The following is a 56,667-nucleotide window of genomic DNA, read 5'->3' on the forward strand; positions in this document are numbered from 1 at the left end:
AATGAAAATTGAAAGTGTGAATGTGGGCAAGATCCACAGCCAATGCATTGTCTGTGTTTCCAGAATAGTTCATAAGAAGATAAAATGCGTGATCCTAACTGCCATTTCTGCAGATATTTGAAGTGACTCCTTAAGGAAAACTTGAGGGATGAACACTGCAGCACTTGGAAAGAAGCATTGCTTAATAAAAGACAGTGGCTTTTTCTGGAACAGGAAATAATGTTAGCCCCAAGCTGCCCTCTATATGACACAAGTAAAACAAGAGAGAATAAACTGTCACATATCCTAAAATCTAGAAAAGTAAAAGATGTTGAGAGTAGGCAAAAATCTCAGAATTTTCAGTACAAGTGTGTGTGTGTGTATGCGTGTGTGTGTGCATGCATGTGTGTGTGTGTAGTATTTACTGCAATTATTTAACTCTTCAAAACAGATGACACCTGTTATTCCTAAGATTCATCTTTAAAATAACAAGAAATAGTGATGAAAAGAGGGGTCTCTAGATATAGTTCACAATGATTTCTCATCATCCTGACCGTTACAATCAAGGATCCAGAAGTGTGCATGCAGATTTCATTGGACATATTTGTGTATTTTTGGCTGAATTCCAGGTTCACTGAGTCCTCATCACTCTCCTCTCTCGCGCCCTAGACTTGGCTTCATTTCCAGCCTCTCTGTGAAGAGCTTGAGGATGTAAAAGGAAGAGGGCAAAGTGTGGGGTTGGAGTGGACAGAGTGCGGGGTCGGAAGATAGGTGAGCCCTGGTCCCCTCCCCAAGTGCCTGTGCCCAGCCACCCTCTTTGGCTTTAATTTCCTCTGAAGTTTCACTTCTAGAGTTGATGGAAGGTCAGAAGGAAGAGCCATCAAACTATACCTCCTGCACTTGACTAACTGTAAGAGTAAGACAGATGCCAGGAAGAGGAGCCCAGACTGCAGAGTGCACGTGTGGAGGAGGGGTCCTCTTCTTGTGGAAAGATGCCAGAGAAAGACAAATGAAAATAAAATAAATGATTCTACCCCACACCACGTCACTTTCGCCAGTGCCCATAATTCTCATTTGTGTTTGGTTACTCGAAAAGGAGCTAAGATCTGTGGCGACAGATGCTGTCTGTCAAATACAAAATTTCTTTTTCTCTAAGTGTTCATATTACAATTTTAACAGGCAAGAAAAAATGAAAATAAAATGAGAAAATATAAAGGACATCCAGACAATTAAAACTTCTCAGTGAGTAAGTGCGAGAGATCTGCATAGACGTGCATCAAATGTCTTCTATGATGCTACAAGTGGGATCTCAGAGAGAACTGAGGTCTTGGCTCCCTGCTCACTGGTCACAGGGAGCACCATTCCTAGACAGGCTCTCAGCAAAACACAATCAGATTCGAATACTAGAGGGAGCATTACTCTCATTGCGTACCGATGTCTTCCTATTTTCCTGATGATGAGAAATAGGTAGAATACAGAAAATATGAAGCAGGCAGCCAAGAGATGCTTTTCCATCCAAACCCAGCCTTGGGTTGCTAGGGGACCTGCAGCAGGCTGCTGCACCTCCAAGCCTCAGTTTCCCCATCAACGAAATTAATGTTGGACAAGTTGATCTCAGAAGGCTTCCCAAGATCTGAAATCCTCTGGCTCTCTACCTGCATGCTCCCATGGTTTGTTTCTATTTCCATAACTAATAAAATTATACAACTCAAACCAAGACAAAACCTTTATGAGGTGTTGGGTTTGTGGAGCTATGTAGGAGATATCTCTGTTCACACTGGACTTGGTTGGAAAAGCCCTTTGTTTGTGACATGACATACAGATTGAAAGGCTGTGGTCCTGACACCTTGGATGTAAGGCTGTTCCTTCAGAATCTGAAGAAAAAACACAGACACTCAAGTATAAATACACAAAATGTTCTACATAGGTTCCGGTGGTTTGTGAGCTTTTAAAACTCACTATTGAGCCCCAGTGTTAAGAACTCCTGCTGCAAAACTTCACCTTGGATTTGTCTCATAGGCTGCTTCCATTTCTCAAATATAATTGGTAAGAATTGTGTCCTACAGGCTTTAATTTTTAACTAACTAAACAACAACTAGGGCATCCTTCTGAATCCCCCAGGGAGTTCCATACAGACTGAATCCAATCCTTTGGGAATCAAACCTGTAATGATCTAACTGCACAAGATCTCTGCCCCAAACTCTTTTTGCTGACAGACTCCTCTTGGCATATGTTTTTACCTCCAACAACTACACCAGCTTAGATAAAACCAAACAAGTTTGTATTTTATTTATAGTAATTAGTGATACCAACCCTTGCTGTCCACCAGAGAGCTCATAGTTGCAATGAGTCAAGAAAATCAAATCAACACTGTTTTCCCATGCCCATTTGGCTCAAGGTAGTCAGGACATTTGATCTAATAACAGCTAATTCAGGGAACACTCCCGTGTGTCAGGGCTCCGGAATGTTAAGGTGCTCTATCCTTCTCGCCAGTACTTTCTTCTTTGTGTCCTGAGTACAAGTTGCTGCTCCCCACTTCAAGTCTGAAACATTTTTTTCTTTCATCTCCTAAGCATTTGATGGAGCTGACGTTACCACAGCATGTACACAAGAGGGCCAGGCAAACCACTTGCCCAGCCCTCATCCTGAGCAAGGAAGTCAGGATTCCACAGTGTAATTCACTAGTCAGAAGTGAACGCCCTCCCTCAAGGCAGCACAAGGGCAGTAAATTCATTACAACGAGGTTGCTGCCACTTCTCACATGCACCTCAACACTGTTGTTTTACAAAAACTTCAGATACCCTGGCCCTGGATCATTTTTGCATTAATGCATGTCTTTTTGTCCAGCCACATATAGAATCACTCTTCTAAATATTGGCACACTAGGAGCTTCTATATTAATGTCTCATCATTCCTTGTTTTCAAAAATATGAAAGAATAATCAGTCAAATGGCGTCCACAGCCTAGGATAAGCTGAGCTCCCAGAACACTGAGGATCAAATTGGAATGTGAGTAGCAGTATAGCCTATTTCCTAACAAACAGCAGTGTGAAGGCATGACCCTGAACTATCAATGAGAAAGTCTTCCTGACTAAATAACTCACCAACCTAGCTCACTACATTTCCTTAGTAGCATTTTCTATACATTTCCCATTATCTCCTCTCTTCTCTGTCATTTCTTTTCCCCCAGTACAGCCTACCTTTGCAGTAATAACCTAAGAAGCAAGATATCTAAGAACCAACTGGGAAAAAAATATTCAGATGCACAAGGCTATTCCATACCCCTTGATTTACATTAGTCATTCAGAGAGTGACATTATGACTTGGAGGAAAGAAATGTGATATGGTTGGGCTATGCTTGAGAATATGCATTACCTGTACCTTGGGTTAAACGTACAGTGCCCTGAAATAGACAGGCTATATCATTGGCAAGGGCTTATGCTAGGAATTGCATCAGTAGATTTGAACCATTTGGAAAACTAGTCAGGAAACTCAGTTGGACTTAGGCCCATGTAGTCACCTTTAGTCATTTGATGAATAACCCAGATTAGCCACAAGAAAAGAACATTTGCCATGGAAGCCCCAGGCATGATTACTTCAATAATTCCTTGAGGAATGGGAGTGGGTCATATTCAGCTCCAGCTTCCCCATGGCTGATGGTTTCTGGTACATACCCAACACGGGCTGGAGACAGTTCTCCCTCTAGCACTACTCTCGTGTCAGGACTGTAAAACTCTGTTGGAACATCAGGACTCCACAGAGAGTCAAGAGGGGAATTCAGTCGATTTATGTTGTTGCTGACATTTAGGTCTATGTAAGGACTTTTTTCAGTCCAATTATATTTTCTTCTATTTCTGAATCATTTTATCTTCTTTCTGGTCCATTTGGCCCTAGGGTCCCCAAAGACCCTCCTAAAAATTAGTGCAGCAAAAACTGCCACCAATGAGGAGAAAATTAATTATACATGGAACTGGATAAAAAAACACCCACATGTATTTATTTATTCCCCATTATTTATTGAGGACCTAATATGCCCAGGCACTGTTTTCCATGCTGTGGATAAAATGCTGACCAAAATAAAAATGTTTCCTGCTCCCAAGATGTTTTCAATCTAGCAGGGAATAAAGTTAATAATAAAATTATATCCCACACACACAATGTTCTGTGCGTGGGGTGTTATGAGCACATGCAGCACAAGGAGCCTGTCTGAGAGACCAGGAAGGTGTCCGGATGAGGTGAGATTTGCACTGAGCTACAAAGATGGGGAGGACTTAACTGTGCAGATTGGGAGAGGGAGAGAGGAAGCTCTTAGTAACCACGGGCACAAAGGCCCTAAAGAAGGAGGAAGAATAACATGACAAAAAAACCCGTCATCCTCAAATGTATTCTCATTTATGTTATTTCTATGGATTACTACTTTTTTCAGTTATGGGCACCTTTACTACATATATAGTTGAATTCAAACCAGTACAACTGCATTTTTTTACACACACACACATTCACACAAAATAATGCACCAATGAACTTGTAAGAGATGAAGGTACCATGTTTTCCAAGATTTAGACTCTTCTCAAAACTTCACGCAGCACATCTGACTCGCTGGAGGAGACCCCCTATAGAATTAGGATCTCCATGGGGAGGGCCACGGAATGAGTATTCTAAACAAACTTCCCTGGTGACCTTTCAAAAGGAGTAAATCCAAAACAGAACATGTAATTCTTCCTGGTTTCTTTATCTCCATAGATGGTACCAACTGGTACCATTTGATGGAACTGGGCTCAAACCGAAAACCTAGAACTTACCCTTGACTTCTCTTTTTCTCTCCCCACCCCCATGCAATCGATCTGGCATTTCCAATCTGTATCTCGTCTACATCCTGTTCACTCATTCAAGCCCCCATTGTTGCTCCAACTACTCTATACTAGTTCCCTATCTAGTCTAGAGCAGCCCATAGCTGGTCTTCCTGTTGCTGAACTTTCGTCACACAATAATACTGGAGTGAGACTTTTAACAAAAGCAATGACCCAGCTTAGATTTTGACTCGTTTTAATTTAATTAACAACTTTCTCTTGGGGAAGCTACTTCTCCGGCCCTAATTTACAGGTGAGGAAAGTCAGACTTAGGGAGCACTCAAGGTCACTGGAGGTCAAACCAGGATTTTAACCTAGTTGTCTGAACCTGCAAGCCTTCTCCCTAAGGTATACTACACTTAAAAAGTATTGTTTTTCTTCGGTTCTAAGATGCATGTGTTTTTACTTAAAAGTCTTTGAAGTTGGAGCTGTGTGTTGCAATCAATGGCATGTCATACTTTAATTGACATCAACTTTTCCTTGTGGTATATAAAATAATTGCATGTCTTACAACTGACAACTCTTAGAGTTGGTGAAATACAGTATTTGTTGAATGAATGAATGAATGAATGGCAGTTGGTCAGGGGAGCTACCCTGAACATCTCTGCTTTAGGCTTTGTCTCCAAGGTAGTACCACATACAGGATACATTGAACACCTCAGAAAAAGATGGTAGTGACCTCTATAATCATTCTTATTACCATCATTATTTGTGGTTCCAATTAATCATATTTTAACTTATGTAAAAAACAAACCAAAGATAAAGTTACATTAGAGTAACCCACCTTTGTTTAACATTTCCTGGTAACTATTAAATATTTAGTCACTTAGTTATTTCTTCCAAACTGCTATTGTGAGATGTTTTAAGGCATTAAACTCACCATATTTTCATTACTCTAGGTGGTTTGAACTAGATGTTCCTAATTTTAGGCACCATTCTTTGTGAATCATACACTTCTAAAAACAGCCCAATGTTTTCTTGTGTTAGAGGAGAAAAAAAATGGAATGTTTGCCCTTCTATTTGCATGTATTTTACTCATTACTTTAGTGGATGGTTTGGATTGGACATTTGGGGATTTGCAGCATTATAATCAGTAAGTGAGGACTATCTGCCTAATCAGTCATGCACTAGTAGTAGTATTAAACATAAAAATTTACACTGTGGTTTATAAAATGCTTTCACACACTCCATCTTACTTAATCTTATTTAAAACACTCCATAACTGTGTAAGGATAGACATGGCCTTTCACACTCCACATTTTCTTAATTGTATTTCTCTCTAAATACTCTCAGGGCTCTGAAATGACTACTTCAGATAGGCCCAAAGTCATGAATTAGCCAAGGAGATACAGGGTCAAGAGTCTCAGCGAATTCTGGAAGTGCTTTTCTGAGTGGTAATGAGTCTGCAACTGCAAACCAGAATTCACTAATGTCTTTTGTGGCACCTAATATGAAAAAATTGGGGCCGGGCGCGGTGGCTCAAACCTGTAATCCCAGCACTTTGGGAGGCCGAGGCGGGCGGATCACAAGGTCAGGAGATCGAGACCACAGTGAAACCCCGTCTCTACTAAAAATACAAAAAATTAGCCGGGCGCGGTGGCGGGCGCCTGTAGTCCCAGCTACTCAGGAGGCTGAGGCAGGAGAATGGCGGGAACCCGGGAGGCGGAGCTTGCAGTGAGCCGAGATCGCGCCACTGCACTCCAGCCTGGACAACAGCGTGAGACTCCGTCTCAAAAAAAAAAAAAAAAAGAAAAAGAAAAAATTGGGTTAGAGGAAATCTAGGGAGCCAAACCTGGGCAGCTGGAACCCCTAAGCCTGGGACATCTAACTGTGAACAGCTTTGCCCATTCGCCCACTGTGCTGTGCACATACACATGCTCCATGTCTGTTAAGAAGTATGAAAGGTTGAGCAATGCTGCACACTTTGGAACAGATCGAACCTTCTGTCTGGACCCTGTCAATCCTGACGTGTGTCACTGCACATACTGAGGTGGTGCCATGACCACTGATCTACTTGAGGAACGTAATACAGGACCTGTGCTGTGCACAACACACGTGGCTTTGTGCTGGGGTCCTGAATCTCACTGCAACATAGATGCTAAGACTCACTCACCATCCCAGCCTGGATGTGGCCTTTTTCCCAGAGATTCCATGCTAATACAGGGGCTTTTGAAAAGCTTTAGGGCTTTGGGAAATTTCTAGGAATAACATAATGATCTCTGGGGAAACAAAACTCAGGGTAAGAATACACTGCTGATTCCACACTCTGCCTTTTCTTTATCTCCCAGTGCCTTGAAAACACTTTCACAAATCCCCCCCCACCCCCCACCCCTGCCGCTAAGATGAACTTCCTAAGTGAGATTTCCTGGTGAGCCAAATAGCACTAGGACTAGATGCGTGCCCAGAACACATCCTGTCTGGTTAACCCAGCACTATTGAGTAAGAGCAGGTAGCTGAACCATATCAATCAAATGTGGGTAGCAGCCCTTTACGTTGAAAGAGATTAGCAGCCCAGCCGTTATACAGAGCTGTCATGCCAGAGGCTTTAAGACCCTCCAGGAATTCACAACCTCTGGGAATTTTTACCTTCCATCCCATTTAAATCTGAGAGGCTTCCCTCCTGCTGGCAGCTCCAGAGTTACTGCTGAGACTCAGGGAGAAGCTGTTATGAAAAGCTGAGGTTGTTGCTAAGCAAAGGCAGTCTCAGGGAGGCAACTGACAGAGCAAAAGCAACACCTGGTTAAACTGAAATTGACATGACAGCTTCTCTTGGCTTTAGGCTGCCTTTGCCAGGGTTAGAGTTCCATTTGGCTAATATCGGAAAGGCAATAAGCATAGACAATTGCAGTTCCTTCAACAAGCATCCAGTGGGGGAATAGGGACAAATATGGCAAACCGCAGGATGAGCAAAGGTTATTGTGTCTTGAAGGATGAGGTCCTCAGAGTATCCTCAATGCCCAGCACTCTCAATGCACCACATGTCCTCTGTCGGGGAGGGGTGAGCCGTGTGGAGGAAGCAGCTCCTACACCTGCACGTCCTCCACTGTCCTCATCTAGAGAAAGGAAACTGTGAAGAGAAGCGACTTCTTCCTTTGGGAGCCTTCAGACTCTCGCTAGTATGAGTGCAGAGCTCCTGGCATCTGGTGTTTAGGTGGTTTTGAAATAGAGGAGCTCACAACAGTCCATCAGTGGCCTCGTCTTCCTTCAGGAGCACCACTGTGGACTCAGTACTGTGCCCTGTGTGTTGGGAGATGCGGGAGCCCTGCTCAGGGTCTCCTCCGCAAGGCCCCCTCTGCACTGCAGCACTGATACATACTGATACAGTAAACGGAGGTTTATTAAGAAGACAGCAGAGCCAGAGGACATGGCAAATGGTGGTGCACAGATTCTAAGGATGGAGGGAGGTCAACACTAACCGAGCGGCGTGGGGACAGCTGGGAGGGCCAGGGAAAGCCAGGACTTGAGGAAGGGGCTGGGAGACAGTAAGATGTGGATGGAAAAAGGTCAGGCCTCTCTGCAGGGGAAGCCACATGAGGGAAGCTCTGCAGTGGGAATGAGCAGAGCAATTAGACCTTTCTTTGCTGACAGGTGCCAGAAAGAGATGGCTGAGACCACGTGCGTTGCTCAATTTTTACCTGCCTCTAACACATATTAGCAAAGAGAAGATAAAGGAAATATCGTAGGTAAATACACTCAGCTTGTTCCTGTAAAGCTTTGACTGCAAACACCTAGGTAGAACCCCTAGCCCAGGAGCTGGGCTGGATCTCCTGTGAGCCATAGTCCTTTTCCATCTCTTACTTAAAGACTTACTACCCTGGGAGGCTGAGGTAAGTAGATCGTTTGAGTCCAGAAGTTTGAAACCAGCACGGGCAATGTGGCAAAAAACCTGTGCCTTTGAAACAAATACAAAAATTAGCCAGGCAAGGTGGCACATGCCTGTAGTCCCAGTCATTTGGGAGGCTGAGGTGGGAGAATCACTTGAGCCCAGGAGTTCGAGGCTGCAGTGAGATGTGACCATGGCACTGCACTCCAGCCGGGACAACAAAGTGAGACCTGTGGCAAAAAAAAAAAAAAAAAAAGACTTACTACCTTAAGAGCAGAAGGGGTTGCTTCCTGTTCTCTTCAGGCTAAACATGACTCTCTAAAGCAAAGAGGAAAAGAGAGCATTATATTCTAGGATCAAGCTTTTTAACAGTAAATCCTCTGCAATTGGTATGCCAAGGGATCGGGGCAGACTCCAGCTCCCCAAAGCAGGCCTGCAGAACCAGCTGTGCTAAGCATTAACTGAATAGGACCGAGCACCTTCTTTTGCCCTGCCAAATCAATTCTTCATCCTCCTCCATCCTGCTTTGCACCTGGGAGGCTGACCTTAACTGCCAGCCTCAAACAGACCCCTTGACTGTCTAGCTCCAGGCTGGATCCTGCTAATGGGGGACACCTGCAGAAGAGTGGAAGGGAAAGAAAAAGAGAAATTGGGCTACTCCTCCCTTGGGCCCCTTCCTGCTCAGCAGGAGTCAGCAGAGTCCATATTTCTCTATAAAATCCTCAGTTCCCATCAGTGGCTTCTCTCCATGGCCACAAATCTAACCAGATTCTCATAAACCCTCCATCACTTTTGACCTTTGCTGCCATGGTGTCTGCATGATGTGGATTCGTCTGCCCCAAAGTCTCTCCCAGCCCTCCCCAACCTTCGTCTGATTCACCCCAACTCTGCTTAAATGCCATTCCCTCCACAAGTCCAGAGGGGTATTAACAGCTTCCCAGTATTGCTAGACCTGGGGCATCTCACCAACCCTTGCTTGTTTTCTTTACCCTCAAGCACATCATCGTATCTGAGCTCCCATTAATCTCTCTTCAACCACACTTTTGAGTAGGCCGCCTGCATCCTGCAAAACTCCGGAATGATACATACACAGCTGGATTATGGAGAGGTCCGGGGGGTCCTGCGGGGGGAGGGCATGTCCAGAGTGTCCACAGACAATGGGGACTTTCAGTGGGACAGCCAGTAGGGAAGCATTTCACTGTGTCAGTAGCTGCTGGAATCACACAGAGGGGTGCTGTCCCATCACTCTTGGCCTGATTGCTAACTGCACTTGACTCATTTTTACAAATAAAGAAACCAAGACTCAGGAAGGTCAAATGAAATGGCCCATCATGATTTTCCTGTCTGCAAAGGCTTTTGGGTAAGAGCTTATGAATCCTTTTAGGAAAGTGAATGCCACATTCTATATATAAATCATGACATATAAAAGAAATATGTAAGAAATTTTTTCAAAAGGGTCAGAACCCTGAATGCATTTATGTTCTTTACCTGTGATTTTTTTTTTTTTTTTTTGGTCACTTACTCAATGAATTTATTTTCTGTGCCCCCTAGGAAGAGCTGTTATCCTAGCAAAGACCTTATCTAATTCTTTGTTTTGGTACAATGTCCAACATGGTTTTTTTGGGCATTTAGCGAATGTCTATTAATAGCCACTTATTCATGGAGGCTCCGTGCTCAAAGTGATCACTTGCTCTTTCATATACAGACAGAATAAGGAATCCGCTTCTTTCTATATGAAATCACAGATCAGCACCAAGAGGACCATCAGACGCCTGTCACTCACCCCTCTCTCTAGCCAGTGCTGAGTTTCAAGTGTGAGGATCACAGCAGCATCTCCCATGGACACCTGTGCTCAGGTCCCCTGGACGGTCCTGGGCTCTGCAGCCCCAACAGTGTGAAGACACTTTCTCTGGTTTGATCCAAATTTCTCCTGCTGGATTCTCTGCCTGGTGCCACATTGTGCACACAGGGGGCAAAAGCAAACAAATACAGGGAAGCCAGGAGGAAACAGATGAAAAGTGAAGGCAAGCCAAGCGGAGCGTATGGCCAATAACTTCCTAATAATTACGCAGATACTATAGTACCTATGGCCTAGGGGTTTTGTTAGGAGTAAGTGAATTACTATGTAGAAAGCACTTTGAACAGCATCTGACTAGAATAAGCGATAAATAAGCGTAGAAGGAAAGGTACATTGTGAATGGAGAGGAAAAACTGGGGACGTAAACTGTTCTTGGGGGTCAGAAAAGACCTCGTGGATGGAATGACATTTACGCAGAATTGGGGTCAATCAGGCAAAGGCTGGGAAAGGCTGGGAGAGACTTGCAGGCAGAGGAATCCACATTGTGCAGACACCATGGCAGCAAACAGCTTGGAGTACAAAGGGTTGGCCGGAAGGCATGGTGATGGAGGAAACTGGATGTCCTCAGGGAGAAGGTTGTGCAGTGCCCCGCAGGCTGGACAGAGGATGGACTAGAGTCCAGTCCTGACCGCACAAATTCCAGCTACTTCCCTGGAACATTCCAGTTCTTCCTGCTAGGCCTGCGGCATCCCGTAGTGCTTAGGGCCGCTATTTGGAAGGGGAGTCCAGATTGACTTAGGACTCTCTTGATGTGCTTACCAGGTGCGTGGGCCGTGGACACTGAGTAGAACCCACATGCATCAAGTCTCATTGGGAGCACAGAAGCCAGGTATGGCCTAAGTCACAGTCATGGGGACAAAGGCAGGGCCACTCTCTGTAAAGTGGCATCTTTGCATGCTGGTCAGTCCACCCGCCATGCTGTCATCACTGGGACATGCCCCTGTCAAATTGTCCAAGGCCATTCCTATAAAAATTCACCTGGTAAGCTAAGCTTCCTGCCAAGCAGGGCATTGAAAGCACTGGAGTGAAGATGCCAGGCTTTGGCCTTAGAGATGTGAGTTACGTGGGCCGAGCTGCAGAGGACCACTGTGCCTGGCACTGGAACTGTGCCTGGAGAACAAGAAACAGCTCACAGCCTGATATGAATGGGGCCATTCTGGGGAAAGCCTTGAAGTGGCTCAAAAATAGGCAGCAGACGCAGTTCTGGGGGATGCAGCCGCTTTCCCACAACAGCAAAGCCTTCTCAAAGCCAGGACTGAATTAGGCAGTGGTGGCTGCCACTTGCCTGGCTTCCTCAGTTCCCAGATGAGAGGTAACTCACAAGGGTCTTCAAGGAAAAGGCGGTCCCTCCCCGCCATCGTCACTCGGGACCCTGCACCCTCAGGCCTGTGCCCAGTGTGTTCACGTGCTAGGGCTCCACTGTCCAGGTGACACCAGAGGGAACCGGCACCGCAGCACTGCAGCAGCACAGCCTCTAGTCCCCATAGGCTCAGGCTGGCACCCTGCCCTGCTCCTCCCAGACAGCCACATGCCCCAACAGGAGCACTATGTTTGTCCTCGCAAAACGCAAAAGGTCTTGCCCATCCTTTCTCTAGGACAGGCAGGACTATGGACCGTATCTTTACCTTTCTAAAGGAGGCCGCACTCGGACCTTCCAGAGTGACCTTCTCTCTAAAGGAGATCACCCACGCACTTCTTGGGTGTCTGAGAGAGGCCACTCGGTGATTCTAAGGATACTTTTTCTGACTAAGCCAATACCATGAAGCAACTGGCACTGCTTCAACAAAGAAGAAAACGAAATGTGCACATGCATTTCATCTTAATGGTAAATCCTGATTCAAAGGCTTTGAGGACAACATCCTAGGTAAGGAAACCAGTTTTAGAAGAGTATATGAATAAAACACCTCCACCTTCAGTCCTGGTAGAGCGACCGGGTGTGGATTGATCCAGCAGCCTCACACAACTGAAATAGGAGCTATGTATAGGAAAGTGCAGTCTTCCCACATTGGTCAGGGAAGGGTGTGGGTTCTGCAGTCACTTGGATAGTCACATTCATGGGCCATGCATTGGCACTCATCTGGGAGCGCTTGGTTATATTTTGGGTGATCTGATGCAAGATTCGGGAGATCCGGACACAGCGTCCGTGTCTGTCCTGCTGGTTTTCGAATAGAGTCAGAAGCACGTTTCCGCACGGTGGCCCTACCACCCGGGGGAGAACAGACTTGCCTGCATCTGCGGGGCCTTGGCACATCACAGAAGAAAGACTGGTTGTTGGAACTACATTGATGTAGTTAGTGTCCCCAAGGCATATCCTATTAGAAACCGGCTATATCAAACAGGGAGTAAGACCCACGTAATTTTTTTATGAACTGTCTAAAGTGGTAAAATATTTTAAAATCTCTCAAAAGCATCAGAGGAGAAAGGGCCCTGTAAGATAATATGTATGTCAGTATCTGCGTACACCCATTTTCTAAAACTATAGATGACTGCTTGAACTAGAAGAGAGGTCTGTGCCAGATGTACCTAGAGGATGTCAGGCTGTGTCTATACTGTGTGAACACACCTGTGTGGGCGAGTGGCAGGCTGTGAAGTCCAGAGAAATGCCCCAAAATATCTACACTGCAGGAGATTTTATTAAGTGCACTGACAGAAAAGATTTTAAACTGTGACTCTACCAATCCATTTAGGTATTACTAGGCTGGCAGGTCCCTGAGGCAAGAAGAAAGGATGATAACTTAAAAAGTCTACAAGACCCTGCACAAAAGGTCATCTGTGACCTCAAAACTGCTAATGCCTCAGTCCCTGTCACCAAGGGCTTAACAACACTTAAACAGTAGCTGGTCATGTGGAAGCTGTAAGAACTTGAAGGTCAATTTTTTCTACCATGAAACACGGGGCCAAGGAGGCTCCACACAGGTGTTGACTTTAGAGGAGCAGCTCGGGGAGGCTGCACAGGAGGGAGCACGGGATGGAAGCAGGCACAAGGATTCCACATGACCTGCAGACTTGAAAGACTCCTTAGCCTGGAATGACATGCTGAGAGTCCACATTTGGACCTGAGTGTTCCACTGGAAGTGAGTAAGGTTAATTCTGGAAAGGGTAGAGAGAGGACCAATAATACAGGTTCTTGAATAGCAGGAGGTCAGTGGAAGCTGGGCTCTGAAGCCCACCTGAAGTCCCAGCTCCGGCCTGAGGGGCAGGAGTTGACGTGGGTCTCACAGCACCTCGAGATCAGTCCACGGTGCTGAGGGCTTTCTTGAGGGAGGCAGCAGTCAATCTTGTCCTCCAGATTGACTTGGAATTCTTTCACGCCCACTGTTCTTCCCATTAGAATCCAAGCATAAGCAAGGCCGCGGAGAAAACCGTCCTCCAGTGCTCATTGTTTCTCCACGATGGTCTCTGTGGAGGCAGGTCTGAGGAAGAGACAGCGTGATCCCAGGGGCCAAGGGTTCAGCCTCGTAGGGGACGTCCTTATAGCTACTTCCATGGCAACCAACTCAAGAAGAGGCTGCACTCAGTTCTCAAACAGGGAAATGTCTAGAAAGCCTTAAGGCAGTGAGTGCAATCAGTGTCTGTTTTGAGTAACGTAGATGTACTCATTTTCTGTTGCAGCTGTCACAAATCACCAAAGCACATAGTGGCTTAAAACAATCCATATTTATTATCCTACAGTTCTGGAGGTCAGAAGTCCAAAGTTCAGTCTCACTGGGTTCAACAGGTGTAGGCAGGGCTGGCTCCATCTGGAGGCTCTGAGAGTGAAATCTATTTCCTTGATATTTTCAGGTTCTGGAAGCCACCTGTCTGCCTTGGCTTGTAGAGCCTTCCTCCATCTTCAAAGCACAGCGTCTTCTCCCCTCTCTCACTCTGACTCTGCTTCCTCTGTTACATCTCATTCTCTCACTTTAACCCCCCTGCCTCTGCCTCTCATAAGAACCCTTATGGTTGCACTGTATCCACCCAAATACTCCAAGGTGACCTCCCTATCTCAAGAGTTTGAACTTTAATCATGCCAGCAACGTCTCTGTTGCCAAGTAAGGTACCATATTCACAATTTCTGGGGATTAGGATGTGGAGATCTTTGGGGGTGTATGGGGGCACTTTCCAGCGTCCACAGGAGGTCGCCTGTGGCTGGACAGCATGAGGCTGCGAATGTACACTTCGCGATTTTGAAGCAAATGTCCTCCTGGAAGTATGATAGTAAAGCTGAAGTGCCCGAGGCCAAAGCCGGTTTGTTACTGTAAAGTGAGGGAATTTAGAAAACAGTTTATTGAAATGTATCTTTTCCTGAATGAAAGGAACCCTGGTGAGGTCACGAACAATCTGGGCACACTGGGCAGAAGGAAGTGCTGGTGCTGTCTGCCAGGCGTCAGCATTCAGTGCTAACTCAACATTGTGTTAGGACAGAGTTGGTGGAGAACAGCATTGCTGTTCTTATTCAGAACTCCTAAATTCTAAGTGTGGGGTGTGGGACAATGAGAGAGAGAGAGGGATGATGATGGCATAAAATGCAGAGCTCTTATAAGGAGAACTAGCGCTTGAGTCTGGGTCTAGAAACCATACTCATCCATCCAGTCAAAACTCATTTCCAGAATCATTCTCTGTGATTTCAAAACAGCTGCCAGCCTCAACCCACAGAGGTCTTGGAAAGGACTTCTCCCAGATAAGGACAAGGGGCAATGATTGTGGCATTCACACCAGAAAAGCCAGTGTGGGAGTTGAAGAACCTTGTCTATTCAGGTAGTTCCCTTTGGGAAGATCAGATCTATGCTTTATACTCAGCCCGATTTGCAGTGATTCTGCCAGTGCCAGATGAGGAGACACATTGCCCAGGAGCCCTTTGAAACCAGGGTAGCTGGCAAGCAAGTGTGCTCAGCAGGCAGCCTATGGCTGGCAGCTCCTTCCAGGCCTGCCACCCCACAAAAAGCCACCGCGCTTAAGGCCACCACCTTCCTGGAACAGCCCCCATGTGGTGACTCAATGACGCAGGGTCTAAGCACATAGCAAGTTTGAACAGAAGTGCAGGTTGGACAGAAGACTTTCTCCAGAGCTCCCCACCAGGTCAGCCAAGGCTTTCTTGGGCCTGAATCATGGTTCGACCTCTCCTTCTGCTTCCTCCCTCTTGCCTTCACAGATTTCAATCCCTAATAAATACCTTGTACCCCAAGCAACACACAGTTTGGTGCTATTTAAATGAAACTCAACAGGTCTTAGAGAAACATGAGTGGGTTCCGTGAGATCTAAAGTTAGGAGCACACATGGACCTGGCATGGTTCCATGGCAAAGAAGGGTATTAGCCTGAAGAAAAATCAAATCTAGACATGAAACACTTGCTCTAAACCAGGGATCCTTGGAAAAAGTGGTTGTGGCAGTGATGCCAAGCTTCTTGGAACCAGCTACCTGGCATGCGGTAAGCTTTGAAGGAAAGTGACTGATTGTCCATGTGGACTAGGAAGCCATAAATTTGGCAACAAAGCATGCGGTCCCATTGCAGAGCTAGCAGGGGTTTTGACAGGCAAAGCCTCTCAGCAGAACAGGCAAGCACTGTCGTTCTTAACAGTGACAACATACAGCCACCAGAAGGAATGGCAGAAGACCAGTAGGATACTCCATTCGTTCTCTGTCTGGCATTTGTGAGAAGGACAGCTCCCTCCCCTCCTTCCTTTCGTGGACTGAGTGATTTCCTTGGAGCTTGGATAATTGAGGAGGGTTTGCCGTTAAGAAAGTGAAACACTACTTTCTATTAATGTGGGCATGAGGATCTTTGGATAAGCAATTAAAAATATAAAAGAGACATGAATGCATTTGCAACCAAAACTGATAGGATGAGTCCTAAAGATGACATTTAGATATTCAAATGGACATCATCACTAATGCATGATACCAAATTAACACTAGTCTTCATTTCGTAAGTGTGGAAGAGAAGTTATTTAATTTTCTTTCAACAGAAGAGGTTCAAAGAATTTGGGTTATGAGTATGGGAGTGGGGAGGTGGGAAGAATGGACGTCTCCAGAAAAGAGAATACTGAAGGAATGCAGTTCTGGTTTCAGGGGCATGATCCCGTGATGCCCTCCTCTCGCCCGTGAGTGTGTCCAGGCAGCAGGTTGACCACACCAGACACAAGTCAGCCTTCTCCCTGCAATGACTACAGGGGCTCAGAGATATACGTGGTCTGCTACTCTTGCTCCCAAGTTCACATTAATTAATCTTACAAAGAAGTTTGTGTGTCATTAGCTTGGGTCACTGTGCACTGAACTCAACAATATCAAAACCACGGTGACAACTTTTAATATTATCCCACTAAGGCAAGGGCTCAAGAAGTGTGTTTTGCCACAAAACAGGGGATTGGGAGTGTTTCAGGGGAGTGCTTGGGGCCATGGAATGAACACAGGAGGTAAGAGTTTCTGCAGGAGAGTCCGGGCCAATGCATGTCATCAGGAGACTGAATCAGACCCAGGCCTAAACTGAAACAGTGAATTGATCACAAATAGTTAAGTAGAAGGCCCAAGCAAAAGGGATTCAGACAACAGGATAGTTGGGAACCCAGCACGGCTTGAAGAAGATAAAATGAGAAAAGGCATAACCTTTCGGCGCTCTGGGGTCGTGGCTAGAGTCCCCACTTTTGTGAGGCAAGTTGCTCTCAACTGTCTGTCCTAATTAGCAGTGTCACATTCAGTTTCGAGATGAGTCACAAGCAATTTCTTGGTAATAATACAGTAGCAAATTTTGCTGATGATTTATTTCTTTTTAAATTAGATTAATGCATTAAGACTTCTCTGGTGGTAACTGAGAGTTAGCCAAATTGAAATTGTTGTGATAAGAAGAGGAACGTGTTGCACATGCTATGTAACTAAAGAGCAGGGATGCAGCTCGGTGGGAACCTAGAACCAGGACCCTGATATCCGCAGGGCATGCCCACTCCCCTTTCCAAGTCTACTTTTCTCTGCCTGTGGGATTCTTTCCTGCTGCAGGACAGGCTCCTCCAGATGGCAGGAGACACAGCTGGAACCAGTTCATGAGCCTCATACCTCACATATAGAACCTCACACTAGAACATCCTGAATCTCTGTTCCAAGTTTCAGTTTGAAAATTTCTAATGTTCAGTAGGTATGTCTTGGGTCCTGACCAACCAACTGTGGCCAACTAAGTTATGTCACATTCCTACTCATCTCACCGCAACAGAAATCCATGCTTCCCAGATAAGCCTGTGTCACCCAGACCAGATAGCCAGATGCCATTGCGGAGTGAACATATCCCATATCACATTCCAGTCACACATTCATGACTCTGGTCCAGTCTTCCACCCCTCTGGATTCTGGTCCAATCTTCAGTGCATCCTGAACTCCTGCCCTCAGTGCTGTTTTGATGCTATTCTCCTAACCTGCCCTTGAAGATGTTACTTCTCCAGTTCCTCTCTCATATGGATGCTGTTTTTCTCTCTCACTTCCCCTACAAACACCTGTGGGTCTGAAACTGTACTCTAGGTTCCCTGTTGCTTCTTGCAAACCACTTCATTTTTATTTAAAATCTCCAAGCCTCTGGAATCAGGCCATTAGACCATGTCCACCCCTGTCCCTCTCTCTTCTCCTCACCCATTGACCTACTGATCATTTCCCCTTGTTCTTTAAAGGTTCCAGTACTTGCTTCATTGTCATTCTCTCTACTTCATGTTCTGTAGCCATGAGGACGATTCATTCAACATCCTGCGGTCTCCGATTATAATTTAGGCTAGTGAGGATGGGAGGGGGTGCAGGGAACAAAAGAGAAGGGAATTAAAGTTTAAAAAAAACGAGGACTCAGCTTGGACTTGAATGATGAATGATTATTCTATAGGCAAAGCAGGAAAGGACATGCCAGGGAAGAAGAACACGATGGACAAACTCACAAGGACTAGACATAGCCGTATCCATTTGAAACACTGTAAGTCACTTTGATTGGCCAAGACATGGCAGAAGTAAAAGTACAAGGGGGTAAGAGCAAACAGTAGAGATTCAAATTTCAGAAGGCTTTCTATGCCCTATTTAATGAGATTCATCTTTTTCTTGTTTTTGCAATAAAGGGCAGTTGAATAGCTTAGCACACGTGCATGTCTTGATGATGGTACTTTGCACATTATATGATAAGTTACTTCTCAAGCTCTCCCCTTTGTCTGTGGCTCCATGAGGGTGGAGACTGACTTATGCATCTTTATTATCTCTTATATCTAACACAGTGCACATGCAGTAGGCACTTAAATGAAATAGACTTTTGTGAGAGGCCTTAAGATCATACTGTTGATAGAATTATTTATAAAGAAAACTGTAACAAAATGTATTTCATTACAAATAATAGTTTATTTTTAAACTGTTTGACCCACTCAACTCACAACCCTGGGAGAAAGATTGTGTGATTTTGAACATTTTTTAAAATCTCCTGTAGAGAACCATGATGCAGCCACCCTGTGCCTGGGAGTTTGTGAACAAGGCTAATGTTTTACATGGCTTTATTGGTTTACAGTTTGCAAGGTCCTTTTCTGGTGCATTATTTTTTTAAATCCTCTCCATCAAGAGAGAGAGGAGAGAGGAGGATCTTATTATCCTTACAATGAAGAGTGTCAGACAGAGGCTTAAGCCACTTGGCCAAGGTCATACAAAAAAATAAGTGGTCGAACCTGAACTTAAACTGGGATCCATGTTCTGAGCACAGTGATCCCTGCCTTCCTGCGCACTGCCTCTAGATGACAGTGAGAACATTTGACATTGAAGAGACTGTAGGTAACAAGTGAGATTGTTATATGCCAGGGCTATAAAAAGAGCCCAAGGTAAAGGCCACTTGTGCTAATAAGTGCGTGAATTGCCTACAAAAACGGGCTGTACTTTTACTTTGTTACTGTTTTGTGCTATTGGTCAGGCCCTTATGTCTAGTCTGAATCTTAGTCTTTTAAGAGAAATCTACAGAAATGTGAAAGGGACTCAGCCTATTATATCTGATCTATGAAAGAATATTATAGGAATGGTTATGTTCACCATCTCCACCGAGGTCATAACCTCACAGGAAATTAACATGTTGCAGCAACGCAAATATAGGCTGGACCGCAGAAAAAACTGACTGACTGTGAGCACTGTGAGATGCAGGGAATGTGTTTTCAAAGCAGGATATGAAATCTCTATCATTACAGATTTTAAGAATAGGAGAAATTCTGCTCAGAGTAAGTCGAAAAGCCTGGATGCTGAAGGATGTATAAAATTAGTTTTGCTTACATCTCATCCAGGGTGAGCTGTGCCATTGGGAACCCTGAGCCTTACCTTGTCCCCATTCTTTTCATTCATCTACCCTTCCCACCTGCATTGTTTGTTTGCTTACTACAAGTTAATTTGTTTTACTCTCATTATTTTTTTTTAAATGTAAAATGCCTTCTAGGTTTCCATTCTTGGAGAAAATCTGCTGTCTGGAAGGTACCACCTTCTGGTGATACCAAGATGAAAACAGAAAACAAGAAGAAATTAAGCCATCTGTCTATTTCCTTTCTTGGTTCCTCACCAAACCCTTAACCATGTTAGAAACACCACACAGCACTTTTCTGAAAGGTATTAGTTATTTTTTATGCTCTTTACCAATTGCTTTATTCTTCCCTCTTCCCCAGGTTTAAGTGATCTTAGATCTTTGTCTTTCTTGTTATTTAAAACATACATGTTTGTGTGTGTATTCTTGTATTTCTTTAATGAGTTCCATCTTACATAATTATACACTGTTGTTTGGGTTATTTCAAAATCATAAATATCCCCTTCTCTTGCATCCATACTACCTTCAGGTGTATAACTCTGAGAGCCCTCTCGTTCTGAATCTATGCTCAGCTGGGACTGGCTTTAACTTATCGGATGTCAGCAAATGTGACGAAGCAGAGGCTTTAGAAGTGTTTGTGCCCTGGGGCTTGTTTCCTCTTTAAATCCTATGAGCACCATGGGAAGCAGCTCAGGATAGCGTGGGGAAGAATGACAGTCCTCATGCAGAGATAAGCAGGAAGAGCCATTCCACCCAAGGCACCCTTTCCTCAACTAGCGCACCAATTGCCAGACATGGACCTGAGTCCAGCCTATACCATCCAAACCATAGCCAGCTCACCTGCTGACCTGTTATGAGAGTCCCACCAGGATGAACCAAAACCAAGTGAGCCTGGATCAACCACCTACTGATACACAGAATTATGAACAAAATACACGGTTGTTTTAAGCTACTGGACTTTTGGATGTTTTATTATATGGCTGTATAGATAACTTATACAGCCTACAAACTCAGAAATGTCAGAATGTGTTTTTAATTTCTTTCCATTTTACTTTGCCTTAGCATTTCCTACCATAAATTTGGTATGTGTTTCCCTTATCTGAGTTTTGTACTCTTATTATGATAAAAATCTTTCTGCATGAATGTCTTATTAGATAGAAAATTACTTTTTATTCAATAAAACTAATACATATTAAATTACACATAAATTTTCTTTATGTATGTAAACTTGAATTTATTTTTTCATTTCCTATCAGTAGATTTTTGGAGTTGTTTCCAATATTAAAATCTATGTATCTATAAAGATTCTTGTATATGACTCCTTAGGCACATATGAGGGAATTACCTAGAAATAGTTATTAACTCATTTAGTATACATTTTCTCAATTTTGCTAGAAACTGCCAATTCTCTAAAATATTTAATATGTAAACTTTTTGGCTTCACCCATCATTTAAGAAATTATTTTCTATACCAACTTTGTAAGATATATACCTACTTGTTCTTTTAATAACTTTATAGTTTTTCATTAAATCCATGTAGAGTTGATTTTTGGATAAGGTTGGGAAGGTATAATACATATGATAAGTTTTTTTGTTTTTTTGTTTTTTGTTTTTTGTTTTTTTTGAGACAGGATTTCACTCTGGCCCAGTCTGGAGTGCAGTGGCATGATCTCTGGTCACTGCAGCCTTGATTTCCTGGGCTCAAGCCATCCTTCTGCCTCAGCCCTCCAAGTAGCTGGGACTACAGATGTGCACCACCATGCCTGGGTAATTTTTTGACTTTTAGTAGAAACAAGCTCTCGCTGTGTTGCCCGGGATGGTCTCAAATTTCTGAACTCAAGCAATCTTCCCGGCTCAGCCTCCCAAAGTGCTGGAGTTACAGACTTGAGCCACTGCGCCTGGTCTAGAAAGGAAATTATTTTTATGCCATTTTTAACCACTTATCTCTTCCACACTGATTTTAAAAAACTATCTCTATTAAATAATAAGGTTCAAAATGTTTGGATCTGTGTCTAGGTCTTCTATTCTGTTGATTTGTTTTGTCTGTTCTTGCACCAATACCATATTTTAAAATCACTATAAATTTACTGTCTTTTTGATAAAGAGGGCTCTCCTCTTCATTTAGATGCTTGAAATACATAGTATACAAAATTGATAAGCTTTACTTCTCTTATGTACCTCACATTCTACCAAAAGGCGACAAAGTAAACAAAAATAAATAAATAAATAACATACGGCATTGTAGGGGAAACAAAAGATTCCTTTTCTCACCCATCATAAGGTTCATGGCTGAGACCCTTATGACAAAAGACTGATTAACAAGAGAGAAGCACATAGTTTATTTAAGTTTTATGTGACACAGGAGCCTTCAGAAATGAAAACCCATGGGAACAGGGAAAACCATTTTTGTGGATAGTCATGCAGAATTATGATTGGAGGACAAAAGGGTAGGATCTAATGATAATAAACCTGGGGGAACTGAGCAAAGTCTGTTCATTCAAATTGGTCTCTATGTTCCTGGGTGACATTTCTGGAACAGCCTACGTCAGCAGAAGGTCAGCTCAGTTTAAGGCCTGCTTCAGGGGAGAAGGGGCAAGGGTGATTCTAATTTCTATGCCCTACTTCTGCAGTTTCCTCAATTCCCTTCAGCTTAAAATACTCAGTATACCAAAGTGCCTGATTTTGGATAGCATGTCCTGAACCCCATCATTATGTTACATAATCATAAATACTATGAGAGAAGTAGAAAGAAGAACTAGTGGGCTTAGGCTACAGAGGGCATGGGCTGTGATTTTAAATGGAATTTTCAGGATAGGCAGGCTAGGTTGAGGAAAGACTTGGAAGACAGGGTTTGCCTTGCAGATATCTGGGGAAGAACACTCCAGGAAGAGGGAAATTCTCAGACAAGATTCAAGGCAGTGGAGAAAGTGAGAAATAAGTGATCCGATTTTGAGTTTTCTGTTGGATTGGGTATGTTTTTTGAACAAAAGCAAACTATTAAAAAGAATTCTAAAACGTTTGGCCTAAACAACTACACAGATAAATCTTCTCTCAACTGGGCAGACAAAGACCAAAGGTAAACAGGTTAAGGGGGAGAAGTTCTAGAGTCCAGCTCTGGAAATGGAAGGCTTGGGATGTCAATTAGACGTCCAAATAAAGATGCTGAGATGGCATTTTGATATTCAATTTAACATTTATAAGAGAAGTCTGACCAGAGATATAAATTTGAGAGTCGCTGGCAAATAGACTGTAATAGTCATAAGACTAGGTGAACAATAGTACTGAGTACTGAGCCCTGGGACACTCCAAGGCTGAGATATTGTAGAGAAGATGAGGAACCAGCAAAGGTGAGAACGAACAGCCAGTTAAGAGGAAAGTTGAGAGATTATGACATTCTAAAAACCAAATGAACAACATATAAAGAGGAGGAAGGGGTGATTCATGGTATTGAATGCTATGGACAGGCCAAGGACAATTTATGTAAGAATTAACCATTGACTGCAATGATGTTGATGTCATCTGAGACCTTGAAGGGATAACCTTAAATAAAATGAGGGGGCCAAAACCCTCTTGGAAAGATTTGAAGAGAAAATGGAAAGAGAAATCTACACAATCTGCACAGTGAATATAAATAACTCTTTATATTTAAGGCTGTAGCTATAATAAGGAGAGAGAGAGTGGGAGAGGAGAAATACACGTTTGTATGCTGATGAAAAAATATCCAATAGACAAAGAAAAAATAGTGATATAGGAGACAAAAAGGAGAATTACAGAAGGAATGGCTTCAAGTAAGTGAGAGAGAATGAGATCTAGCATGCAGCTGGAGAGATGGGTTCAGATATGGCTAATAAGGAATTTCTAATCAAGTCATAGAAATTTCCTTCTGTTCTACTCTGCTAAGAGTTTATTTTAATCATAACTGAGCATTATATTACATTGTATTATTCTCTGACACCTATTTAGATTATCACAGTATTTTTCTTTTTTATTAATGTAGTAAATTATTAGCTTATCTCATGTTAAACATCTTTGCATACGTGGGATAAATACTACTTAGTCTTGATGGATTTTTAATGTACTATTACTTTTAATATTTTAAGAGTATTCCTTCTATGTTTATAAATTAGATCAGCTTATATTTTTATGATTATTGTCTAGTTTTTGGTCAAATATTGTATGACAACTTAATATTATTTGGATAGTTTTGCCTTAAACAAAAATCTATACTCTAAAACAGTTTGTATAAAACAGAAATTATCCCTTTGTTGAGGATCTGGTGAAACCTGAAAAACCATTCAGAATTGATACCTTTCTAGGGAGAAGTTTCTAGACTAATGGTTCAATCTTTTCATGATTATTAGTAAATTTAGATTTTGTACTTCTTTTGGAGTCAGTTTTATTTTACATATATATATAAATATATATATATACACATGTATATATATGCACATATATACACAAACACAATATGCATATGATACAAAATATACATTATTTTAATACATATTATTTTATGAAAAATAATAAGTATCACATTATTTTTAAAATGGTTATAGGAAAGTTGTTGATATTCTTGTCTTAACTCTACCTGAGATTATATCATCCATTTCCATCATCATTCTCTTAGAAAATACATATTTGCATATAATGTTTTATATATTAATTTTATCCCCATTTATGTTTTACTTACATAGACAAAGGCAAGAAGATATAGCTCACAGATGACTGTTCTAATTCCAAGATAACCTATATGCTTGAGTTTAATCTAATAAGATTGTTGAAGACTTAATCAGTGGACATGTATTACAAGGTTTATCAGTAAATATAAGCTTCTTTAACAAATATCAAATGAGTAAATACAATTTCTCATAGCAAACAACAAAAACAAATATTACAGTAATCACAGCCTTGAAACTGAGTTTGATTTTGTAGCATAATATACATCATTTTGTTTAGAATCCCTTAGGATAATTTCTTCTAAATAAACTTGCCAGGAAAGCAATTTTATGACAAAATAGAAGTTAAAAAACAGATTATTTTTTTAAAAAAAGTTTACACCACCTGGCTAAAAAGCACTTATATCTTCAAAACTTCTTGAAATTTCTTATTACTTAACATTGAAACTAGTAGCCTTTGATTTCTTCTAATTTTAACCAAGACTGACTCAAAGTATTTGGGGCTTATAATTGTCAATAGTAGTTCCCCTTTATCTGCTGTTTTGCTTTCTGATGAAACAGGTAATTTGTGAGTTATAAGTTATAAATTGCTTTAATAAAATGCACTGAGTAGTGTGGTGGAATCTCATGCTGCCTGGCTCTGTCATACTGATTCATACCTTAGTCTGGGGTTTCCATGCTGCAGTCTCAACATGCTCATTAGTCTCATAGTAGCCATCTTGGTTATCAGATCAACTGTCGCAGTATTGCAATTTAAATAACTCTTATTTTACTTAATAATGATCCCGAAGCACAGAAGTAGTGATGCTAGCATCATTATAATTGGTAAATTGTATTTTTAGCTACTGTTATTAATCTATTACTGTGCCTAATTTATAAATTAAACTTTACTATACGCATGTATGCAGAGGAAAAAATGTAGTATATGTAGAGTTTCAGACTACTGAGATTTGAGGCATCCAATGGGAGTCCTGAACATGTTCTCTGAGGATAAGGAGGGGACTGCCATGCTTGTATTTCCTTCGCTCCTTTTTTTCTCTTGATGTTTTGCCATAAGTTTTATATTCTGTTGTTATAATTTATAGAATCAGCTTTTGGTTTTCCTGAATATTTCTATAGATCAATTTAGATTTTCTTTTGTATAATTTTTTTTGCTTTGATTTTTATCATTGTCTTCATTAATTTGTGCTTTGATTGTTTTGGTCTAGATTTGTGATTAAATGCACAACTCATTAATGAGTAACTCAAGTTTCAGTTATTTTTTTGTTTTTAAATGTGCATTTAATTTTAAAAAATGTGCACAATTTCCTTTAAATGTGTGCTTTCAAAGCTACAAAGTTGCATTTAAAGCTATAAAATTTCCTCCAACTACTACTTTAGCTGCAACCTGCAATTTGGTTGTATTGAGTTTGTTATTCTTGTCAAGATATTTTATAAACCTATTATGATTATTTCTTTAATTCATGGGTGACTTAGAAGTATGTTTTAAAGGTCCCAAATACATCAGGAGTGTTGGAATTGCATTTTTATTGATAATATTGCATTGTGGTCAAGAAACTCAGTTTGTCTGATTTTTTTTTCCTTAGAATTTGTGATCAATGCACAAATATACACATAAACCTTCATGGTAATTGTAATTGTTGCTGTAACATGAGTCCATCTCTAAAACATGACCTATTCATGCGTGTCTTCTGCCTAGGTCTTTTTCTACTAAGGGTCTTGTATTCGGGTTGTGTGGGGGAAAAGAAGGACAATTTGAAGTTCACTGAGGGAACACGGGGAACACAGGGGTGTGGAGGGTGATTGCAGATCCCAGAATTTTCCTGGACCAATCACTCCAGATCAGGACCGTAGAATGGGAGACAACACACATGGAGCACCTTGGGATTACTGTTTCTGTCCTGGACGTCCCTGTTAGGCACAGGACCCAGGGCTGTCCCCATGCATATTTTAGTCAGAACTGACAACCGCTATTAGGTGACTCCAATATGAAACTGGGACTGAAATGGCTGGATTTGGATAATGTAGCAGGGATCTGGGGCTCCAAACAAGCCCCACGTTTACAGCTCCTTTCTTCTGGTGTCTCCCACCAACAATAGGCACTCACTACATGTATCCAAACCTCTTTTACTCTCCATGAACTCACCCATGTTCTCGTGCAATCACTCTGATACCCCTTCCTCAATTGTTTTCCTTTCCTTTTCCTCCCTCATACTTACTTGAAAAAAATCCCATCCCTGGTATAATCCAAAACTGCATTTTCTGTACCTTCTCCTGAACAGTTGAAAGCTACTGGAGAAATGGACACAATTTGCTGACTGGTCTTCCTTTATATTTATGATCGTAAACCTCAGGGAACTTTCAGCACTACCTAGAACTCTTTCTCTGTTTCTCAAAATGATTTTTAAATTGTGCTAAAATATACATAACATGAAATGCACTGTTTTAAGCCATTTAAGTGTAAAGTTCAGTGGCATTAAATAAATTGACATCATTGTGCAACCATCATCATCACTCATCTCTGAAATATTTTCACTATTTCATACAGAAATTCTGTACTCATTAAATAATAACTCTCCATTTTCCCTCCTACTAGCCCCTGTCAATCACCATTCTACTTTCCGTCTCTATGAATTTGACAATTCTAAGCACCCCATATGAGGTCCCCAATATTGGTCCTTTTTGACTGCCTTATTTCAAATCTCTGGGACACAGCTAAAGCAGCGTTTACTGAGAAACTTATAGCACTAAATGCCCACAAGAGAAAGCAAGAAAGCTCTAAAATTGACACCCTAACATCACAATTAAAAGAACTACAGAAACAAAAGCAGACCAGTTCAAAAGCTAGCAGAAGACAAGAAATAACTAAGATCAGAACAGAACTGAAGGAGACAGAGACACAAAAAACCCTTCAAAAAACTAATAAATCAAGGAGTTGGTTTTTTGAAGAGATCAACAAAATAGATAGACCACTAGCCAGACTAATAAAGAAGAAAAGAGAGAAGGATCAAATAGACACAATAAAAAATGATAAAGGGGATAGCTGATACTGATCCCACAGAAATACAAACTACCATCAGAGAATACTGTAAACAACTCTACACAAATAAACTAGAAAATCTAGAAGTGGATAAATTCCTGGACACATACACTCTCCCAAGACTAAACCAGGAAGAAGTCAAATCTCTGAATAGGCCAGTAACAAGTTCTGAAATTGTGGCATTAATTAATAGCTTACCAAACAAAAAAAAAAAAAAAAAAAAAAGGACCAGAATGAATTCACAGACGAATGCTACCAGAGGTAAAAAGAGGAACTGGTACCATTCCATTCCAAACAATAGAAAAAGAGGGACTCTTCCCTAACTCATTTTATGAGGCCAGCATCATCCTGATACCAAAACCTGGCAAAGACACAACAAAAAAAGAAGATTTCAGGCCAATATCCCTGATGAACATCGATGCAAAAATCCTCAATAAAATACTGGCAAACCGAATCCAGCAGCACATCAAAAAGCTTATCTACTACAAACAAGTCAGCTTCATCCCTGGGATGCAAGGCTGGTTCAACACATGCAAATTGATAAACATAATCCATCACATAAAGAGAACCAATGGCAAAAACCACATGATTATTTCAGTAGATGCAGAAAAGGTCTTCAATAAAATTCAACACCGCTTCATGCTAAAAACTCTCAATAAACTAGGTATTGCTGGAACGTATCTCAAAATAATAAGAGCTATTGATGACAAACCCACAGCCAATACCATACTGAATGGGCAAAAGCTGGAAGCATTCCCTTTGAAAATGGGCTCAAGACAAGGATGCCCTCTCGCACCACTCCTATTCAACATAGTATTGGAAGTTCTGGCCAGTGCAATCAGGCAAGAGAAAGAAATAAAGGGTATTCAAATAGGAAGAGAGGAAGTCATATTATCTCTGTTTGCAGATGACATGATTGTATATTTAGAAAACTCCATCGTCTCAGCCCCAAATCTCCTGAAGCTGATAAGCAACTTCAGCAAAGTCTCAGGATACAAAATCAATGTGCAAAAATCACAAGAATTCCTATACACCAATAATAGACAAACAGAAAGTCAAATTATGAGTGAACTCCCATTCACAATTGCTACAAAGAGAATAAAATACCTAGGGATATAACTTACCAAGTATGTGAAGAACCTCTTTAAGGAGAACTACAAACCATTGCTCAAGGAAATAAGAAAGGACACAAACAAATGGAAAACCATTCCATGCTCATGGATAGGAAGAGTCAATATCATGAAAACGGCCATATTACCAAAGTAATTTATAGATTCATTGCTATCCCTACCAAGCTACCATTGACTTTCTTCACAGAATTAGAAAAAAACTACTTTAAATTTCATATGGAACCAAAAAAGCCCATATAGCCAAGACAATCCTAAGCAAAAAGAACAAAGCTGGAGGCATCATGCTACCTGACTTCAAACTGTACTACAAGGCTACAGTAACCAAAACAGCATGGGTCTGGTACCAAAACAGATATATAGACCAATGGAACAGAACAGAGACCTCAGAAATAACACCACACATCTACAGCCATCTGATCTTTGACAAACCTGACAAAAACAAGCAATGGGGAAAGGATTCCCTATTTAATCCGTGGTGTTGGGAAAACTGACTAGCCATATGCAGAAAACTGAAACTGGACCCCTTCCTTACACCTTATACAAAAATTAACTCAAGATAGATTAAAGACACAAATGTAAGACCTAAAAACCATAAAAACCCTAGAAGAAAACATAGGCAATACCATTTAGGACATAGGCATGGGCAAAGACTTCATGACTAAAACACCAAAAGCAATGGCAGCAAAAGCCAAAATTGACAAATGGGATGCAATTAAACTAAAGAGCTTCTACACAGCAAAAGAAACTATCATCAGAGTGAACACGCAGCCTACAGAATGGAAGAAAATTTTCGCAATCTATCAATCTGACAAAAGGCTAATATCCAGAATCTACAAAGAACTTAAACAAATTTACAAGAAAAAAAAAAACCATCAAAAAGTGGGCAAAAGATATGAACAAACACTTTTCAAAAGGCGACATTTATGCGGCCAAGAAACATATGAGAAAAAGCTCATCATCACTGGTCATAGAGAAATGCAAATCAAAACCACAATGAGATACCATCTCACACCAGTCAGAATGGTGGTCATTAAAAAGTCAGGAAACAACAGATGCTAGAGAGGATGTGGAGAAATAGGAACGTTTTTACACTGTTGGTGGGAGTATAAATTCATTCAACCATTGTGGAAGACAGTGTGGTGATTCCTCAAAGATCTAGAACCAGAAATACCATTTGACCCAACAATCCCATTTCTAGGTATATACCCATTCTACTATAATCTACTAAATCATTCTACTATAAAGACGCATGCACACGTATGTTTATTGCAGCACTATTCACAATAGCAAAGACTTGTAACCAACCAAATGCCCATCAATGATAGACTGGATAAAGAAAATGCGGCACATATACACCATGGTATACTATGCAGCCATAAAAGAGGATGAGTTCATGTCTTTTTCAGGGATGTAAATGAATCTGGAAACCACCATTCTGAGCAAACTAACACAGGAACAGAAAACCAAACACCACATGTTCTCACTCATAAGAGGGAGCTGAACAATGAGAACACATGAACACCGGGAGGGAAACGTCACACACCAGGGCCTGTCATGGGGTGGAGGGCTAGGGAGGGATAGCATTAGGAGAAATTTCTAATGTAAATGATGGGTTGATGGGTGGAGCCAATCACCATGGCACGTGTATACCTATGTAACAAACCTGCACGTTCTGTGTATATATCCCAGAACTTAAAGTATAATAAACATTTTTTTAAGTGAAAAGAAAAAAAATTGAAATGCTTTTTATGCATCAATTGAAATAATATAATTTTTTCCATTTTCTATTAGTGTGATGTACTTGAATGATTTCTGTATATTGAATCAAGAAATACATACTTGTATGTAATGTAATATAAATTTTCTTTCTATGAGAACTATGTTCTCTTTATGTGGTAAATATATTTCTTATACAAAAATATAAGAATATACATTTCTTTTATATATTCTGGAATTCTGGAAGAAATCCAGACTGCAAAGACTACAATGAATATGCACCACTTCAATGCTCAGACACTGATGAGCATCCTCAAGCATCAGGGTAATCCAGGAAAACATGATCTCACCAAACGAAATAAATGAGGCACCAGGGAGCAATCCTGGAGAGACAGAGATATGTGATCTTTCAGATAGAGAATTCAAAATAGCTGTTTTGAAGAAGCTCAGTGAAATGTAAGATAACATAGAGAAGGAATTCAGAATAAATCAGATAAATTTAACAAAAATATTAAAATAATTAAAAAGAACAGAGCAGAAATTCTGAAGTTAAAAAATGCAATTGACTTACTGAAGAATGCATCAGATTCTTTCACCAGCAAAACTGATGAAGCAGAAAAATGAATTAATGAGTTCAAAGACAGGCTACTTGAGAAATACAGTCGGGGAAGACAAAGGAAAAAAGAATAAAAAAGAATAATGCACACTTACAAGATCTAGAAAATAGCTTCAAAAGCTATTTTCCTTAAAGAGGTGGTAGAGAGGGAGTTAGGGACAGAAAGTTTACTCAGACGGATAATAGTGGAAACTTCACAAACCTAGAGAGAGATACTCATAATCAAGTGTAAGGAGGTCATAAAACACCAGACAGACTTAACCTAAATAAAATGAACTCAAGACACTTAATAATCAAACTACCAAAGGTCAAAGATAAAGAAAGGATCCTAAAAGGAGCAAGAGAAAGAAAAATAACATGCAATGGAGCTCTAATACATTCTGCAACAGACTTTGCATTGGAAACTCCACAGGCCAGGAGAGAGTGGTGTGAAATATTTAAAGTGCTAAAGGAAAGAAAAACTTTTCTCCTAGGATAGTATATCCAGTGAAAATATCCTTCAACATGAAGGAGAAATAGTTTCCCAAACAAAAGCTGAGGGATTTCATCAACACTAGACCTTCCCTACAAGAAATGTTAAAGAGAGTTCTTCAATCTGAAAGCAAAGGTCATTAATGAGCTATGAGAAATCATCCAAAGGTGCAAAACTCACTGATAATAGCAAGTACGTAGAAAAGCACAGAATATTATAACATGATAATTGTGGTATGCAAAATACTCATAGCTTGAGTTGAAAGACTAAAAGATGAACCAATCAAAAATGAAAACTACAATAACTTTTCAAAACAGACTGTACAATAAGGTATAAATAGAAACAACAGAAAGTTGAAAAGCAGGGAGATGAAGTTAAAGCATGGAGTTTTTATTAGTTTTCTCTTTCCTTGTTGGTTTGTTAGATGGTACAATTAGCATTGTTATCAGTTTAAAATAATGTGTTATAAAGTGTTGTGATGGTTAATAATGAGTGTCAATTTGATTAGGTTGAAAGATACAAAGTATTGATCCTGGGTGTGTCTGTGAGGGTGCTGCCAAAGTAGGTTTACATTTGAGTCAGTGGGCTGGAAAAGGCACAGCACACCTTAATCTGAGTGGGCACAATCTAATCAGCTGCCAGTGTGGCTGGAATATAAGCAGGCAGGAAAATGTGAAAGAAGAGACTGGCCTAGCCTCCCAGCCTACATCTTTCTCCCGTGCTGGATGCTTCCTGTCCTTGAACATCAGACTCCAATTTCTTCAGTTTTGGAACTCACACTGGCTCTTCTTGCTCCTAAGCCTGCTCATGGCCTATTGTGGGACCTTTGGATTATGTCAGTTGATACTTAATAAACTCCCCTTTCTATATATATTCTGTTAGTTCTATCCCTCTAAAGAACCCTGACTAATGCAGATTTTGGTACCAGGAGTGGTTCCAGAGGAACAGAATATTAAGGATGGAGTTCATTCATTAATTTTGGGGTTTCTGAAGTTGGCTGCTTAATATGACTAGGCCCCCAAATGCTAAGGACTCTACTTCTGATAGTATGGAGAACAATGATAGTCCTTGGCATGAACTGTTTAGAGAGATATGCAAAATAAATGCATTTGACACTCTAGATTCATCGCTCATGAGAGGCAAGGAGTTTAGTGACTCTACACATAATACCTTTGACCATATATGGAGAACCACAGAACATAATGAAGCTGGTTGGTTGCTCCTAATTTGAGTGGACAAAGTGATGAAAAAAAAAATGATAAACTCAGGGATTGTATCTCCTGGGTTCAGAAGCAGATACTAAGCCTCAAATCTGCTAAGATTGCCTTGAGTGAGAGTCTTCTCTCCTATAGAGAAACAGCTGACTTTGTGGGAAAACTGACACAAGCTTTTATCATGCAAGTGGCTGACCTGCAACAAGACGTGCATGCACAGCCTCGCCAGGTGTCTACTGTTAAAGTGAAGGCATTGATTGGAAAAGAATGGGACCCTGCAACTTGGAAAGAGGATGTGTGGGTGGGTCCTGATGAAGGTGGGGACACTTAATTTGTAAATTCTGATGAAGTTTTTTTGCCAGAAGAAACAGCTTCCGCATCCCCCGTAGTGGTAAAATCGCTTCCCGGCCCATGCTGCCATCAGCCTTTCCACCTTTGTCTGAGGAGATAAACCCTGCACTGCCTGAGACAACAGTAATGGCCTCTCCTGAGACAGTTCCCAGACAAGGTAATGTTGATTCTCCTCCGGAGCCACTCCCAACACCCCTGTTTGCTTCTAGACCTGTAACTATGCTAAAGTCTTGGCAGGACCCTAGAGGTGAGGTTGAGAGTGTGACCCATGAGAAAGTGTCCCACACTTGAATAGAGCTGCTTGAGTTTTCTAATTTATATAAGCAGAAATCTGGAGAACAGGTATGGGATGGATATTAAGGGCATAGGATAATGGTGGAAGGAACATATATTTGAATCAGACGGAATTTATTTATTTAAGCCCACTAAGTAGAAACTCTGCATTTAATGTTGCAGATCAGGGAGTTAAAAAAGATTCAAATAGTTTATTTGCTTGGTTAGCTGAAATATGGATTAAAAGATGGCCCACTGTGAGTGAGCTGGAAATGCCTGAACTCCCTTGGTTTAATGTAGAGGAAGGGATCCAAAGGTTTAGGGAGACTGGGATGATGGAGTGGGTTAGTCACTTCAGAGCTCCTCATCTCAGCTAGAAGGGTCCAGAAGATATATCCTTGACCAATGTTTTGCAAAATAGATTTTTAAGGCCACACCCGCATCTTTGAAGAGTCCTGTAATTGCTCTTCTCTGTACATCAGGTCTAACAGTGGGAACTACAGTCACTCAACTACAAAATTTAAATACAATGGTAAAAATTGGATCCTGAGGTGGCAGGGGCCAAGTGGCCACACTAAACCATCAAAGACAAAGTGGGCGTAGCTACTGTAATGGACAGCAGAGGCAAAGCAGCAATCAGAATAGTCAGACTCATGTAGAGCTCTGGCATTGGCTAATTAATCATGGTGTTCCTAGAAGTGAAATTGATAGGAAGTCTAGGACATTCCTATTTATTTATATAAGCAGAAAACTTGTAGGTTGAATGGATAAAAATACCTAATTTGAATTATAAAAACAAAATCACGGCCACTCAATTTCCAGACTTGAACAAGTTTACAGACCCAGAGCCCTTGAATGAAAGGGAGGCCGTGTCCCCTTGAGGAAGGACCCCACTACATTACTGACAATTTATGCAGTGACTCTTTCTCCCATTCTTCTCCAAGGAGACCTCCAGCCTTTTACCAGGGTAACTGCATTGGGGAAAGGGAAATGATTGACATTTCAGTGACTACTGGACACTGGCTCTGAGCTGATGTTGATTCCAGGGGACCCAAAACATTACTGTGGTCCTCCAGTTAAAGTAGGAGCTTATGGAGGTCAGGTAATTAATAGAGTTTTAGCTCATGTCCAACTTTCAGTGGGTCACCAGACTCATCCTGTGGTCATTTCCCCAGTGCCAGAATGCATAATTGGCACAGACATACTTAGCAGCAGGCAGAACCCCCACATTGGCTCCCTGACTGGTCGGGTGAGGGCTATTATGGTGGGAAAGGCCAAATGGAAGCTATTAAAGCTGCCTCTACATAGAAAAATAGTAAATCAAAAACAATATTGCATTCCAGGAGGGACTGTGGACATTAGTGCCACCATCAACGACTTGAAAGACGCAGGAGTGGAGATCTAACCATCACATCCCCGTTCAGCTCTCCCATTTGGCCTGTGCAGGAGACAGATGGATCTTGGAGAATGACCACAGATTATCATAAGCTTAACCAAGTGGTGACTCCAATTGCAGGTGCTGTACCAGATGTGGTTTCATTGCTTGAGCTAAGTAACACATCACCTGGTAGCTGGTATGCAGCCATTGACTTGGCAAATGCTTTTTTCTCCATTCCTGTTTATAAGGCCCACTTGAAGCATTTGCCTTCAGCAGGCAAGGCCAGCAATATACCTTTACTGTCCTACCTGAGGGGTATAACAACTCTCCAACTTTGTATCATAATGTTATTCAAAGAGAACTTGATCGCTTTTTGCTTTTGTAAGATATCATGCTGGTCCACTACATTGATGACATTATGCTGATCAGATCCAGTGAGCAAGAAGTGACAGTCACACTGGACTTATTGGTGAGATATCTGCATACTGGAGGATAGGAAATAAATCCGAATGAAATTCAGTGACCTTCTAGCTCAGTAAAATTTATACAGCTCCAGTGGGGTGGGGACTATTGAGATATTCCTTCTAAAGGTGGAGGATAACTTGCTGCATTTGGCCCATCCTACAACCAAGAAATAGGCACAATGCCTAGTAGGCCTATTTGGATTTTTGAGGCAACACATTCTTAATTTGGGTGTGTTACTCTGGCCCATTTATCAAGTGACCAGAAAAACTGCCAGTTTGAATGGGGTCCAGAATAGGAGAAGGCTCTGCAACAGGTCCAGGCTGCTGTGTAAGCCGCTCTGCCAATTGGGTCATAGGACGCAACAGATCCAATGGAGCTTAAGGTGTCAGTGGCAGATAGGGATGCTGTTTGGAGCCTTTGGCAGGCCCCCATGGGTGAATCACAGCGAAGGCCTCTAGGATTCTGGAGCAAAGTCCTGCCATCTTCTGCAGATAACTACTCTCCTTTTGAGAGGCAACTCTTGGCCTGTTACGGAGCTTTGGTGGAACCTGAACGTTTGACTGTGGGTCATCAAGTCACCATGAGACCTGAACGGCCTATCATGAACTGGATGCTTTCTGAGTCATCTAGCCATAAAGTGTGTTGTGCACAGGGGCAGCATTCCGTCATCAAATGGAAGTGGTATATACGTGATTGGGCTCGATCGGGTCCTGAAGGCACAAGTAAATTACAGGAAGAAGTGGCTCAAATGCCCATAGGCTCCACTCCTGCCACCCTGCCTTCTCTCCCCCAGCCTGCACCAATGGCCTCATGAGGAGCTCCCTATAATCAATTGACAGACTAGGGCCTGGTACAAAGATAGTTCAGCACAATATCCATGCAGCACCCAAAAGTAGACAGCTGTAGCACTACAGCCCCTTTCTAGGACATCTCTGAAGGACAGCAGTGAAGGGAAATCTTCCCAGTGAGCAGAACTTTGAGTAGTGCACCTGGTTGTGTACTTTGCATGGAAGGAGAAATGGCCAGTTGTGTGAATATATACTAATTCATGGACTGTAGCCAATGGTTTGACTGGATGCTTGGGGACTTAGAAGAAGCATGATTGAAAAATCGATGACAAAGAAATTTGGGGAAAAGGTATGCGGAAGGACCTCTCTGAGTGGTCAAAAACTGAAGATATTTGTATCCCATGTGAGTGCTCACCAGTGGGTGGCCTCAGCAGAGGAGGATTTTAATAATCAAGAGGATAGGATGACTCATTCTGTGGACCCCACTCAGCCTCTTTCCTCAGCCACCCATGTCATCTCCCAGTGGGCCCATGAACAAAGTGGCCACGGTAGCAGAGATGGAGGTTACTCATGGGCTAAGCAACATGGACTTCCACTCACCAAGGCTGAGTTGGCTATGGCCACTGCTGAGTGCCCAATTTTCCAGCAGGAGAAACCAACACTAAGCCCTCAATATGGCACCATTCCTCAGGATGATCAGCCAGCTACCTGGTGGCAGGTTGTTTATATGGGACCTCTTCCATCATGGAAAGGGCAGAGGTTTGTTTTCACTGGAATAGACATTCCAGATACAGGTTTGCCTATCCTGCATACAATGCTTCTGCCAAGACTACTATTTGTGGACTCATGGAATGCCTTATCTACCATCACAGTATTCCATACAGCACTGTCTCTGATGAAGGCACTCACTTTATGGCTAAAATGCGGCAGTGGGCTGATGCTTATGGAATTCACTGTTCTTACCAGATTCCTTATCATCCTGAAGCAGCTGGATTGATAGAATGGTGGGATGGCCTTTTGAGGTCACTATTACAACTCCAACTAGATGACAATACTTTGCAGTACTGTGGCAAAGTTCTCCAGAGGGCCATGTGTGTTCTGAATCAGTATTCAATATATGGTACTGTTTCTCCCATAGCCAGGATTCATGGGTCCAGGAATCAAGGGGTGGAAGTGGAAGTGGCACCACTCACCATTACCCCTAATGATTCAATAGCAAAATTTTTGCTTCCTGTTCCCATGACATTATGTTCTGCTGGCCTAGAGGTCTTGGTTCCAAAGGGAGAAATGTTGCCACCAGGAGACACAACAATGATTCTATTAAACTGGAAGTTCAGATTGCCACCTGGACACTTTGGGCTCTTCCTACCTTTGGGTCAACAGGATAAGAAGAGAGTCACAGTGTTGGCTGGGGTGACTGACCTGGACTTTCAAGATGAAATCAGTCTATTACTCCACAATGGAGGTAAGGAAGAGTATGCATGGAATACAGGAGACCCATTAGGGTGTCTCTTAGCATTACCATGCCCTATGATTAAGGTCAATGGGAAACTAAAACAGCCCAATGCAGCCAGGACTACAAATGACCCAGACCCTTCAGGAATGAAGGCTTGGGTCACTCCACCAGGAAATAAACCATGACCTGCTTAGGTGCTTGCTGAAGACAAAGGGAATACAGAATGGGTAGTAGAAGAAGGTATCATCAATACCAGCTATGACCAGGTGACCAGCTGCAGAAATGAGGATTGTAATTGTCATGAGTATTTCCTCCTTCTTTTGTTAAAAACATGGTTGTGCATGTATACACTTGTACTAAGAAAATATCTTCATTTTATTTCCTTTCTTCTTTATCATGTGACATAATACTTATTTCACATCAGCATTTAAGTATTGTTAACTTTATGTAATAGTACTTGCGTTGGGGATTGGTATGTTTCTGGTTGTATGAAAGGTAGTTTTATTATGTTTAGAACTTATTGTTGTCTTTTAAGGTTAGGTATGATCTCAGGAGATATGGGTTCAAGTTGACAAGGGATAGACTTGCGATGATTAATACTGAGTGTCAACTTGATTGGATTGAAGATTATAAAGTATTGCTCCTGGGTGTGTCTGTGAGGGTGTTGCCAAAGGAGATTAACATTTGAGTCAGTGGGCTGGGAAAAGCAGACCCACCCTTAATCTGGGTGGGCACCATCTAATCAGCTGCCAGTGCTGCTAGAATATAAGCATACAGAAAAATGTGAATAGAGAGACTGGCCTAGCTTCCCAGCCTTCATCTTTCTCTCATGCTGGATTCTTCCTGCCCTTGAACATTGTGGTCCAAATTCCTCAACTTTGAGACTTGGACTGCCTCTCCTTGCTACTCAGCCTGCAGATGGCCTATTGTGGGACCTCGTGGTCATGTAACTTAACACTTAATAAACTCCCCTTTATATATACATCTATTCCTTTAGTTCTGTCCCTCTAGAGAACCCTAACTAATATAAGTGTTATTTGCAAGCCTCGTGGTAACTTCAAATCAAAAAACACAAGACAAATATGCAAAAAATAAAAAAAGCAAGAAATTAAAACATAAGACCAGAAAAAATCTTCTTCACTAAAGGGAAGACAGGAAGGAAGGAAAGAAGAAAAGAAAGACTACAACATCATAAAGGTGAATCACAGTGAAGGCCTATAGGATTTTAGAGCAAAGTCCTGCCACCTTCGCAGATAATTACTCTCCTTTTGAGAAGCAGCTCTTGGCCTGTTACTGGGCTTTGGTGGAACCTGAACGTTTCACTGTGGGTCATCAAGTCAACATGAGACCTGAATGACCTATCATGAACTGGGTGCCACAAAACGAGTGTTAAAACATTCCGAAGTTGAAATTATATCAAATATCTTCTCTGACTATAACGGAATACAAATTGGAAATCACTAAGAAGCCTGGGCATGGTGGCTCATGCCTGTAACCCCAACACTTTGGAAGGCCGAGGTGTGTGGCTCATCTGAGGTCAGGAGTTCAAGACCAGCCTGGCCAATATGGCAAAACCCCATCTCTACTAAAAATACAAAAGTTAGCTGGGAGTGATGGCAGATGTCTGTAGTCTCACCTACTTAGGAGACTGAGGCAGGAGAATCACCTGAACCAGAGAAGCAGAGGTGGCAGTGAGCTGAGATCATGCCACTGCACTGCAGCCTGGGAGACAGAGGGAGACTCTATCAAAAAAAAATCAATAACAAGAATTTTGGAAACTGTTCAAACACAGGAAAATTAAACATTGTGCTCCTGAATGATCAGTGGGTCAGTGAAGAAACTAAGAAGGAAATAGAAACAAATTCTCAAAGCAATGATAATGGAAATATAACATACCAAAACCTATGGGATACAGTGAAGGCAGTACGAAGAGGAAAGTTTATATCTATAAGCAACTACAACAAAAAAGTAGAAAAACTTTAAATAAACAACCTCATAACACATCTTAAAGAACTAGAAAAGCAAGCAAAAAACAAACCCCAAATTAGTGTAAGAAAATAAATAATAAATATCAGGGCAGAAGGGCAGAAATAAATACAATTGAAATGAAGAAAACAATACAAAAGATTAGTGAAACAAAAACATTCTTTTTTGAAAACAAATAAAAATAAAAATTTTTTTTAGCTAGAATAACTAAGACATAAAGAGAGACCACCCAAATAAACAAATCAGAGATGAATAAGGACACATCACAACCAATACCACAGAAATTCAAAGCATCATTAGAAGCTACTATGAGCTTCAGTAAGTTGGAAAACCTCAAAGAAACGGATGAACTCCTGGACACAAACAACCCTATCAAGACTGAACCGTGAAGAAACCCAAAACCTGAACAGACCAATAACAAAGAAAGAGCTTGAACTCGTAATAAAGATCTCTTAGCAAAAAAAAAAAAAAAAAAAAAAAAAAAAGCTGTGTCTCAATGACTTCACTGCTGAATTTTACCACGTATTTAAAGAAGGACTAATACCAATACTATTCAAACTATTCTGAAAAATAGAGGGTGAGGGAATGTTTTCAAACTCACTCTATAAGCACAATATTACCCTAATAACAAAACCAGACAAAGACACATCAAAAAGAAGAAAACCACAGACCAATATCCCTGATGAACAGAGATGCAAAATTTTTCAACAAAATATTTGTGAATTGAATTAAACAACACAATAAAAAGATCATTCATCATGGCCATGTGGAATATATCCCAGAAGTTCAAGGATGGTTCAACATATGCAAATCAATCAGTGTGACATGTCATATCAACAGAATGAAGGACAAAATCCATGTGACCATTTTAATTGATGCTGAAAAAACATTTGATAAAATTCAACATCCATTCATGATAAAAAACTCTCAAAAAATAAAAAATAAAAGCAACTGGGTATAGAAGTAACATAGCCCAATACAATAAAAGCCATGAATGACAGACCAACCCACAGTATCATACTGAATGAAGAAAAACTTTGAAAGCCTTTCCTTTAAGATCTGAAACACAACAAGGATTTCCACTTTTACCAATGTTATTCAACATGGTACTAGAAGTCCTAACTAGAGCAATAAGGCAAAAGAAAGAAATGAAAAGCATCCAAGTTGGAAAGGAAAAAGTCAAATTATCTTCATTTGCAAATGATATGATCTTATACTAGGAAAACCTAAAAACCAAATAACTACTAGAACTGATAAAATCAGTAAAGTTGTAAAATACAAAATCAACATGCAAAAATCAGTAGTACTTTTATATGTCAACAGCACATAAAAAGAAATCAAGAAATACATTATAATTTGTTGAAAGAAATCAAGTACTTGATTGTATTGTAAATCCCATTTACAATAGCTACAAATAAATAAAACAACTAGGAATTAACGTAACCATAGATGTGAAAGGTCTCTGCAACAATAACTACTAAACATTGATGAAAGAAATTGAAGAGCATACAAAAAAAGGACAGATATTACCTGTTTATGAATTGGAAGAATAAATATTGTTAAAATGTCCATATTACCTAAGGTAATTTACAGATTTAGTGCAATCCCTATCAAAATACTAATGATAATTTTCACAGAAATAGAGAAAAAATCCTAAAATTTATATAGTACCACATAACACAAAGAAGAGCCAAAAATATCCTGAGCAAAATAACAAAATTGGAGGGATTACATTACCTGATTTCAAATTCTACTACAACATTATAATAACCAAAACAGCATGGTACTGGTGCAAAACCAGCCACATAGACCAATGAAACAGAATAGAGAACCCAGAAACAAATCCATCCATCTACAATAAACTAATTTTTTTAAGTTTTATTTTTTTGGAGACAGAGTCTCACTGTTGCCCAGTTTGGAGTATAGTGGTGCAATCTCAGCTCATTGCAACCTCCACCCTCTGGGTCCAAGCTATTCTCCTGCCTCAGCATCCAGAGTAGCTGGGGTTATAGGATACACCAACACACCCAGCGATTTTTTTTTTTTTTTTTGTATTTTTAGTAGAAAAGAGTTTTCACACCCTGTTGGCTAAGCTGGTCTCAAACTCCTGGCCCCAAGTGATCCACCTGTCTCAGCCTCCCAAACTGCTGTGATTACAGGTTTGAGCCACTGTGCTTGGCCATGTCTTTGACTTTTGATAGTTTAATAAAATGTGTCTCAGTGTAGGTCTCTTTGAAATTATTATACTTGGCATTCATAGAGATTTTTAGATTTCCATATACACAATTTTCCATAAATTTGGGAAATTTTCAGCCATCATTTCTTCAAATAAGCTTTCTCCCCGCTCTCTTTTTTCCCTTCTTTTCTCCTTCTGAAAGTTCCCATAATGTGTATGTCAGCCTTCTTCATGGTGTCCAAAAGTCTCTTAGGCTCTGTTCACTCTTTCTTTTGCTGATTTTCTTTTTTTTTTTTTTTTTCTTCTCAGACTCAAATGGTCTATCTTCAAGTTTGGTAATTATTTTCTTCTGTTTGTTGAGTCTGCTGTTTAACTCTTTGAATAAATTTTTTAATTCAGCTATTGCATTTTTCAGCTCCAGAGTTTCTGTTTGATTTCTTTTATAAATTCTATTTCTTTGTTGATATTCTTATTTTGTTTATATATTATTTTCCTAATTTTTTTTGTCTGTGTTTTTCTGTAGCTCTTAGAGCATATTTAGGGCAGTTGTTTTAAAGTCCTTATCAAGTTAGATGCATATTTCTTCAAGGATGGTTTCCAGATCTTTATTTGGTCCTTTAAATGTGCCATATTTTCTTGTTTCTTTGTATGCCTTGTGATTATTGGTTAGAAATTTGGCATTTGGGAAAAAAAAGCCAACTCTAAAAGTCTTCATATACCAGCTCCATGCAGTGGAAGATCTTTAGTAATTACCATGGCGTATTCTAAACATTGAGGTCACCCCAGCGTTAAGGCTTAAATTCTTCTTAGGTCTTTTTTGGGCGTATATTTTCCCTGAGTGTTTGTGGTGGGGGCTCTTTACCTGTCTGCGCATAGGTGTCTTTTTTTCCGACATAGTCTCATCACAGGTTTTTCTCAAGGTTTTATATGTTCTATTAAATTTATCTCCCTATAATTCCTTGCTGAATGCATCCATGGGTGTGCACTCCCCTTGAAGCTTTTACTGGTGTGCCACTGCCTTCAGTAGCTTTTTCCAACCTGAAGTCTGAGCTATGATATTTTCCCTGTCTGTGCTCTTTTTCAAGCAATGCAGACATCAAGTCCTTAGGTAGTCCACAGACAGGTTAAAACATTGTAAATAAAGTCAACTCTATTTCCTCCATCTGAGGGAGGGGATCAAGAACTGGGCCATTTCCAACTTCAAGGTGCCAGAGAGGGTGCGGGAAAAGGTGAAGTAAAAATGCCATGAAATTTCCTGCCATTTTAAATGTGTAATTTTTTTCTAACTGGATATTTACTTGGTTTCTGTAGATATTTGGTGGTTTTCCAGAGCTCCTATAAAATAATTTTAGGCAGTTTCTAAGTGTGTTTTTAATGTTTCCATGGGAATGAGGGCCTGGAGCTTCCTAGTCTGCCATCTTGCTGATGTCACCCTCTCTCTCTGATTAATTTGTTCTGTCGTTCTTATGGAAGACTATTTCACACTTCTTCTTTCCGAATTTTCAACACCATGTTTCACTCCTCACTCAGAGTAACAAACAGTCCACAGACCAGCACGAGTTTAAGGATCCAATTTTGAGTAGTACTGCTTTAAATGACTGAGTATGACATACACATGGTCTGGGGTTTGCTGTGTGCTATGGCTTGATGTTCATGTCTTCCCAAAATTCCTGTGTTGAAATTATAACCCCAGAAGTGATGGATCAGGAAGTATGACCTTTGGGAGAGGATTAGATAATGACAGTGAGGCCTTCATAAATGGAATTAGTGACCTTACGAAAGACACTCCAGAGAGACCCTCTTCCCTTCCACCACAGGAGGACGCAGCAAGAAGACTCCCATCTATGAATCTTGAAGAAGGCCCTCACCAGACACCAATTCTGCTAGTTCACTGACTATGGACTTCTCAGCCTTTAGAACTGTGAAAAATTTCTGTTGTCTGTAAGTTACCCCGCGTGTGGTATTTTGCAATAGCAGCCTGAATGCTCTAAGACACTGTGGCATTGTAAATTACAACGTCCTGCATTTTATACCTCCTTCCACTAAACAAGAGGAATAAACTGAGTTATCCTCCTGGATTTCGGAGTTAAAACATACTTCATTTGGGAATATTGCTTCAGAATATTTATTGAATCATCCATAGGCTGCTAGAGAGGTGTGTGTTTGTTTGTTTGTTTTGTTTTGTTTTTTCCTAGTAGGTTCAGAGTGCAGTGTATGTTGTTCTGCCCCTTGGGTCATACAATCCAAGTGCTAGAAAACCTGTGGTGGTTAAGAATGTATGAAATTTTTGGCAGACTCCAATAGAAGTGACAGAGCACACACCCTCTGGAGCAAAAACATTACTTTTTAAATAGATAACTACTTTGCGCTTGAAAGACAGCTTATGGTGAGATATTAAGGCAAAGTGAAGAATGAACACCTGATTACAGAAAAAAACAAGTGACTGTGGCCTGCAATGGCAGAGGAATGACAGTGCAAGGCTAAATACAGAGACACATTTCATACACTTCTCAAGTTATATTTGCTAACATCCCGTTAAGCAAACAAAGTTATACACCTAACCTGAAGTCAAGGAGCAGGAAAGTACGTTCTGCTCTCTCTGAGGCCAAGGAAGTCACATAATCAAGTTAAACAACAACAGACTTGGAATGTATGCCACTCCCACAGAGGTAATTGCATTCACAGTGCAAGAGTGAATATTTTTGAAGAATAATATAATCTAAAACAAGTATCAAATTATAAAGTTAGGTAGTCTGAGCAGAAATTCATCATGGAAGAGAGCTGGTACATTTGGGACCAAGCTCAAACAAATCCAGGAAGCACACGTGTGTTACATAAGCAGATGTTGTTTGCATTTTATATCCTATCTCTGTTCCCTCAAACCACACTTGTAACGTCTTTGTGGTGTGAGAAGACTGCTATGACCAATTCACAGAAGACAAAATAATTTTGACTTGATTCCAAGATGTGCCGGTGTGAAATGTTGGCACTAACAGGAAGTGGACCCCTGTCCTGAGGTCTCAAAGGCATGATGATCAGTAATAAAGGGACACTCTCTTGGGGTAGAATTAATCATCCATCTTGCCTAGAGGAAGGGGTGGCCAGAAGAAAAGACACAGACTGACTCCTGAACAAATGCCTTGGCTGATTAGTCAGAGACTTGAAAGATATAATACTAGAAGAGAATAAACAAGGAGATCTGCTCTGGGAGTGGATGTGAAGTGTACAGATCTCCCTGCAGGGAGACTGCAGGCTGTCTTCAGTGTCCAGTGAGGGAATTTTTCCCAGCACCGTTTGGATCCAGCCAACAGTTATAAAGTGCCCTTTGTGTTCAGGCACCATGCCAGGCGCTTGCAGATAATGTTTATTCATTAATTCTCACACCGCCCTATGACACCACTATGATAATTCTTAATTAACAGATAAGGAAACTGAGGTGTAGAGAGGTAAGAGGGCTTGCCTCAGGTTTGATGGTGGTTGGGTGTTAAGATTTGAGCACATCTGTCTTGTGACTCCACATTCGGCATGCCTCCCCCACCCCAGGCTTACTGAATATCCCTCCGAGGACACTGCTCTCTATCAGAACTAGCAGGAGAAAACATGGTCTTTGCACAATGGGAACTTAAAGAAAAGAAAGAGAAATACCAGGGAGGCTTTAAAAAGCAACATGCCTGATGCTAATAGGTAAATGTCCAACTGACCAAGGCACTGAGGAGCCAAGGGGATTCGGAGTGATCCCAAGTAAGTGGGGTTAATCAGAGGAGGCCACATTTCCTACAGGAGGTGGCATCGGAGCCAGCGTAGCCAGCAGGTCTGCAATGCAGAACTCACTCACTGAAGAGCATGCTATGCTCACTTGAAAGTGGGTGTAATTAAGTTCTTCCCTGAGCAGCTGCAGAGCATGCAGGTTGCTGGGGCTGCCACCAGTGTATTGCTAGTGCCCCCCTGTGCACAAAGGAAGAACTGAGCAGTGTGCGGGGTAAGCGGGGTGGGGGTGGAACAGCTGCCTGTGCTCTTCACCTGGAGCCTGCATTTGAATTCTGACCTCCCTGAAACTGCTCCTTTAGTCTGAGTAGCATGTAAGTAGGCAGGGAGACCTACCCCTCCTCACATCCCTGCTGCAGTGAGCGAGCCTCTGTCCCTGAGCACTCTGTCTGGGATTTCTCCCACTGGTACTCCCCTCCACAGATGTGCTGTGGACAGGGCAAGCTGGAGCTTCCCTTCAGGAAAGGAGCAGGAATTTCACTCCCTGGCCAGACTCTGTGCAATTAGGACAGCCTGGTCCAGTTGAAAGAGCCCTGGTCTGGGAACTAGAAACCATGAGCTCTAGATGTCAATGTTTTTGCCTAGTTTTGCTTTGCTGGGCAATTTGTTCTCTGGATTTCAGTTTCTTTGTCTGGAAAACAAGTACTGGTTCACGTGCGGTTGGCCAGTGCATCGATAGTCCAGTGCCCACCTGGGTCCTTCCTCAGCTTTCCAGTACAGTGGTATATTTGCCCACCTCCTCTCCTGCCTTGCTCCTCATTCTCTCCATCCTCTCGGAATTAGTCATAAAGAATTTGGACGGTTTAGTGGGTTAGATATTTTATATAAGTTAGAAAATCAAAACAAAACAAAAAACAGATGTTTCCTGAGGTTCCTCTGGCTGCTGCCTTAGATTCCATGTAAGAACAATCAGCCCCCACCCTGAAGATGAACAGCACTTTGTTTCCTTAATTTAATTCACCTTGACATATATATATATATACACACACACATACATATATATATATGCAGTGACTATGTCAAGTGAAATACTCCCCCGTGCCCTTCCAAACTGATTAGCTGGCGGAGATACTTACTTGCACTGTAAAAACTGCAATAGAGAATTATATCTTTGTTATGCTTACATCTCTGTAAAATTATGTATTAGACAAGAATTGGAGAGCAACGTTACAAATAAAAAAAATACGACAACGGTTGGTTTGATGAGGATTGTGAAGGTGGAAGGAGGCAGCTTTGAATGTTATGGTGTTGTCTATGCAAATACACACATGGACCATAGTAAGTATTTATAGACGTAAGTTTAATAGACACAGGGCACCATAAAACGGGGACAGCAGGGAGTCACTTTCATAATGGCATCTAGAAAGTCTTGGTACAGATGGCATTTCAATGTTAACATTAAAAGAGGAAGTTTGCATACCCAATGAAGCAGGCTATGGAATAAAAGAAACAACAAATGGATTCATTCATTCATTGGTTCACTCATTCATTCACTGTTGGGAATACAAAGGGAATTGACACACAGTTCATGCCCTGCAGAAAAATATAGGGAACACAAACTCAAAAGAGTCAAGAAATGTACATTATCAGGTGAACACACAAACCCGAGAAGTGCTTCCCAATTAGCCATTAATGATTGCTTCCTACCTTAACAGGTCATTGTTTATAAGCAATCTGTCAGTTGTAAGCACTACTATTATTAACAGTATTATTCACTCTGCGTCTATAGAGCTCACTGGGAGAAGCGGGAAGGAGAAAGGAAAGTGAGAACTTGGGGGCTGTGCCTTTTAAATGGAGGCCTGAATCGGGGTGGTAGTAACCGGGAAGCCAAGCTTTCAAATACTTAGTGAAAACGAGAAAACACTCCTAACAAATGAACGAATCTCGAACTCTATCCCTGGTGTACACCCGCTGTGGTATACAGCCTGCCTCACCTCTTCATTCCCAGGGCAGTTAACAGAGAATGGTGTGCACTGTTTGTATTTCCCATTTCTTCCTCCCAGAAGCACAAACTCCATGCCTCCCAGTGCCTTGGACTGCAGTGACACCAGTTGGATTTTACCCAGCAGACCAGATGCAGGTGGGAGATTCCCCATCCGCACCCCTCCCCGTGTGCTTGTGGTGCATAGGCCGAGCCAACACCGTGGGGAGGAGCTCTTGTGGTAGGTGGTCACGTGGACAGCTGGGGCTGTGGGCAGCGCCATCTCCTGGCCATCTGAACATTGGGTCATCCTGGGGAGAGAGAGATCCCAACCCTCGGCTGCATGACAGGCCCTTGCCTCCAAGGAGTGGGCCCCACTGGATAAGCGAGAGACCGCTGAACCCTGCCCAACAGGACACCACTTCCGCCTGGCTCTGTTCTGCTTCCCTGGCAGGTTTGCAGGGCTGGGCACTGGCTACAGGAGCTCTCGCATTCCCAGTCTGCTTCATTCTTGGCTTTCTTTCTATTGGGTGATCCATAATGGAGTCCAGCAAAAACAGAAACCAAAAAAAAAAAAAAAAAAAAAGCCAAACGTTACCCTATCACCACCATTACCAACAAAATTTCACTGTTTGAAGTATTCTAGGCTTAAGTTCATACCAACAAAAGAAACTCCCTTTCCCCCTCCTCCCCACCTCACTTCATAGAACATCAAGCCTTTCTGTGAGAAGAGGCACACCTTACAAGAAACACCTTATAAGAAACACCTTATAAGAAACACTACGGAAAGTCCGCGATTTTTTTGTTTATGCAGGTCTTCGAAAACAAGCTGCCATCTTTAATATTCATTTCTTAATCTCAGTCCAAAAACAGTTTCTTTAAGTAAAATGAATGAGGAAATTCAGTTTCCATTTTACTTTTAGTTTAGTTTAGCCAAGGAGTTTGACAAAAATCACTTTAAAAAAATCTTTTAAGGAATGCATTAAGGCTAAAACAGTCCAAACCCACCATGAGAAAGCACATCACAGAAGGCCCTATATGTCTTCATTCTTTATTTTTTTATTTTGGAGACAGGGTCTCATTCTTTCACTCATGATGGAGTGCAGTGGCCCAGTCTTAGCTCACTGCAGCTTCTGACTCCTGGGCTCGAGTGATTCTCCTTCCTCAGCCTTCTGAGTGGTCAGGAACACAGGGGTGTTCGTTTTTAATTTTTTGTAGAGATGGGGTCTCACTATATTGCCTAGGCTGATCTTGAACTTCTGGCCCCAAGCAATCCTCCTGCCTTGGCCTCCCAAATTGCTGGAATTACAAGTGTAAGCCACGCCACCTGGTTTCATTCCATTTTTTAATCAATTATATCTCCCCATTAAAACTGAGTATGTGAAAAATGAGATGTGTGGCAGGGCTAGGGAAACATACGGTTAAGTATCATCTTCTTCTTCAACAGTGTGCTCTGGGGATGAGAGGAACCCTGGTCAATAGACAGATATATTGACTTGTTATTATTTAAAGTTGTTTAACCAGGTAGAGATAAACGAAAGCTTTCAGCAGCTGAACTATCACACAAATCACAATTAAGGTGGCATATGTGTTTGGAAGACGTAAAATCAATTCCCGCGAAGATAATGTTTTAGTCTCTATTTGAACTTGAAAACAGAAGTAAATTTTCAGTAGCAACAGCTGGTCTTGTTCCATCCAGGAGGCTCTCTATTAACTGTACAAGAAGGGCCTTTATTACCTCTTCTAATGGTTTCCCTCTATGGTTTTGTCTTCATCAAAAAAGCCCAATTGATTGCCGTGGTGCTGTTTACTGATGTGGTACAGAGGATGGCAGCTGGGCGCCCACCGACCCCGGTGTTTGGACCTCCCTCCCCTCTGAGTGCTGTTTATTGTTTATGGAGGGAGAACAATGGATCCTGGGAACAACTGGTCTGCATGGGTAGGGGAGGGGGGGAACTTGCCATCTTTCTCAGCTTTCCTCCCCCAGATAACCTTCCCTGAGCTCCACTGGCGGGGAAGTGTGTGTTTAGGCAAAGGAGGGCATTTCGGCATTTCAAGTAGTCTTTGCAATGTAATCACCCCGCAAAGTTTCCAGCAGGGGGATATGACCTCTAAAGACTACTCACCATTTCAGGTTTTAGTCATGCAGATTTGTGCTTGCGTGTGTGTGTGTGTGTGTGTATGTGTGCATGTGTGTGCGTGTGCATGTGTGTGTATGTGTGCGTGTGCACGTGCGCGTGCACGTGTGTGCATGCGTGTGCGTGCTTACATGCATATGTGTGCATGTGTGTGTGCGTGTGTGTGTATGTGTGTCTGCGTGTGCGCAGGCACACGTGTGTGTTGTCCTCCCAATTTTATCCTATACTCCCAGGGGCAGGAACCACATTTTATGCCACTCCATTCTTTACCAGGCTGAGTGTGGTACTGGCACATGGCAGATGCTCAGAGAAAGGCGGCTGTGGCACTGGGAATCCACCGGATCTAAGCCACCTCCTGGTTGAGTTAGCCGTGCAGTCTGTCTTTCTTTCTTTCTTCCTTCCTTCCTTCCTTCCCTTTCTCCCTGTCTCCCTCTTTCCTTCTCTCTTTCTCTCCCTCTCTCTCTCTCTTTCTCTCTTTCTTTCTTTCTTTCCTTCTTTTTGAGAGTTTTGCTGTCACCCAGCCTGGAGTGCAATAGTGCAATCTCAGCTCACTGCAACCTCCGCCTCCTAGGTTCAAGTGATTCTCCAGCCTCAGCCTCCTGAGTAGCTGGGACTACAGGTGCGCACCACTGTAGTCCTGGCTAGTTTTTGTATTTTTAGTAGAGACAGGGTTTCGCCATGTTGTCCAGGCTGGTCTTGAACTCCTGACCTCAAGTGATCCCCCACCTTGGCCTCCCAAAGTGCTGAGATTACAGGTATGAGCCACCATGCTTGGCCCTGTGTAGTCTTTCTTAGGTGAGGTACAAGGGTGCAGTGTAAATTGGTGGGAACTAGGTCAGGTTTCCCTTTTGGGGTCACAGGACTTGCTGGGGAAGATGAAATGTACACTGATGAAGTGGGAACTTAACTACCTCAGAGGAGGAGGGAGGGTGCAAGACAGAGATTCTTGCTTGGGAACAGACGCTGATCAGGAGACGAAAGGTGACCAGGAATACATGAGTAGCCAGGGAACGCGGACGGCAGCTCTCATCTGCCTCTAACTAGGTGTCAGACTAGGGTGAGGCATTGGCCTCTGTGTCACAGGTGCTTTGCCTGAAAAATATGAGCGGTGAAACCCAAGCTTCTTACAAACACGACTAGTTATAAAAATGTAAGGTTAGTATCACTATTCCAGAGGAAACAAACAAACAAAAGCATGATTAAAAGAAATGACTTGCTCTACTCAGGACACTTCCTTTCAGACAAAATAAGTAGGCAAATACCGTCGATCCTCCCTTCTCAGTATCTTTCATACCTGTATGATCCCTCTCAGCCTTGGCCACCTCCTGCATCAGATGCTCATGACCACAAACACGGACCACACATAGCTCCCCCGCCTCCCCTTCTCTGCCCACTGGGGCTGGCTTCCCACTTCTGCTCTATCCAGTACATCTCTACAAGGCCTCAGCTCAAATGACCATTTTGATTATGTCGTTCCTCAGTTCAAAAGCCATGGACTCGTTTACTCCATGGACACTGATGCCCATCCTGTGCCAAGCACTGTTGTAGATATTGAGAAAATAGCAGACATACAAACTACCTCCTTTTATTGTGCTTATTGTCGTGGAGGGTGACAGGAAAAATGAGACAGATGGAAAGGTAGACAGATAAAGAGATGGGTGGGTAGACGATTTTAAGTAGACATGTTTATATTTATAATCCATATAAGTGGAGTCATATTTAACTGAATCGAGTCAATATTTTACAGTCCTTAATCTCTCTTCCCAGGCTGTGATTTTTGTCAGCCTCTGTTGTTTGTCCCAACTTAAAAAAAAAAAAAAAAAAAAAAAAAGCAAAGATTTCTTCTTACTCATATGATACTCCATTGTGAACTTTGAGTCTAAAATTAATTCTCTTATCTCCTCAGTTCTCTTTAGGACTGCAAGATTCTTTTGTCTGTTGCTTCCCTGAGGCTCTGAGACCCATCCATGGGTTAAGGTCAGTCTCAGGTGAGCCTATACCCCCAGTGGTTCATTCCCCAGTGGGAAGGTGGACAGGGTCAGTGTTGAAGAGCACAATCATTTTCTGCATCTGGCCTTTGAATCCAGCCAGGAGATTGCCTACAAAGTTGATGTTGTTTTCTTTCAAGATATAGGAACCCCTGTCCTCCTTTTTTCCAAGAGATGGAAACTCTCTTTTGTGAGCTTTCTGGAAGCTCACAAACAAGGCAGTCATGCAAGAGCCTGAAGTGACTTTCTCTTGTGTTCATTGAAGAAATCCCAGTGTGTTTTGGAACACAGGGTGAATCCCGAAGCACAGAGACAACCCGGCGTGTAACTGGAAAGGGCAGTAGTCGGAAATGTGATGGATTTGCCTTGGAGCCCCACCCTGCTTGTCTTCAACAGCGGCCCTCAGAGCTCCAGTGGGGATAATACATTGTTCCCAAGATTGCTTTGAATATTATATGAATTAGGACACAGGAAAGCCTGAACTTCTCACATGATTTCCACAAATGCACAAATGTTAACAGCTTTCCGTCCTTGCTCAGCTCCCTCCCGGGCCTCTGCTCCCTGCACATGTATCGCTATTGTCCTGAGGTTGCTATACAGGAACAGGAGCGGGTCTGCAGAGAGAGATTCACCTGCAGACTCCCCGTGCACTACAACGAAACTCGTCTTCACAAGGCAGAATTCGTCACCTGCGTGGCGCCTTTCACTTCTTGTCTCATTCTCTTCCTTAGCAGTTTCAAATTTCTTAAGGTAAGAAATAATTAAGAGGAGGAATGGGGTAGGTTGAAAAGCGCTGAAGCTGCCCACGGAACAGAGGTGAGAACGGGAAAGAGCGAGGCAGGGACAATGGGGAGTTTTGAGACGAACTCAACAAGAAATTTACATCAAAGTGGAAACATCCCAGCAAGCAGACTGACTCATCACTGGGGCCGCCTCACACAAGGTGGGTAATAGGAAACAGAGAGAAATCACAAATGGGGCTGTCCACACTGCCACGGCACTGAAACTGAGCCTCTCCATGCCTCAAGAGGAGAACTGGCGGCTTTGTGTCTGAGGACCTCCAGTGAGTCCTTGTATGGTCCTAGTTGACTCAACTATGCAGTGACTATTTCTCTAATAAGGTGATTCCCCCGAGACCTTCAGTGACAAAGAGACGGAAACTGAAGTGGTTTGGTCTTGTAACCAGAGCAACCGTCCTTGCAAATCCACCACAGAGGAAACAAGATCAAGAGCAAAAGAAACAGGCTTCATGGGCAGAGCCAGTCTGCCTATGTTCTCAGGTATACAGGTGCTTTCTCAGAAAGCACCTGTACACCTTCAGGGTCTGAGCAACAGAGAACTTACAGGCATCCTCTATGCATTTGTAGCTCATACGCTTATACTCAAATGGCTGCAGAGAAAGGAGGAAAGGGAATTGGATATGATTAAGCATTTAGAAGCTGGGCACCCTACATGTTTTATTTCATGGAATCCAAACCATAAATCTGGTAATGGGATATTTAATGGAAACCAGCCCTTACACGATGCCTTCTCGCCAATTGTAAGTGGTAGGTGTGGGGTGGCTTGGAAGAAGCAGAAGACTGTGAAGAGGATAAGGAAAGAAGTTACTGATTGTCTACCACTGCATGCCAAGCATCTACAGGCAAGAAGCTGTGCAGGGATTTTCCTATCACTCTTTCTCTTATACACCTCATAGCAATGTCATGGGGTAGTTCTTTCCCAGCTCTACTTGGAGGATGAGTTGACTGAAGCTGTAAGAGATTATTTCATAAGCTCATAGGAACACAGTCAGTACATGGCAGAATCAGAATTTCAACTTGGTTCTCCCTGACCTGAAAGACCATGCTCTCTTGCTTCCTGAGCAACACACACAGATAGACCTGATTCACATGTCTGTGTACTGGATGTGAGCTGACAGGGCCACCTGGATGCAGTCAGACACTGTGGCTTCCTGCTGAGATTCAGTCTCCTCTAGTTTTAGGAGAACCTCTCTGGGATCATTGAAAAAAAAAAATGGAACAAGCTTAATGTACATCTCAATCCTAAAGTCATTCAAATGAAATGCATCACTCTTAATCAGAGGTAGGCTCTCTGATGAGGTTTGAAAGCTTAAAAACCTTTCTGGAATTTGTTAGCAAGCAAGTGAGCATCAAACTATGTGATGAAAATACAAAGAGGACTTGCATCACTGTAATATTACAGGCAAATTGGGAGAAAAATCCACCCTCATTTGAACACGCTCAGTGGTCAGCTATTCTCACAGAAGCCAGTGAACAATGGCTTGGCCCTTTGTGTGAGGCCTGGAAAGTGCTAAATTTCATCTAGGCAGTGGGACAGCTGTGCCAGTTTCCCCCTTTCCCCATTTACAGCATCTGTTACTTCTTTACCGCCTAATCAGAAAACCGCTCTCTACTCTTCTATCACAACAAGCAGTTAAAAAAAAAAAAGTACCTTTTTAAGACAAAATCAAGATACAGAGGAAATGGAGGACGATAAATGAATTGCAGATGGATGATCCAAGGAGCTAGAGTTCCTCTGGAATTAAAGTGGGAGGCAGAGAAAGGAAATCAGGCATCCCTTGTGCATGGCAGTGGATATAATTAGATGACTTAGGAAAATGCTGATAGTGCTTAAACATCTCCACCTGGAGGTTCTACAGATACTTAAAACTGGATATATCAAAAATTGGATGGAACCTCACCATTCTCTTAAGTTTTGAGGATAGTACCATCTCCATCCAGTTGGCTGAATTGGAAACCCTGTATATTCCCCATATTCTACATGCTCCATCACCCCATACCTCCAGGCCCTCCCATCAAAGCTACCCCAGAAAATCATCCCAACTCGCCTGCTTTTTCTAATTCCTTCTTATCATTTCTCTCCTGAATGATTTAAATGACTCCTCACATGTTTTCCCCTTGCCAGTACAACCAATGCCCAGTTAGTCCCTGTTGCTGTCTGGCTGATCTTTCTAAATTGCAAGAACAATTTAGCTCCTCTTTTTATTAAATCCTTAAATGTCTTCCTTATTTTTTTAGGACAAGTCCCAGTATATCAGCATTCCCCATAGAGGTTTTTAGGGTCTAGACCTCGTCTCCTGCCATGCACCTCTGCCTGCACCCATCATGAGGTAATCTACACTTGCAGTTTCCTTACCATGCTGTGCTTCTCTCGAGCCCCTACGTGCTCTTTGAGGATGTCCCTCTGTCCATAGTCACTTGCTCCTCTCCCCCTCCCTTTCCCTGGCTAGGTCCTTCTGCTCCCTGAAGGCTCAGCTGAGACCTCGCGTTTTCTGGAAGACCTTCAGCCCTCCTGTCTGGGTTAAGTAGCTTCTACTGGGCTCCTCAAGCCCTTGATTAAAAACTACCATGTGCTGTGCTTTGGAATCTGGGCTGGAACTTTCTGGAAGATATACACTCTGTCTCTCAATTTGAATCCTCAGTACCCGTCATATCTTGGCTATCTGATATATATTTCTTAGATTAAAAATTTAGTTCTACTCTTTTGCTTCAACACTCCTTTGGAATTCTACCAGAAACTTTATTGATGCCACTTTCCAACCTTGTGTTCTTGAATAATCGAAGACTCAGAAATGTGTTTCTCCTTTTTGAACTTCAACAAAGAAATTACATATAAATTATAATTTTTAATTTTTTCAACGAAGCAAGCACAGTTGAATTATATCTTCAAAAGACTCAGGAAAGTGATGACATAAAAGAAGGCTGAGAGAAGAACAGGAGAAAAGAACCACAAATGTTTACTTTGCAAGTAACTGTTGTATCCTGGGACTATGCTAAACACCCTTACTTATTTGTATCTAGTAGTGGAATAATTCTCACAGCTATTCTTCTGAGGTGAGTATTATTACCAATGTTTTATTAAAGATGAGACTGAAGTTCAGAAAAGGTAAGAAATTGGTCTAAGACAACATAACAGGTAATTCGCGAGGTCAAGTTTTCTGAAACAAGCCAGTTGGTTGGAGAACTCATAGTAAAGGCAAGGCAGTATGTCATATTGGAGAGAGGAATTCATGGAGAGGTAAAACTATGACTATTTTTATCTTTGAAACAATAGACACTGTGGGACACTGACATGCAAATGATCCAGGTATTTCATCCTACATCACAGAGTGTTAGTCTTCTCTGGAGAAGCCTAGTCTTGAGGGTCTATTCAGCAAGTCCACACTTAAGCTCTGCCACCCCTCCATGCCTTTGTGGCAGCACATGTCCCCAGGCAGAGCTTCTCTTTCCCTCATCAGCAAGGCTCATGGTGTTAGATCTAGTGAAAGGTGATATGCATAGTAATCTTATGTGGGACTGAGACTTTATAACCAGCTTCCCAGCCAGCTTTGACATTATAGGTATCGCTTCCTCCTCTCCAGCAGGTCTGTGTTAACCTATCATCAACTGCACGGTGTGGTCCTTTGGCCACTTGTAGTTTTAACTGCCTTCATGGTACTCATTCATTTAACAAATGCTATTCACTCCATTGATAAATTATTGAATGCTGAATGTGTATGATCCTGTAACCCAATAATTTTTGTAGTAATATATCTGTGCACCATGTCTGCAGCTTATGTTAGCTGTTGTTAGCTGTTTACATTCCAGTGTTTTATCCCTGCAGAAGAAAAGGGGGAAAGTGAGAATGCCTCCTAATCATCTCACAATATTTGCTCTGCACTTTGCAGTCATTTCCTCATATCTCTGTCATAATACTTGCCATACTCTACTGTAATTTATCTTCTTATACAGCAGTTTTTAGATCTTAAATGTGAACTCCTCAAGGGGAGTTCCTGACTAAATGTGATGCATGAATAATGAATAAATGGGGAAATATAAGGGAAAGAAAAATAAGATATCCCAGTGACTGGATGAACATATTAAAAGACGGTAGCATCACTTCTAACTTGACGTTTGGTTTTCAAAACTGATCATAGGGTTTGGCCTCAACTAGCACACCCCATGAATTTTTCTCAAAGTGAATAATTAATTCAACAGCAAATTAAATTGTGGGGAAAGAAGGAGGTCAGTTGCCAGTTGAGGTCCCTCCTGTCTGTTCCTTCAGTTATTTGTTATGTTCACTGCATGACTACAATCCTAGTGTTACACCTTCTCATCCGGGTATTTCCACTCCACTCCCAACTTCACACACTCTTCCTACTTAATACACCTTGATAGGGAGAGGAATGCCCTTAATATATCTCCAGAGGCGCTTCTGTATATATAGGATTTTCATAGGGCAAAGATAAAAATGCATCCAATCATTTAGCTGCCATGCTTACGAGTCACTAGATAAAGCTTCCCTTGTGGAATAGAGAGATAACAACCAAGATTTTCATTACCTTGAAGTG

General features: G+C 41.8%; 1 pseudogene; it reads left to right on the forward strand.

The window, feature by feature from the left end:
• Positions 1 to 14,597: 14,597 nt before the first annotated feature.
• On the forward strand, positions 14,598 to 37,638 carry LOC141408562 (uncharacterized; annotated as a pseudogene).
• The last annotated feature ends 19,029 nt before the right edge of the window (positions 37,639 to 56,667 follow it).

Source organism: Macaca fascicularis, chromosome 14, assembly GCF_037993035.2.
Source record: "Macaca fascicularis isolate 582-1 chromosome 14, T2T-MFA8v1.1".
Taxonomy (NCBI): domain Eukaryota; kingdom Metazoa; phylum Chordata; class Mammalia; order Primates; family Cercopithecidae; genus Macaca; species Macaca fascicularis.